General features: G+C 42.1%; 2 protein-coding genes across 6 annotated transcripts in view; one reads left to right on the forward strand and one right to left on the reverse strand.

The window, feature by feature from the left end:
* Window positions 1–2,190, reverse strand: part of TECTB (tectorin beta) — a 15,806-nt gene extending 13,616 nt beyond the window's left edge. Inside the window, exons 1-2 of the mRNA XM_033148075.1 lie at window positions 2,088–2,190; window positions 739–929 (exon numbers count right to left, since the gene is read on the reverse strand). Of these exons, the coding sequence (XP_033003966.1) occupies window positions 739–929; window positions 2,088–2,163 (267 nt within the window). The 5' untranslated portion in view covers window positions 2,164–2,190. The remainder of the gene's footprint in view (window positions 1–738; window positions 930–2,087) is intronic.
* Window positions 2,191–17,091: 14,901 nt separating this feature from the next.
* On the forward strand, window positions 17,092–50,088 carry GPAM (glycerol-3-phosphate acyltransferase, mitochondrial). 5 transcript variants are annotated; one of them, XM_033149690.1, is made up of 21 exons: window positions 17,092–17,172; window positions 19,833–19,963; window positions 21,772–21,894; window positions 22,492–22,565; window positions 25,774–25,887; window positions 26,874–27,023; window positions 27,602–27,698; window positions 28,796–28,932; window positions 30,383–30,482; window positions 32,246–32,458; window positions 32,861–32,974; window positions 36,476–36,567; window positions 38,180–38,295; window positions 39,449–39,519; window positions 41,830–42,094; window positions 42,748–42,890; window positions 43,768–43,845; window positions 46,544–46,684; window positions 47,488–47,677; window positions 47,788–47,846; window positions 49,692–50,088. In XM_033149690.1, the coding sequence occupies exons 2-21, from the start codon at window positions 19,862–19,864 to the stop codon at window positions 49,806–49,808; spliced, it is 2,496 nt and encodes an 831-aa protein (XP_033005581.1). In that variant the 5' UTR covers window positions 17,092–17,172; window positions 19,833–19,861; the 3' UTR covers window positions 49,809–50,088. The 5 variants fall into 5 exon arrangements, with proteins under 5 accessions (XP_033005581.1, XP_033005584.1, XP_033005585.1 ...); XM_033149693.1 differs by having other exon boundaries at window positions 46,547–46,684; XM_033149691.1 differs by lacking the exon at window positions 17,092–17,172 and adding an exon at window positions 17,605–17,623.
* The last annotated feature ends 22,001 nt before the right edge of the window (window positions 50,089–72,089 follow it).

Below are 72,089 nucleotides of genomic sequence, written 5' to 3' on the forward strand. Positions count from 1 at the left end.
GCGGGAAGCAGACTATGACTGATCAGGTGAAATAGGCTTTTGCCAACAAAAAGTCATGCCCTGTAAATAAGTTGGTCATTAAAGTCCGTGGGTTGTTTTTGTTTTTGTTTTGTTTTGTTTTTGCTCCAAACTTTTAGGCTGGGTAATAAATATCACCTCTGTAATCTAGAGTCCCTCAGCAACTGTGAAATAGATTTGCAGTGCTTTATTTTATTTTTTAAAATGTCTTGTAGTTATCAGTTGGTTTAGACATAAACATACACCCAAATCTCCATTCAGATCTTCCCCACATGTACAAGGGAATGTGTGAAGTAGGAGTGTGATCTGCACTGTTAGCCCTAGGTATACACATATTTAGTACAGGGTCTGCATAGGGGTGTGTGGCGCGGCACCCATGATTTTACATGTGCCGCAACTGTGAAAATCTCCCTAGTGCACATTGCTGTACAGATGTCATTTTAAATGCCTGTACATTGAATGGATAGGGCCAGCAGTGTGGGCTCCATCAGGGTGAAGCTATCAGGGATTAAATATAAATTTTTAACAATGGATCTATATAAAACAATATTGAAAAGGTATAAGAGATATTGTGAATCTATTGTTTTTCAAATTATAAATAAAAAAAGTTGTTGTAAAACTGGTGAAAGTCTCAGGAAAGGCATGAACAGCTTCATACATTTATTGGACACAGTCACCACCCAAATTGGGTAAAGAAGAGTTTATACTTTGGCTACTTACATCAGATTGAGTTCCACAGTATGACTTATTTTTGGGTGACAAATCTGGGATTGTAAACTGGTAATATCCTGACTCATGGACCCCGTTGTAGCAAATTCCTCCAAGAGCCAGTTGATTAACTTCCCATCCATAAGGACATTCGGGGATTCTTGCGATTATGGTTTTAGGATAACAGTACACCAAAATGGCATCTAGAAGTAAGGAAAAAAAGGGGGGGGAGCACTTCTAGAGCATGGTTAAGTGATTACAAATTGCTCCTCTATCATTATTTTGCAAATGCCAGCCTGGGCCTCATCAGTGAAAACACAAGTTCCAAGGCTTAGCTCTGGTAAGCCTGGACTCTAATCAAGTTTTCAGCTTGGCAACTAGTTGCTTCTCCAGATGTTCAAAGTACATTCAATAAATGCATGTGGTAGAAGGCAGAAGGCTGCAACCCCAATGTACACATGTTCATTAGGATGCCTGGAGGGTATGTCCATGCCATATAATGTTCAGATGGATGAATCTGTCACTTTCAGTTTCTCTCAGTTTCTCATTTCCTGTCTTCAGTTTTCTACATTTACACATCAGTTTGCAATTAAAGCAGTGCTTTTTTTCTTCTTCTAAAAAGATGTTTAGGGGTACAGGTACTGTCATTTTCCTACTCATATTGAAATACTGCCCCTCAATGAGGCTAAACTTAGATTCACAAAATGTTTAGGGGTATGCGTCCCCCAGAAAAAGGCACTGAATTAAAAAGGAAAATAATAATCAGCTGCTAACATTTCAGTTTAACTACTGCCATTACCAGTTTAACAGGTACTCTTAACATGGGCTGGGGCAGTTACACTTCCAAAGCAAGAACAGGGACACTGGCTCACATTAATCCACCATTTATGAAAACAACAGGCCCTTAAATTCAACAATTTGTGTTCCGGTACTGCGTTTCAGTGATGAGGTGACCAATGCCGATGGAAAAGCCAAAGGATACATGGTCCAAACAGTCTAATCACAATATTGTGAGATCTCATGGAGCACACAGCACGTTCTCATTTTGCCTCAAGCGATGAAACAAGGCTTGCCGCTTCTGTGTTGCACCATCTATTGTACCACCTGTTGTGTGGCCATTTTTCACTAGGATTCTTGTGCTGGATTTCATACTGCACAACCAATATTATGCTTTTGCAACAGTCCTTGCACCGGCAGTCAGAGAACATTCAATCCAAGCCCATATATACATTGTCATAAACAGGTTGTAATGAATATCTGTGTAGAAAGCTGAGGATCTCTTGATAAATAAAACTAAGCAGTTTGAAGCGTATTTAACTGCAAAAAGTTGACATAGCTGGAATAGTATGCAGCTATTTTACCTGCTTTGTTTGGACTGCAACGTGCCACAATGCCTCGAGCCAAGATGACCCACAGGAGAAAAGCCACCATCACCATCTTTCCAAAGATATGTAAATACTAAGAAAACCAAGACTTGATTTTCCAAAATGATGCTGGACGTTGAGAAGGATTCACATGTATCAAACTTCTTTGAAGTGCCTGTGAATTACCAGAAGTGTGAAATGTAAACTCTTCTATCCAAAATGAGTTAAGTGCAATTCCCAACACAAACTATTAAAATCTACTGCATTTTGAATCTTTCCCTTCCATGTTCTTACAGCACAACCTTATCCCTATCAACTCAATAGATACAGGTAGGTAGCCGTGTTGGTCTGCCATAGTCAAAACAAAACAAACTTCCGTTTCAGTGTATCTGAAGAAGTGTGCATGCACACGAAAGCTCATACCAAGAACAAACTTAGTTGATCTCTAAGGTGCTACTGGAAGGAATTTTTTTATTTTGTTTCGTTTTAACTCAATAGATAGATCATATTGAGACCAGTGGGTTTGAGGGTACTGGATTGCAACCTTTATCTTCTATCTAAGAAGAGACCTGTGTCATAAGAAATTAATTACTAATGCCTTCTTTCATTTTATGTTTTAAACAAACTTTTTTTATATAAAAAAGAGGTAAAATGGGATCTGGAGGAGAAATACTAAATCTGACAGTGAATAGGATTGGAGAGAAAGCATACACTGGAGAAAAGAAAATATCTCATTAGAAGGCAAGAGAAAAGTCAAAGTAGCAAAAATATTTTACACATTCATTGATTTGGCATTGTAATTTCTATTGTTAACTGGATGATTTTGTGCCTTGTATCCAAACATTCTTTCACATGAGCGTAATTATTGCTATTCTACCTCACAAATTATAATTATAATCTAAAACAATGTATTCTGAAGCTTAATATTTCTGTGAGATCACCTGTTTTAAAGCCACCCATAATACATTACTCATAATGATATTTATTTCAAATTAAAAAAATTACACAAATCATACCCTGAACACTGAAAGCCATTTTTAGCATTACCATTTTATATTTTATCATTGTAATCCATCTAGGCATCTGTCTGATGTTTTCAATCAATCTCATAATTTGTTTCAAAATATATTACACAATATTTTCAAACACACATTTTACTAGTATTACATTTCCGTTTCATTCGCCTATCTACGTCCAGGAAAATGTTTAGAGCATCATACATACAGCATTGGAACAAGGTTGCAGATCAAGCTGTTCATTATCTCTGTTTAAAATGAAAGAGGGTATGTTTGCTTTTCCCAAGGTGTTCTTTCAAACAGCACCAGCTGGCATTATCTTTGCTTTATATAGGCCATCTTGTAAAAGGAGCCCCTGCGTATTCAGCCTTGATTAGCCCTTGTGGGGAAACAGGGTTGGATGGATAACAGGTTAGATCACTCACTTTCCCAATACAAGCAGTCCAAGTTTTTCAGTATTCAGTATTCTAGTGTCAAGTTGTGTCACATGAAGGACTCTTTACCAAAATTATGACTCACTTTTAAATGTCTAAAGAGAAATCTGATTATTGCAACTGGCATGGTTTTACAAAAATGTGCATATTTTTTCATGCAGTGTTTAAAGAGAATTGCAACTGGCACAGATCTTGTTTCATGAACTGAGCTATTAAAATGTGTGTTTTATATTATAGGCACCTGGTTGGTCCAGAACTATAAAGGACTTTAAAACAAACTGAAACACTTCTGTAGTCATGTCCAACTAAGTCTTCAGAGTAAACCCACAGAAATCAAATAAGTCAATTGGTTTAAATGGGTCTACTCTGTGTATCTTAGTTGGATATCACTCCTAATGTTTATGGTAAGTCTGAGTGTTTTTCTTTTTAAAGGGATGCCTAAAATCTCACCTGGCGTGCTCTGGTCCATGGGGTCACGAAGAGTCGGACACGACTAAACGACTAAACAACAACAACAACAAAAATCTCACCATGGGATAATCTTGACGGAGCAGTTTTTAAAATCAATATTCAACACTTTCTTTGAGATAATAAACTACTTTGATTTTATAATTGTCAAAGGAAATAAAATTCCCAAAGTTTCATTACAAGTAAGTAGTTTTTGAGTACACAATACCCTCTTAGGCAAAAGGCACTAATCAGAGCAATTTCTGCTAAACTGAAGAGTTGTCTGTAGATGTTTTTATTTGCATAAGAAACAAGAACTGCACAAAACTTACTTAGCTGAAACAACATTTGATATCTGCACTGATAAAATGTGAGGGCTCGGGGGAGGTTTGTATTTCTCTGAGTAGTTGCAAATAAAAAAAAGCATTCACTAAATTATACTGTGGATGCTAATTACCCACCCCAAGAGCCCCCTTTAGATTAAGCAGATTGCAAAAACCTTAACTATTTGAGTATCTCTAGAATGATCTACAAAAAGCGAATAAATGGCTTCTTGTGATCTTCGCTTCAAAATGCCATTTAACTTGAAATAGCTTTTCAATTTCTCCTTGTTGTCTCGACTATTACTTAGAATGTGTTTTCTGTTCACCTGTTGTAAGGTGGAGACCTGTTCATGCAAAAAGTGGCACTTTGTGAGATAATATAATCAGTGTTTTACAGCAAGGAAACAGCTCTTCTCACAGAAAACACGCTCGTGTCAGAGCAACCTAGCAACAAAATATCTTACAGTGTTCTTCTAATGACTTTACACTATTTTTTCCCTAGCTGTTTTGAAGCTCTGTTAACCAAGATAGGGTTGCAGATTGCTGAAGCCGTTAAATGGGCAATGGGTTGCAATGTGGAAACTACCTACAGTATAATACTGTAGTCCCCATATGAACTGTGCTGTGCACATTGTTTCAAGCAGTTTCCACTAGGTGGCTGCATCATTGCTTATCCGTTTGTTTACTAATATGCATGACTCTTTTCAGAGCAGAAGAGGACAGCGAATGGCTTATGTCATGAATTTTGTGCCCAATCTGCTCACCACTTCCCTGTCTGCTACCCATTCTGAATTTTATAATTCCATTCACTAAATGGTGATCAGGTGAAAAAGGTGTATCTCATTCCAGGTGTGTATCTTATTCCAGATACACAAGAAGGCTGGTTCTGGCTACTCATAGGTGAGGAGGAAATGCACTTTGTACTTTGCATATGCTCAGTGTCTCTTTCATCTTATATTTATTTCTTATCATATCTCAGGGAAGAGATCTGATCTTCCAGGGTGATGCCATATTCCAATTTTGTCCTGGCAATGCAGTTGTTGTTGTTGCCCCCCCCCCCCCAATCTACACAAACCAAGTGGCTGGCTCTTAGTATTTTCCAGTTATGCTCTGCACTGTGGTCTTGTATTCTCATTCCCATAGAACATGGCACAGCATTTCTTTACTTAAAAGCCATGGAACAGGGACAATTTGGCTGGCTTTGAGTTGCCAGAATAAAGAGACGCTGTTATGAAGCTGCTGCCATTGCCATATCTGTGGCAGCCTTCCAGTCCTACTGGGACCATGTCCAGCAACAAAATACACCAAGAACAATGGCTTTGATACAAGGGCTGACTGCCAATCGAAGGAAATCTGACAGACTAATGAATGGCACAAAGGACCCATTTTCCCTTCTTTTCTCCTTTGCTAAAAAAAAAAAAAGGAGGGGGAAATCTTTTTCACTGGTGGAAGAAAGAGAAAAATGCAGAGAAAGTATAGCAGGAATGAAACTGCTTATAAGTATCTGAGCATTAAGATGGAGCTAGCTGGTGGCAATGTTTGGTATACCTGACAAATACCACTTCATGATACAGATATATTCCGTATCTTGAGCCTGATGTCATCCTGTTTAGGGCAGAACTATTTCAAGATGGTCACTTGCCCACCAAGTCATACTCACATTCCTGCTTGTCCTCATCCACAACCTAAGTCAATAATAATCATAATCATAATAATCATAATCATAATTTATACCCTGCCCATCTGGCTGGGTTTCCCCAGCCACTCTGGGCGGATTCCAACAAAAAATTAACAATACATTAAAACACCAGTCATTAAAAGCTTCCCTAAACAGGGCTGCCTTCAGGCGTCTTCTAAACTTGTTTATTTCCTTGACATCTGGTGGGAGGGAGTCCCACAGGGCGGAAGCCACTACAGAGAAGGCCCTCTGCCTGGTTCCCTGTAGCTTCACTTCTCTCATTGAGGGAACCTCCAGAAGGTCCTTGGAGCTGGACCTCAGTGTCCGGGTTGAATGATGGGGATGGAGACACTCTTTCAGGTATACTGGGCTGAGGCCGTTTATGGCTTTAAAGGTCAGCACCAACACTTTGAATTGTGCTCAGAAGCATACTGGGAGCCAATGTAGGTCTTTCAAGACTGGTGTTATGTGGTTTCGGCGGCTGCTCCCAGTCACCAGTCTAGCTGCCGCTAATACCCAGAAAGTCTTTGAATATGCTGGGTAGCCCATGCTGGGAGTGCCATTCTGGGAACAAGTCGTTTCTGATATATGGGATGATCAAGCGTAGGTCAAGGGAACTGGAACAACCTTAAAAAACAAAACAAAACAAACCCTAATCCATAATAGGAAAAAAATGTCACCCGCCTCTGTGAGAATGGGCTCTAAATAGGCAAATCGGGATTATCTCAACATAATCTAAAGAGATTTTTCAGTTTTCCCAGGAACCCAGGTCCCCTGGCTGCTCCTGTTACAATATAACTTTTATTAGAAATTTATAAGATCAGCACATGTTAGGCTGTGCTCCTAAACACACACACTCAACAGTACTTAAATCTTAAGTAATTCAGTGTTTAGGATTGGGCGGTATGACAACCAATGTAGCTGTATATGCTTCAGACTCAGGAACAGATTAGAGGTAAGATTTAAGATTTATTAGGGAATCAGAACAGGACACAATACTATGTGCAAGGCAGGTCTCCATAACACCCAAGATTGGTGAGCCTTTCCTGGAAAAGCAGGGTGTGCCAGCAAAATGGGCACACATCCCAAGGAAGTTACTGTTTCACAAGGGCAGCCTAGCTATCTTTATAAGGTCCTTCTGCTCAACACTGGGAGGCAGCAGCAACTCAGGAGCTATCTGAGGGAGAAGCAGTAAGAAGAGCAAAGAGCTTAAGTTCATTGGAAGTCTGTAGCGTGTGGCTTCCCTTTTCCCATACTCTTCCTGGAGGTCAAGAGTAATCTTTCGGGCAGGATCGAATCCCAGCCTGTAACCCCCCCTGGACTAAGAGGTAATAGCTGAGCTGTTGATGTAGGTACAGAACTCATGTAATGTAACAGCCCTCTCTTTCACTTAACTAACTCTGGAAAGTGGGAGGAGACTTGGCTTGGCTTTTAGCAAATCAAAGAAAACAATCACATTTCTAGTTTGTTCTATGTAACAATCTACATATATGTGTATTTTGGTTTTCCCCCCCCTCTTGCTTTGAGATATGTGGGATAGTGAGCAGCCTATACCTAGAGTAAAATAAATAAAACTCCAATTACAGTTTTTAAAAGTAAAATAAAATAAAATAAAATGAACTTGAGGTCTGGCAAAAGAATTATGGGGTTTGTGAGAAACTGTACTGAGAACACCAGCAGCAGCAATTGAAGATTGTGTCATGGGGACGGGGTAGGTTGCCCTCTTCCCATCTCTATGGTGTATCAGCTGTACTTTTCCACACTGTGGTACAGTGATGCAACCTCCCTTAAGGGGTGGAAAATACAGCTTGAAGAGCACTGGGAGTCTTCAAGTAACCTCCCGAAATTCCAAACATCAAGTGGATTTGTTCATGCTTACAAAGTGGAATTCAGAATAAAGAAGAGTCCAGGAGACATTATAATGCTTCCCATCAGTCGTTTTAAATATCATAGTTATTCAGTGCTTTGGAAATGACATTTCCTCTGCCTCCACCAACTTCCATCTTCTGTTAGTTTTCCTATGAAATATGAACACCAACCTTCACACTCGTTCCAAGAATGTCTACAGAAGAGAGAGAAAATGTGTCTAGTTTTCCCAAGTTACAAAATTCTACTGAATATTTCTCTCTACTTTCATTGGCACACTAGAATCGTGATCCTTCTCTTGCCCCAGGTTTGTGTGTGTGTGTGTGTGTGTGTGATTTTCAGATTGTTGATAACAGTTAGAATGGGACATTCCTCATTGTTTGGTCACCTTCTTTCATGAAATTGAACAAAGTAGGGTTTGCTTTGCACTCCTTTTCCCTCCCTTTTTAGTAGCTCTTACCTTTCGAAAAGGATATATTTTCATTTTGTTGTTGTTGTTGTTGTTGTTTCTGAGGAAGGAAGCACTTAGATTGTGAACCTATACACCAAGGCTGGGGAACCTTTTTTTCAGCTTGGAGACCACTTCTCCTCATGAACAACTTGCCAAGGGCTTCCTGCCTGTGATGAGCAGAGCCAGAGGCGGAAGTGGGTGGAGCAACAGGAGTGATTTTTACCTTTGTACAGGAGGCTGCATTCCAGCCACACAAAAGCCAGAGGTTTCCACACACAAATATATTTCCATCTGCCATCCATCCAAGTAAGCAAGAGGCATTACTACAGTTCAGTGATACATTCCGGAAATGTGAAAGCACTCAAGGAGATGATGGAGCAGGGCCATTGAGTAGCAGCAACGTGTGGCCGATGTTGGGGCAAGACCTGGGAAGAGTAGATGGAGAGGCTTGGCAGACTTGACCTCCAGGCCTGAGGATCCTGATTCTGCTATATATGCTTACCTAGGAATAAGTCCCATTGAAAGCAACACAGCTTTCTTTTGGGTAGACATGGAATGCACTAGTCAGAGTCTTTATTTTATGGGTTCTTCATTCTCAGACAGAACTTTAGATTTATTAAATAAATTGTTGTTTATTTCAAACACCTTTTAAAAGATATTTACCAACCTAATTGTACCCTTTAGCTTTTTTCTAACAGACATGGCCATTTAAAATAAATTTATCTTTTTGAAATTCAAGTAAATTGACCTACACATATACCAAACATATTTAATGATAGTTATGATTGGGAAAACCATAGATTTCATATTAAATCACAACATTTAATGATGTTATACCTGCCTTCTTTTTGTTCTGAATTTGCTAAGAAGAATTATGCTTTCCATTAGAATTCCTATATGACACAAGATATAAAATGTTTTAGGGTTGGTTTCTGTAACTTGAAATGAAACACAAGGCATATTCTTGTAAACAAAGACTCAGAGACATAATTTAACAGTATCTAAAATGAGAATCTGAATTTAAGGTTGAACTGGGATCCAGTCTAACACTGTGAATATGAAACAGTCAGCATGGGGTAATGCAATTTAGTAAATTTGAAGGGACAGAAAAATGATTAGAAAGTGTAGCTAATAATTAGATATCTACATTTGAGCTGCCTGCGCTGTTAAGATCCAAACAATGCCAAGATATTTTCTTTTTTTCCTTTGCTAAATTGAAAATGACTGTAGTAATGTATTCAAGAAGCTTAGCAGATTCAAAGGCTTAATCAATTTGATTGTTCCCTCCAGTGTCATTTAAATCTGTGCCTGAACAAGCATTAAAAGCAATTAATTGAGTGCTATGAAATCAGTGCCTGAATCCTTCCAAGTGTCATGGAGATAATCACATGCATTCTATTGCCTGGTTTAGAGAAGCACCATCAATGTTGTGTGCGACAGAAAAGCGAAAATATATAGAAAATAAAGCTCAACTCAATACTGTCTGTGAAAATATTGGCTGCATAAGGCTATATCAATGATGTAGCAGTGGCAAGGAAAGGGTGTAAAAGCAATTTTAGTTAGTTCAGGTGGTTACAAAGAATATATTACGTGTGTACGCAGGGCTTTTTTCTGCTAGAACTCACTGGAACTCAGTTCTGGCACCTTTCAGGTGGGTACCATTGTCATTATAAGAGAATGTTTATGGTGAGTTCTGGCAACTCTTTTTCTAGAACAATAGCACTGGGAAGAGGATAATATATTTTCAAAATAAAAATAATAAAATGAACATCTGTAACCATGTACATGTCTGGCAGACCAATCCATGAGTATAAAATGTGTTTTTGAAAAAAGGATCGTAAGGACCCTGGGATATGCATGCCAGCACAGGGGCTGATGCAGGGCCTGTTTGCCATGCTATACCCCCAGACCTCCACAATTATCTGTTGTTCTCCAAATGGTCATCTAGGGAGCCCCTGGATTGTTGGGTCCTGGGCATCAGCCGCAAGGTCCAGCTCTAGCTGTACCACTGTGGTTACAAACCTGAGTGTTTGTTTCCCAACATTACTGTTGCTTTTGCCTGCTTCCTTATTTATGTGTGCCCCTCAATTTCTACAGCACGGTGGCAGCTGTGAGAAGTGCTGTTAGGGGGGAAGACAAAGTGGAAAGACAGCCAACAGCAGATGCCCTCACTCAGATTTCCTAAGCGAACAGAAGTTTCGCAAGTGGCAATTGTGTGGCATGGCATGGCAGACTGTTGGCGGTGGTTTGTTCCCTTCCCTCGATGCAATGGTCCCCATTCCCTGAATGGTGGTCTCTATGTTGCCATTTTAAAAAATACAAATAATGCATCAACACATTTCATATATCATCCATGCATGAGACTGCAGGATTTGCTGATCATTACCAATCCAGATGCATGGCTGGCAGTGGCAGGGCTTGTAGCCACTACTACTACTACTACTACTACTACTACTACTACTAATTTATTACTTGTACCACACCCATCTGACTGGGTTGCCCCAGCTACTCTGTGCAGCTCCAACGGTGCTATTTGTGCCACCCCAGACAGAAGGTAGGACAGGGAATAATGTCGTCTTACTGAGCTAGCTCCCATGCTGGCACAGCTAAGCGACCCAATTCAGGGTCTCTGCAATCACATCCTAGCCCAGCCCAGCCCTACCCTGAAATGCCCTGCTGGGGATGCTGCTACTGGTTGCTTCTGCCCATCTCCCATTTGTGTGGCTGTATTTGGGTTCTCCCCGTGATTACAGCTGGGCGGGGAATGGGCAGAAGGCCATACAGTATCTAGCCCATCCAAAATCCCTCCAACATCTAGTATCTAGAATGGAAAGCTTCAGTGGTTTCATGAGTTTGACAGTAACCATAACAACCTCAAGTCCTGGCTTGGTTTGGATTTAGCATTATCATGGCATTCTATCTTCTCTTGATGGACTTGTTTCCAACTTGGGTGTGATGGCATGGGTCACTGTACGATTTTGGATACTCTTTGCAGAAACCAGGCTTGCCATTGCATGGTCTGAGGTTCTGATGATTCACTATTCAATTGGGGTGGGGTGTCCTTCAGTAATGAGACCCACCATTTGCCCAATTTACCAGGAAGAGTAGCATAGAAATATATTTTTTAAAAATTAAAAGAAAGCTCTTGTCCCAGATAAGGCTTAAGTTTCTTTAGGGCTTTGTGTACTCTGATTCCAAATCCATGACTGTATCTTGGTCACAATCCAGAGCTGGGAAATTGCAGTCTTTGTATCATTGACTGGAACCAGGAAGTAATTAGAAGGTGTGTTTGATTACTTCCCTGTTGCTTGGAATGAGCTCTCCACAATTCCAACTATCTATGTAGGCTATGCCATGAAGTTTCATCTGTCAACAAAGTTGAGTTTCGGCATGTGGAAATCCAAAATGCCATGCATACTTCTGAGTTTGACTTGGAATTAGCGATGCTTGGATCTCTTCTGGGCTTGTATTGAAAAACATTTGGGTTTTTTCAAGTGTTTCTGTCAGTCAGAAAACATCATTTTTAAAAAAAGGAAGATCAGCATATTGGAAAAGCTCAGATGGGTGACGCAGACCCCATCTCCTACCAATCCTGCTATATTCCAAGCAACCACCTCGCAGCAGTAACTATGGAGAAGTCTGCAATCCTGGACTTTGTAAATGTGCTTCAGTAGTAATGAATTAACAGGCAGACAGTGCTGTGATTGCAAGTTTGAATAGCTGTTAAATCCGAAAACCCAGTAATATTGAAACCCTTTTGTACTAATGCAAAATAAGAAGCAAATAAAAGCATTTAGAACATAACCTCAATGAGCTCTCTGTTCCCATCATTATTGAGCTGAGATAATGTTTGGACTTCTTCCACCTCTAAACCATGACAAATGAATATGGGCTTCATAAATGTTCTATTTGTTTTCAAGTAGAAAGAAAATAATTTATCTAAGAGGTTACAACAGATAGCTGAACTATTACTGTCATGAAGCCTTATCAGGCAATAGACTAGCTTTCTAAATCTGCAAATGTCCCTAATATAATATATACAAAGTGCAATAATATTGCTATTGGAGCTTTCTACTGCCAAACAGACCGGATTGTTTGTATTCTTGGGAGGGCAAACTTGGTAATAGGAAACAAAAGATCCTTTGTGGATTTGACTCCTTCCTTCACTTGCCTTCTCTGTAGGGTTTTTGGTTTCTGAACAGTGCTTTAGCTTAAAAGTTTCTTTTAACTTTCTTTTTTTAAACAAACAAACAAACATACAGTATTCTTCTGTAAATGTGTCTTTGTTTTTTCTTGTGAAAGTAGTTACATGGAAATAGCTAGAAACAGAGTAGGTGGCAGATTTTAGGTGCAATCATTTATTTGCAAGAGACAGATCAGTTGGAATTTTATGCTTACATTAGCTCTTATATATAGCCTGTCACCACGCAAACACATGGCCACCGCATGACCACAGAAAACATTGCAATTTTTCTACAAAATTCAAAATATACCAACTGAACACTGAAAACATATTCAATTTAAAAGACAGGTGAAGGGAGAAATGACATTCTTTAAGATAGCTTCTACCAAGGCTAATGTGAAAAATCTAAATCACTTCAATAAAAACAGAATACAGCTTTAAGTGGCATCAAAAGACTATGTTGTCTGATTTTTCTTTTTTAAAGAAATCATGCAGTCCTAGAATCCAATGCCTTTAGGCACATTCTAAAACTATTCTCATTTCCTCAACTCCATAGCAACATTGCACACGCGTGCGCGCGCGCACACACACATGCTCTGAATACAAAATGGAGACCTTTTTACATACACCAAGGGATTTCTTGTCCAAAGCTTTTAATGGATTTCATCTTTTGTAAGTACACCATTGCTGGCAACCATTCACTTCAAAGGAAATTTATTCTCCCAAGAATAAAGCTGCCAAAAAGGAAAACAATAACAAGAACGTCGCCGCCCCAGAGAGGAAAACATTAAAAATTAATTCACAGACTAGAACATTGCTGAATGTAGCATATTATACAGAAAAGAACATTTTAATATCCTTAACTGGCATTGTTATCAAAATCTGCTGTCTAATCCAGTCCTCCCAAATGAAAAGCTACTGCCCATTAAAATATAGTTGGTTAGTGTGTTCACATGTGCACACACAGGGACATCAGGGAAATAAAAGCATTGGTTTTAACTTACATTCATGATTCTTAACGATGGCAGGATAACTTATCATGTCCCCGCCTTTAATTATTTGTCACTTATATAGTGCCAGCAACGTGCTTTACAGAGCAGAAAAGAGACCCAGTGGTAAACAGGGAGAATATATTGTTGTTTCAGTTACAGAAAGAGTGGATGCTTTAATACTGCCAAAGAGGAAAAAAGAGGGTGCGGATTTGCCCAAAATGTTTGTGTGCAAATTTATATGCAGAGATGCAAATTTACAAGTAAATGTCAATAGAATTTCATAGACTGTGGCCAAGTGATCTATGTACTGTACTTTGCTATTGTCCAGGTGTTCACTGTTGATAGGCAACTTCAAGGTCACTGCTACCCCTTCCTATGGTCCTTTATCTTTAAACCTGACTTGAATCAAATCTAGGCCATCTTCTAACAGAATGCGATCCTTTGACATCTCTTCAAATGAGTGACTGTCCTTGCTTTTGTACAATAGGGGATTTGTCCTAATCATGCATTACTGGTGCAGCATTAACCCAGCATTTATGTAAACATGAAACCACAGCATGGTTTACTTGTTATTTGTGCATACAGTTCTATAAAAATTAAACAACCCCCCCTGCCCCCTCCCCCCAGGTCTGGGATACCCAGAGTTGGATCACCGTTACAGGTGCCATTTGGCAAAGTTTCATTTAGAAACTGATGAAAAACATAATTGAAATAGTATAGGCATTTGGCAGCTGAATATATTGAGTTGAAATTTTGCTCAGCATTTAAACTGTAATTATTATGCCAGTAAAATGTAATTGTAAATGTTATCATTATCTTCATATTGCATTTTAATAACGTTTTATGTGTAAGATGATTCCTTAAAACAAGGCAGATCTGGGGGGGATATCCTGAACATGCTTACTTAAATATTAAATACTCAAATATTTAAGTACTGGTCCTATGATTTTTAGGCACACATATTATTTTTAGGGAGCTGGATCACTTTGCTCCTGAGATTTTTTCCCCCAAGGGCACGGTTTTATGTTGTTTGCTCAGTAACTTTGCTGATAAATGTGTGAAAAAAAATGAAGAAAAAGATAATGTAGCTAACTCAATGTGCAATTTGTGCTTGGGTAACTCCCCAGTAGAATTTGTTATAAGAAACAACACTATCTGCACAAACACATATTGCATCCTCCGCAGTAACATTCCTCTGACACTCATAATAAAGGCTATCTTGCATATGATCATTTCCCTTTGGATCCCATTGCTTTTATATATGAAAAAGCATGGAAAAATGTATATGATGTCTCATGAGATGATGGCCCATCTTGGAGATACCCCACATGGTGCTCTCCAGAAGTTGTTGGACTACAATTCCCATCAGTCCCACCCATCATGCCCTATGGTCAGGGATGACGATGGGAGCTGTAGTCCAACAACATTGGCTAGCCATGGTCTGCATGTTGTTTTCCTGCATGGATATGCTAGACACGTAGAAAAGTGTGTCTTGAGTAAAGCAGGCTGACACTTAACACAATGACAAATCAGTGTCATTCTGTAGCTCCTTTTAGAAGAAATAAGAGATGCTGGCAGATTTGATCACAAAACTGCCAAGACACATGAAGTGGTTGTAATGCATGGGAATTATAGCGGTGGTGGCTAGTAGCTGGAAACAATGCTGGCAAGGGCAGTGGGAGCCTGGTAGGTGTTGGTAACCCAGACTGTTGTCAGTAGGCCATTAGAGCAGCTGCTGTCTCCACACAATTGCTCGGCATTTCTTTCTCTGAGCAAAGTGATAGCTGTCCACAAGAACAGGTTGCTGGATCAGGCCAATTGCTCCCCTAGTCCAACATCCCATTCTCACAGTGGCCAGCCAGATGTCTATGTGAAACCTGCAAGTAGGACTTGAGGGCAAGAGTATTCTCCCGTTCTGTGGCTTCCAGAAATTGGTATTAGAAACATTGCTGCCTCTGACTGTGGAGAGCAGACAAAAGAGGACTTTGGTAACCCTTTGGAATATGGCACCCTGTGCACCCTCAAATGGATCTTCTCAGTTATGGATCATCTGAATTTTGTGTCTCTTTGGCTTGGCACCCTGTGCAGGGGAACCACTCACACCACCCTAAATCTGGTGCTGAGGCAGAGCATAGTTCATGGCTCCTACTGCTCACACCCTCTCTTTGCCTGCTTGACTTTCCTCCAGCTTTGGCTGATTCTGCAGGAAGCATTGGGGCCAACAGGCCTATCCAGAGTGAGGAAGCAAGCAAGCAAGGAGGGCATGCTGCTTCTTGAAGAGTTAGCCACTGATTCTGCCTCTTCCTCCTCTCGAATCCCTACCACCTAGAGGGAGAGTGTAGATGACTGAAAAGTTGAGCAGCTGCTCTTTGCATCCCCATAAGCACTGCCCAGAGAGGGAGAGTTACTAGGCAGCGGCTGTTGTTTGTATTCATCTGTAAGCATCACTTCCTTATCACAGTGCCCAGAAAGGGTGCTAAAACAAGGACGCAACAATGCTTCTGAATACCAGTGTCTGTAAACCAGAAGGTGGGGAAGAGTGCTTTTGTGCCCGGGTCCTGTCTGCGGGCTTCCTACAGGCATCTGGTTGGCCCACTGTGAGAACAGGATGCAGTCTAGCATGGGGCCATGGCATGACCCAGCAGACTCTGTGCTACACTCCGCTTGTGATGCAGAGCTCAGAGGAGTGAGCCTGCAGGGTAGGTAGTTGCAGACTTCAAAGCTAGGGGGGGGGGGAGATACTCGCCCCCATTTCACATCCCCATCTTTCTTGCAGGCAGGGGATGGAGGAGGGATTGTTATTCCTCCATTGCAGGGGGTTGGACTAGATCAGTGTTTCCCAAGGGTGGGGGCATATGGCTCCCTGCGGTGCCCCCAGGATATTCCAAGGGGGACACAGGTGAAAATCGTGAAATTGGGGGGGGGGCATAACATGAGGCTAGTAGACCAGAGGAAAGTAAGAACGAAAGGGGGGGGGACAACATTTTTTTAAACTGAAAAAATCCTGAGGACAGGCTACCTGCTTGACCAATCGCAAGCGAGTAAGAGTGATACCCACCAGTAGCCAGGATTTTTGTTAGGGGGTAGGTTTTTGTTAGGAGGGCAGAACCTCAGAATGATTTGTATTGATTTTTACTTATTTGGGGGGCACAGGAAGGAAACAAAGTCGGAAAGGGGCCACGGTCGGATAAAGGTTGGGAAACACTGGACTAGATTAACCTTGGGATCCTTCCAACTCTGCGATTCCCTCTTTCCTGCTTGATCTCCTCACCCCCAGCAGCTGCTGATCCCGCCCCCGCCCCCTTCTAAAAACAGCAGGGCACGATTCCCCCAAAGCTTCCACGATGAGCCAGGCGCCTCTGCTGCCTCCCCGCGAGCCCGGCCCGGCAGAGGCGGGTCGGCGTGTCCCCAGCGCCATGGCAACGGGCGCTCCGGAAGTCGCGTCAGCGTCCGCCCTCCCCTGCCGGTGCCGCTTTAGCAAGGCAGCCAGTCCAGCCGGGCAGTCCGCCAGAGCGATTGCCGGCAAGCCTGCGCCCGCGGCCCGATTAGGCAGCCCCCAGTGCCGCCGCCGCCGCCACTGGCAAGGACGCCCCCCCCCCCCGCAGACGGCGCGGCTGCCGAAGGTGTCCCGGCGGGCGGCTCTAAGCCTGGAAGCAGCGGGTTGAAGGCAACGTGTTGAAGGGGCGCTGCTGGGTAAGGCGAGCCTGGGATGCTTGCCGGGGTGTGTGTCGGGCGAGGAGGTCGCGGTTTTGGCGGCTTGTGGCTCGGGGCAAGAGAAGGGCAACGAGGCAGCATCGCCTCCTGTCACTTCTGCGCTGCGCGCCCCAAGCCGGTGACAGCACAGCAAGGAACATAACGAATTGCATTGCTTTTGAACTTGGAAGAAAAGGAGCCCTGCGCTCAAGGAAAGGGCAGTGCCTTGAAATAAGGAACAGGTGGGCAAGGGTGAGAGGCAGCAGCAGCATGCATGCATGCATGCATGGGCCCATGTGCGGATGAGCTGCGCCCAGTGATTCAGCACCGGGAGGTGGGGGTTGGAATATGGAGATGGACCTCTTTCTGGCCAGCCTAAGAGCTGGGGGAGGAAGGAAAGCAAGAGTACTAGAAATGAGCATGGTAGTGCCATCGTAAAATGTGTCCTCTGTAGTCATAGCTGAACTCTTTAGAATGTTCAAAAGTTATGAGTAATGGGCTTCTAGCAAAAATATGTATGTTGCTTTTGTTACTAGCGAAGTGTGGGTGGTGGGGTGGTGGGGAGAGTGGTTCTTGCAAAAGCCTAGCAGCTTGAGGCCCATTTGCACCAATGCATCTCTGCATTTTTATATTGGTGCCTTTTGTCCCAAGCATAAAAGTGGACGGAAACAAAAAGTGGATGAAAGGCGTTCTTTCAGCTGTGAGAACCAGCTTAGTGCATTTGGACTTGAGTTCAGAGTAGATGCTGGAAGGAAAGCCAATTTCCTTTTTAATATGGGCTGCTTCTCCTTCTCCCCTTTTCTTTTGACCCTGCAGTTGTCCGTCACTGGTGTACTTAACTAACCCTGTGTGAAAGTCCTTCCAACCATCTTGCCAACTTGGCTTAGATGGGTGCTGTTCCCCTGGTGATTACATAGCTTGAATGAAATCCCTTGGCAGTAGCCTTCTGCTACTCAGAGATATTCAACACCTGATACTACCGTCTGGCAGTTGTGCTTTATTTATAGCAGAGCTTTTGACCCTGCTGTGTATCCTTACATGCTGCTGCTTCAAATTAGGCTAAAGTACCTGGTTTTAACTGTCCATAATTTATAAGCTACTCAAAGAGCAGGGTCTGAAAGTGGAACCTTTTGTTTCTCTAGAGATCATCTGAATTTCCCTTTCTAAATTAATGTGCACTCAGTCCCTATCCTTGTTTACTTGGGAATAAGTCCTAATGGTTTCAGTGTGACTTAGTTCCAGGTGAGCCTGGAAATGGCCTTAGTTCTCTTTTTCATTGGCCAAGAAGACTCATGTTCCTAATGATGATGATAATTGCTGTTGGTGAGTTCCAGCACACCTTTCCCCATACTAATTAACAGTGTGCGGTAGCTGTGAAAAAGGAAAGTTCGATGCTAGGGATCATTAGGAAAGGAATTGAAAATAAAGTTTGAAATTATACACCCTTGGATCATGGGAATCAACATGTTCACTAGTTTGCTTTTTGCAGAATAATATATTGCATTGTGAATGTTTAAGAATATAAATGCAGTGTCAGTGTTGGCATACTAAAATGGCATGCTTCTTGAGTACTGAAGTCTTGGGATTATCTCTTCATATTCTAGTTTTTATGGCAATTGTTATTTAGTTTTATCTCGACATTTATATACCACTTGTTTGTAATGAAACATCAAAGCAGTTTGAAAAAAAGAATGAAACAACAAAATGATAAGTAACCCCCTTGTTAAAAACAGGTTTTTAAAACATTAAAATTATAATCAGCGATAAGCTGAAATCATATTAACAACACATGACAGTTTGTACATGCAGCTGGCTAGGTAAAGGTCAAGGGACCCCTGACCATTAGGTCCAGTCATGGACGACTCTGGGGTTGTGGCGCTCATCTCACTTTACTGGCCGAGGGAGCCAGCGTTTGTCTGCAGATAGTTATTCCGGGTCATGTGGCCAGCATGACCAAGGCGCTTCTGGCGTAACCAGAGCACCGCACTGAAACTCTGTTTACCTTCCCACCGGAGCAGTACCTATTTATCTACTTGCACTTTTTGGTGTGCTTTCGAACTGCTGGGTTGGCAGGAGCTGGGACTGAGCAACAAGAGCTCACCCCGTCGTGGGGATTCAAACCACCAACCTTCTGATCGGCAAGCCCTAGGCTCAGTGGTTTAGACCACAGCGCCACCCGCGTCCCACATGTCTGGATAGACTTGCCTGAAGAAAAATGTTTTTAGCAAGTGACAAAAAGTGAAGGCGCTCACCTGATGCCAATAGGCAGGGGGTTCCAAAGTGTGGGATATGGCAGTGGGGATGCAGGTTAGAGAAGGGTGTGGGTTTTCAGCTCTTCTCACTCATGTTCACTTCTCTTGTAGTAATTTGCACTCCCCTCTTCATATGTGAATGGAGCAGATGTGAAGACCAAATGTGACTTCCAAAATGAGATGGGGCTACTGAAAGGGAACAAGTTTATATCTCAACCACAAAGCCTCATGGTGAACATATTTACTTGGAAGTGAATACCAGAGTGTGTACATGGGATTGTAGCTTCAGGGGAAAAAGAGAAGCAAGTGGTCTTTGGAAAGAGGAACATACTTTGTCACTTATAAGAAAGATTTCTCAGGCTTGCCACATAGTTGTTTTCTTTAACTCTGACTCTTTTCTTTTCTAGCTCATGATATTGAATATAAGTTCTGTGTCATGGATGACGCTGCTTTGTCACTTGGAGCAATAGATGTTTCCTATTCTTCTTCCTTGGCAGAATGCACTGTGACTAGATGTAAACACTCCAATGAAGAATGGGTATGTAAGATATAGCTTTCAGTTTTTCCATAAGCACCTTGTTGCTTAAGTGTAGAATTATTCTCCCAGCGTTAAGAAAATCGGCTTACACTTCTGCTTATTTCAGAAAATTAGGAATGCATCTCAGTACATTTATGAGGAAGGGTAGTAAATTTTTCTACTGGTGATAATCTCTTCTGTGGTGATAATCTCTGCTTGAAACGTAAAAGATTCTCTATTTGTAACTGTTAAATATGAAACGGGGAAAATCAAGAGTTTAAAATAATACATAAAGAGGTGGGTTTACACCATGACTAATGACTTTGTGGTCTAAATAAGATGTACTGTAATAGATATGGGGGGATTTCTGGGCGATCTAATGCAGATTTTAAAAAATCTGAAAATGCACACTCTGGACTTGAAACGGGCATGAGGAGTAGTGAACAGATATGTCTGGGTGGAGCATAAAGATACTAATGAAATGAAGGAGATGATGAGAATTGTAGTGTAGGAAAAATACCTACTATGTAATATTGATGGGTGAGGATAAGCTTGAACCTGAAACTCAGAGATGTGGGGACATGGTCACAGCAATAAAAGAGAAGGCTGGAAAGATGAGCTAAAAGTTTGTTTAGTGTTGCAAACTGTCCCTGGTGAAATCATAGTAAGAAAATCTAAGAAACGACTAGGATTGTTAGAGGGTCTTCACTTTGCTTATTTTAATGAATCTGGGTGAATATTAGTCAAATGCTACTAATGAAGGTGCAGAATGATTACTTTTTCTGGTTAAGCTTTACCTTTAATTTGGCTTTCTGACTTTTGTGTCTGCTCTAACCTCTTCAATTTAGATCTAGTCTTTTTGTGTTCCCCTATTACTTGTAATTCTTGCTGTATTTAGAGGCCAGTCCTAGGCATGTGTACTCAGAAATTAGCCTGTGGGATTGTCATGGGACTCCCAAGCAAGTATACATAGGATTGCAGCGCTTGTTTGTTTTTATGCATTTTCCCATCACACTATATGTTTTTTTAAAACTTACCATATGTGGTAACTTCTCCCCTGCAAATCCTACATGCGATCTTAACAAAAAACAACAACACCCAAGCAAGCGTCAGGAAGATAAATTGATACATATAGTACAGTGGTACCTCGGGTTACATATGCTTCAGGTTACAGACTCCGCTAACCTAGAAATAACGCTTCAGGTTAAGAACTTTGCTTCAGGTTAAGAACAGAAATTGTGCTCTGGCAGCACAGCAGCAGCAGGAGATCCTATTAGCTAAAGTGGTGCTTCAGGTTAAGAACAGTTTCAGGTTAAGAACAGACCCCCAGAATGAATTAAGTACGTAACCAGAGGTACCATTGTAAATGGAATATTTAAGCACAAAATTAACAGCAATCTTCGATTTTTACAATTCACTTTTAATCTTATACTTTTTGTTTTGTCATCATGCAATGCTGTGCAAATGGAGCTTATTTAATAAAGTGCAATATGGTTGTAACATGTTAGGGCATTTGGCATTTTACAAGTGTATATATACATCTTGCACAGTGGTTAGAATTTTGGGATTTTATAGGCACGGAGGTTTTGGCCTTGGATCACATCTTGTTATTAAAAGATTAACCTTTAGTCATGTAATTGGGTAATAAACTTTGGCTAGGTCAAGACTTAGAGTCTGATCTGTTTCAGCAAGAGGATTATGCTTGCGCAGGAATCTCTGTTGAAGCCAGTGTGTCTTTTAAGGGTTTGGCATGCTCTGTTTCATATATAGGAAAGAGTGTATGGACTTTAATGTGCTATCTTCACTTACTGTATTTTACTGTTTTCTAGGGAGAGTGCAATTCTAGGCCTACTGTCTTCCGATCAGCCACTCTGAAATGGAAAGAGACCCTACTTGGCCGGAATCGGCCCTTTGTGGGGCGCTGTTGCTACGTATGCACTCCTCAAAGCCGGGTAAATTAGATTATATTGGTAACTAATTGAAACACACTTTCCATGTAGTAACATTCACAGTAGCTGGCATCTAATTGTTTCAATTCAGATTCTACCTTGTCACAGTTGGTTTGGTGTTTTGGTGTTTTGTGTCCTTGTTTTAAAGAAAGGCACCATAATATATAGGACGCAGGTGGCGTTGTGGTCTAAACCACTGAGCCTTGGGCTTGCCGATCAGATGGTCGGCGGTTCGAATCCCTGCAATGGGGTGAGCTTCTGTTGCTCGGTCCCTGCTCCTGCTAACCTAGCAGTTTGAAAGCACGTCAAAGTGCAAGTAGATAAACAGGTACCACTCCGGTGGGAAGGTAAACAGCGTTTCTGTGCGGTGCTCTGGTTTGCCAGAAGTGGCTTAGTCATATTGGCCACATGACCCGGAAAATGTTTGCCAGCTCCCTTGGCCAGTAAAGCGAGATGAGCGTCGCAACCCCAGAGTCGTCCGCGACTGGACCTAATGGTCAGGGGTCCCTTTACCTTTACCTTTACCATAATATAGAAACTCTGTGGTCCTTATGAAGCCATGACTGGAAATGGAAGACATTTTTCTCTGTTAACTTTCAGGACAAGCTTTTTAATGCTAGTATCCCTTCTTTGGGCCTTCGAAATGTCATCTATATTAATGAAACACACACAAGGTAAGTCTTCTTCTTTTTGTATACTTAATGTTGCTGTTCACAATGCAATTGGCCAGTTTGCATGTCACATTAAACCATAGCATAAAACAAACTATGTTGGTTCGTATCACTGTTCATTCATATTAAGCCCAGGATGGAGAACCTCCTACTCATGGGCCAAATCACACCCATCAAGGGTCCTGAAATGGCCGGTGAGGCTGTTCTCTCCACTTCCCCAGCTATGTTCGTGTGCTGCTTACCTGACATATTGCAATTGTACTTTCAATTGTTCCTTGGCAAGCACAGACTGCATGTAGTGGCTTGTAAATTGGCACTGAAGTTAAGCTGATCCCTGCAGAAAGTGGGTCTTATTAGTTGGCTCTAAATTTAAATTGCAGGCAGACTGCAAGCCCTGCTTTCAGTAGGAATCCCTGCTTCAATTCAGATTTTTAAATAAAAAATGTGCTTCCAATTCTGCATTTGAAGTTGAATTGCCTGATGTCATGTACCTGATGTCATGTACCAGATGGAAAGATGTTGGGAAAGATGTTGGGAAAGATGGAGGGCACAAGGAGAAGGGGACGACAGAGGATGAGATGGTTGGACAGTGTTCTCGAAGCTACTAACATGAGTTTGGCCAAACTGCGAGAGGCAGTGAAGGATAGGCGTGCCTGGCGTGCTCTGGTCCATGGGGTCACGGAGAGTCAGACACGACTGAACGATTGAACAACAACAAATGTACCATCTGGTGACTGATGGGTGGGCAGTTCTGCCCACCTCTCAAAAGTGGATATGGTATGCAACTTGGATTCTGTTCCTCACACCTGCATTACACCATAGGTTGTTTTAAACAGTAGTTAAATGTGATGTGCGACCCAAGCCAATATGTATTATATTATTGTTGGGGATAAGGAAGAAGAATGAAAACCAAGATGTGTTAATGTTGTTCTTTCACTGAATTAACTTCCAGAATAGGCTACGTATTGGCTTGCAGCTCATGCATACATACATGAGAGTGACTTAGAGCAGAGCCTTTCGATTTGTGTGTCACAACACATTAGTGTGTCGACTGCAGTGTGTAGGTGTGTTGCACATTCGCTCCCCGCATGCCTCCCAGGGCTGGAAAGGAGTTAGTTTAACCTCCGGTTTGCTATTGAAACTGAATTACCATGTCACGAAATGATGCATGTCTAAAAAGTGTGTCACCAACATGTAAAGTTTGGAAAGCTCTGGCTTACAGTAATGAGAAAATATGAGTTCACTTGCAGTACTCATTGTGGAATCACAAATGTATAGGTTGAGCTTGCACTACTAACATAAATAGATGTTGCTGTCAACTAAAAAGCAGGATCCACAAAATGTAACTGGATTTTTTGTCAGCCAAATTTTCTACTAGCCAGTTGTGAAGTCCACTCCTACCATGGTACTGCAACAATATTGGGTAAAGTTTTTATAACAGATACTGGTTTCATCAGACTTGATGAAATTGCATATTAGTAAATCCGAATAGTAAATCTGATTCATTATGTGGCTTTTGACTTTCATCTACACATTTTAAAGACTTTCATCTCTGATTATTAAAAAACAAACAAACCTAAAATGCTGCACAAAAAATGAATTTTTCTGGTACAAAACCTGGAGTGTTGGAAAGAATAGATTTTGATCAGTAAGATGTATATGTCACTCTCTGAACAAGAAAACATGTAACAGAAGTGAGGAATGAATTACAAGTTTTAGCAAGCATCAGGTTGGCAAAGGATGGCCTATAGCATTTTTCTTTCAAGCTAAAACTACTGGAACTTGATCCCTCAAAGGGCATAGTAAAGCTACTCATGAGTGTCTTTCTAATCAAATCTTATGGTAAAACTAGATATCTGTTGGATTGCAAGAATATAGACATACTTTTGAATGAATAAATTGCTGAATACCAAATTGAATAAATTGCTGAATACCTAATTTAAGTAGCTTTGAAAGTTTCAGCCTTTTATTAAGCAACAGCAGTAGCAAAATGCAGCATTAGCACAACTTAGATTTTTCTTTTGTTTTCTTTAATAGACAGTCATATCAAAAAAGGATTTATGTAACCAGGACTCTATTCACAGAGAGAGTCTGTTTAATAGTACATTTAAAAATAGCACATGCACAATCAATACATGAACGGGCTGTAAAACATTTGTTGGTTGCAAATGCAATGCATTTGATCCTCAGAATACCATCACATTTTAAGTTTTGCAAGCATCTACTTACCAATATTCTTGTACTAGTTAGCCATCCATATGATTTTCACATTGTAACATCTTTGAAGGCCATTTAGATTCAAAGATAGTGTCTTCATTTCATTCTTAAATCATCCTTGACCATGCATTAAAGCAAGGGTGGCAGACATGTGACTCTCCAAATGTTAGTGGGCTCCAACTTTCAACATGGCCCAAGGGTCAGGAATGATAGGAGCGACATGTGAGGGGCCACAAGTGCCCCATTCCTGGATTAAAGGATAGAGGATTGGCTCTAGTGGTACCTATGGATGAGTGGAAAGGCACTTCCAGTCACTCAGTGCAGCTTCCCTACATTCCACCCCCACAACCACTGCAGTCCCTCCCTCTTCATCATTGCCCACAATTCTGTAAGATTCCCTTATGCTCAAGCAGTTACTGGGATATGCTGTCGTCAGCAGGAGAAGTGGGTAAAATCCATTGCAGGAGCAGAACTTTGCTTGCACATCTCTGAATTAATTACATAATCTGAAAGAACTCCTAGCCCTTAAAATGAAAAAGTCTGCTAACTGGAAAGTTCAAACCCCATTTTCATTTACACGTGTACATGATTTTTATTGAAGTGCAATGATGTCCAAGTTGAGAATTTGTGTTTGTTTGGATTGGTTAACAGAATGTGTGGCTTTGGGGGTCAATATGTAAAGGGCACAGAAACAAGTATCTGTGGATAATTTAACAGCTCAGTAAACAAAAGCTTGGAAGGAAGATTGCTTTAATATTTTCTTTTTCATGCTGTGTAATACATACACACTTTGACCAAACTAGCCTTAAAACAAAAAAAGGGTTTGCTTTAACTCTTAGCCTCACCAATTTAACCCTTTCACCCTTTCTGATTGACCCCTTCCTATTTAATCAATTAACCAATTAAAGTTAGTTCTGATAGGGACATGATTGACAATATTGAATGGAATATTTCTCATTGTTGTGTTTTGCTAAGTTATTGTGTATTGTTGTAGGCACAGAGGTTGGCTTGCCAGGCGACTCTGTTATGTTCTTTTCGTGCAAGAACGGGATGTTCATAAGGGTATGTTTGCAAATAATGTGACAGAAAATGTGCTGAAAAGCAACAGGTAAGAAATTAAAATACCGTTGTTTTTTGTAAAGTTCCATTGTCATGACAATTTATTGGGTTTCTTTGAAAAAGAACTGTCCTTTTTGATAAATCCCATGAAGCCGAGTTTGGTACTATTTATATGGTGCTGGAGGAGACTCTTGGGAGTCCCATGGACTGCAAAAAAATCAAACATATCCATCCTTAAAGAAATCAGCCCTGAGTGCTCACTGGAAGGGCAGATCCTGAAGTTGAGGCTCCAATACTTTGGCCACCTAATGAGAAGAGAAGACTCCCTAGAAAAGACCCTGATGTTGGGAAAGATGGAGGGCACAAGAGGAAGGGGACGACAGAGGATGAGATGATTGGACAGTGTTCTCGAAGCGACTGGCATGAGTTTGGCCAAACTGCGGGAGGCAGTGAAGGATAGGCGTGCCTGGCGTGCTCTGGTCCATGGCGTCACGAAGAGTCGGACACGACTGAATGACTGAACAACAACATGCCTAGTGCCTGATATTTTAGATACTTGTTTTTCACAATTTTGGAATCTGCAGGCAACCATTATGAAGGCACCTGTGTATAATGTGTCAAATTGTGTGACATATAAAGTTAATTTGAGTTATACACCAGCTTTTGTATTCCAGCCTTCCCCAATCTGTTGCCATCCAGAAGTTCTAGACTACAGCTCCTATCGGCTCCAGTCAACATGGTCAATGGGCAAGGATAATAGGAGTTATAGTTCAACAACATCTACAGGTATCAGGTTGAGGAAGGCTGTTTTTCAGTGACTAGTTACTGCTCTCCAGATGTTGAAGACTTCTAAAATCTTTATAGGCTTTATACTGGCTTTATACTGAGATATTTTACCTTGTGCATTTGAGGTATGTGTATATGTGTGTGCTTTTCTACTTGGAAGGTGTCACTGTACTGGAACCTTAATTTAAAAAGTACTCACGAGTAAATATATTATTTTAATAATCATCTTACTTTATTTGTAACACCTAGAGTGCAGAATGCTATTGCACAGGAAGCTTCAGAAATGTCTGCTGTGAGTGGCTCTGGTCAGCCAGACCCCAGAAACGTCAACAAAGTCAAGAAGCAAGCTAGAAAAATTCTTCAGGAAATGGTAGCAAATGTATCGCCTGCTTTGATCAGGTAATGAAACTAGATCATGGTTGCTGGTGTCGGGGGGCTGAAATATAACCTGTGTTCACATGGAGATAACTGTTTCTAGTTGCGTCAGATTTCTGCTTCTCTTATCTGTGGTGTAAGCTGAACTCAAAGCCCTGGTATTTGCCCTTGAAGAATATATTCTAATACTGCACAGACTTTTCCATGCTTCATATTCTAATACAGACTTTTCCATGAAACAAAATAACATTTTGTCATAAATGAATTTCATGTTATCATCCCGAAGTTACTTTCTGCGTTTTCAAACTGGATGTAAACTTTTTGCTACATTTACTAAGGCTACAACAACTGTTGTATAACTGTTTTTTTTTAAAAAAGAAACAACCTGTTTGTTTCATATAGAATTTTTGCAACTGTCACACTTTTCATGACTGCTGGTTTGGTTGTTTGTGTTCTGTGTTTCTACAGTAGCGTAGGTTTTAAAGGCAGCGTGTTTCTGTGTGTATGTTTCTGTTATATTGTTTCATTCTGCTTGAAACTAAAAATGCATATAAAACACGAATACTATTATATGGTGGCTCAACTTTTATTGCCCCTTTTAGGTTAACGGGATGGGTGTTGCTGAAATTATTTAACAGCTTTTTTTGGAATATCCAGATTCACAAAGGCCAATTAGAGATGGTGAAAGCAGCAACAGAGGTAATAAAATCCCTCAGGCAAAAAAAAAAAAATCACTTCATAGGAGAAATATGACATTATTCCATTTCTAATATTGTTTGGGCCTTACAGGACCCTTTTAACAATTTGGCAAAATAAATCAATCTTAGCACACTGGAATTCAACCTGAAAAGAGTCAGTATTGGCCACATTCACTTACAGTATATCTAATTGCTAGAGTTAACTGTGCTTATTTTGGAATGTAATCCATTACTCAAGAGTTGTGAAATACATATGTGCATTTATTATTTACTAAAACCAGCCACTCTGTAGCCATAGATAATACAGTGGTACCTCGGGTTACAGACGCTTCAGGTTACAGACTCCGCTAACCCAGAAATAACGCTTCAGGTTAAGAACTTTGCTTCAGGATAAGAACAGAAATCGTGCTCTGGCGGCGCAGTGGCAGCAGGAGGCCCCCATTAGCTAAAGTGGTGCTTCACATTAAGAACAGTTTCAGGTTAAGAACGGACCTCCAGAACGAATTAATTACATAACCAGAGGTACCACTGTATCCTTAAAAGCACTTTTCTCAACTACAGTGGTACCCCGCTAGACGAATGCCTCGCAAGACGAAAAACTCGCTAGACGAAGGCATTCGTCTAGCGGAAGGCTGCCCCGCAAGACGAAAAAGTCTATGGGGCTGCCTCGCAAGACGAAAAATTTTCGTCTTTTTTTTTTTTTTCGTTTTGTGGAGCGCGGCTGTCATTGCCGCTCCGCAAGACGAAAAACCCGCTAGACGAAAATTTTCGCAGACCGAATTATTTTCGTCTAGCGGGGCACCACTGTATGCAATGTTGTTATGTAGTGTTTGCATACAACTATATTCAGTGAAAATAAAAGCTTGCACATAATCATAATTATTTGGGGGATATTTAATAACTGTTTATAACGCAAGTGCCTCCTGCTCCCCACCTCTGCTCACGCCATGCTGGCAATTCAGATGTTTTGCATAAAGAGTAGAAAGTTAACCTACCTGGTCTGCATTACTTGTCAAAAACACATTTTAACTTTTAAAAATACAGATTTAAAACTAGATTGTTTGGGTATTTCTATAATTGCTTCTTTTCTTCTTACAGCTGAATTTGCCGCTTATATTTCTACCTGTTCACAAATCTCATATTGACTACCTGCTTCTCACGTTCATTCTTTTCTGTCATAACATCAAAGCACCGTACATTGCTGCAGGGAATAATCTGAATATCCCCATTTTCAGGTAATGTTCTATTCATTTATACTTTCACTTTGTTGATTTCGGCCATGTGGATTACTGTATCAGAATCCTAGCTAAATGAACCTTCATATGCTGGCAAATAAATTTTGTCCTTTCCTTGCAGTGCCCCAGTAACTGTCTTGATTGTTTTAACACTTGGCCTGCAATTGTTGGAATAATTTTATACTGGCAAAGGAATCCAATTAATATGCCAGTAGTGGTCATATTCTTGCATTCTAATTTCATTATTAGCATATCAAAAAACAGTGCTCTCAAACCAGTGAAGGCTTTGACCCCAATCTGTAGTTGCACATAACACTTGGTGTCATCAAAAGGTCATCAAAAGAAGCATTCAGTTATTTAGTGAGCTTCAGAGAGTGTAATTCTTGACTGTGCTTATGGAAACATTACTTCTTCACTTGTATTGTCCTTGCTGGATCAGTGTGTATGTGTCAGTTGATACACTTCAGCATGGTGTGATCACATGCTGCAGGGGCACCGAGTCCATGCTGCTGCAACACAAGTCCAGTTGTGTAAAAATGTAACTTCCTTGATAAAAGCTGTATCAGCAGATACACGTCATGTTTAGATATGCTGTAGTCTGCTTCATGTTCATATATTTATATAACACAAGATAATGTATGTGACACCTTCTAAATATGATTGCGAGTCTTGGTGGTGATATTGTGTCCAATATTATGCATGCTTATTTGGAAACAAGTTTCAGTGAGTTTAGGGACCCAAGTAAGTGTTAATAGGATTTTAATCTCTGAAATGGTAATGATATAGTCAGTAGAAGGGGACACGGGTGGCGCTGTGGTCTAAACCACAGAGTCTAGGGCTTGCTGATCAGAAGGTCGGCGGTTCAAATCCCCGTGACGGAGAATAATTGGTTAGAGTTGCAAACACTGTAAGAATTTTATGTGAAAATTGTGAGCTGCTTTGCTAATTTTCTGTTATCCCAATGCATACCATACTGACATTTTTGTTTGTTACTTCCTTAAATTTTCACCTGTTTACATTCTAAGGCATATGAGGGACTTCAGGCTGAACCAGTAAAGATCTCTAGTACAAGGCAATTTTAATAATGAAATTTAGCCTTTAAGAACAAGTGTCATAGGAAATAATTAGTAAATTGTGTTCTGAAAGTAAAGTTGTTTAAAAACAGCTGGAGCCAAAATTATACCACTTTGAAAAATGTATAGTTTGGTAGTCACCATAAAAGGATTTCTACGAAGCCTGTTGTCCCTAATTTCTGTGTACTGGAGAGCTTGTGCTCATATATGGACAACTGACATTTGTCTGCGGTGCCGCAGAACTTAATGTGTAGCTTTCTCTTGTAGAGAGAACAATCATTGAGTTGTACGGTTGTATCACACTGTGGACACAACAGCCTGTGCTAGTGTTAACATTCTTAGCCTTTTAATAAAAATGGGTATTTCTTTACCCATAGCACTTTGATCCACAAGCTTGGAGGGTTTTTTATACGGAGAAAATTGGATGAGAGGCCCGATGGCCGTAAAGATATTTTGTACAGAACCTTGCTGTATGTGGTATGTATCTTTTTCTTAATTCAAGGCTTATCTCTGCAAAGTATTTGAAAAGCCAGGCCACCATCTCAGACTTGATTGTGGAGTGTGCAGGTTTGTGGCAAGGTTCAACAGTTAAATAGCAAAAGAAAGAAAGAAGAGGTAGCATTTTAAATGTCTTAATACAGTGGAACCCCGGGTTGCGGATGTTCGAGTTAAGAACTTCCGCAACCTGGAAGCGTTTCCGGAGCGCGCGCAATCTGCGTGTGACCCCCGGATGCGCAGGACACTTCTGTGCATTTCGCGTATGCGCAGAAGTGCTCAAATTGCACTACTTCTGGGTTTTCGGGGGGTATTTTGGGTGTTCGCGTTACGCATGCCCGTGTTACGTAGCGCGATCCTGAACGGATTGTGTGCATAACACGGGGTGCAACTGTAATTAGGAATCAGTTGCATCTAAACGTGTGTGGTATAAGATACAGTTGAACAGGGATGGGGAGTCTCTGGCCTTCCATATGTTATTGGAAGTCCAACACCCATTAGGGATGATGGAAATTGTGGTCCAGAGGCATCTGTAAGACTGCATGTTCCAATATGGAATATGGAGGGTGTTCTTCATCTCAGCAGTAGGTGGTGGGCTATACTCCTTCGAAGAAAAAGAATTGGGAATTACTCTGTATATTGTTGTTTATTAATTGCCTTTCACATACCGTACATTTCTTAAGGCAGTGTACAAAATATAATAAAAACCAGTTAGAAATAGAGCAGAAAATAACAGCAAATAACCTTTTAAAAAACAATACAATACAAAGCAAAGCTGTTTTACATAAGTTTGTGACGATGTTGTTAGTATTGTGTGTTGTATGGAACTTCTGCAGAAATGCCTCTACAGTCAAACCTTCCTTGTCGAACGTAATCCATTCTGGAAGACCATTCAACTTCCAAAGCGTTCGACAACTGAGGTGAGGCTTCCGATTGGTTGCAAGAGCTTCTTGCACTCAAGCGGAAGCCATGTTGGATGTTCGGGTTCCAAAAAAATGTTCAAAAACTGGAGCATTTACTTCTGGGTTTTCGGTGATTGGGAGCTGAAACGTTTTAAAACGGAGCTATTCGAGAACCGAGGTTTGACTGTACCTCAGATACTGAAGCACTCGCACATTTGAATACCCTTAATCGGTAGTCCTTTCAGCGGATGTCAAGGACACCTATGAACTTGCAGCACACATTATCCTTCTATGTTACTGTGTAATCCCAATAAAACTAATGGGATCACTGTGCATGGACTAGAATTATATTGTGCAATGCTGGGCTTGGTGCCATCTACTTTGCTAGAAATCCTGTGTAGGTTCTCCAGTATCTGAAGTATTAGAAACTGGTTTAAATTGGGGTGTGTGTGTTTTATACTAGTTCTTCTGTTCCCTGGAAAAAAGTGACTTTCAAAGAAAATAAGGATTGAAAACCTGCTAGTGAATTTGGATGCTCCTGTGAAAAAGCACTCACATCCCTACCTTTAAGAAAGGAAGTGATTTCTGAATAATTGGGAGATTCTTTAGGTATGCAGCAATATAATAGTTTGCAATTACAAAACAACAATATAATTGTTTTACAAATACTTATTGGATTGGAGGATTAGTAGAATTCTGGTGGCTATTGAGCCACAGTACAATGAGGGTGTCAGCAGGAAGAAATAAAAAAAAATGCAGCAAGGGAGGATACTATTACAGATATAAAAGAGGAATGCAAATAACTTGTGTCTGATTTTTGGTTGTTGTTCATTCTTCATTTAGCATATCCAAGAGTTGCTTCGCCAGCAACAGTTCTTAGAGATATTCCTGGAGGGCACACGGTCCCGGAGTGGAAAGACATCCTGTGGAAGGGCAGGCCTTTTATCAGTAGTGGTGGACGCTCTGTATTCAAATGCTACTCCAGACATCCTAATCATACCCGTGGGAATATCCTATGATAGAATCATTGAAGGCCACTACAACAGTGAACAGCTGGTAAAAGTGTTTGGAATGCTGTTGTCCGCTCAGCAGATATTTAGATCACTGTCAGTTGTAACCATCTTGGTGATAAAAATGTGTCCCCTTTGGTCAGAAAACATGGCCTTGGAAACATAAATTGCATGCTGATCTGTGCGAATACTTATTTGTAGCAAGTTGAGATACAAGGAAAAATGACATCTGAATAATGATTTTCATAAACAACATTTGAAATATCCAAATAGATGTCTGGCTTAGAGGAAATGGCCCAAGTGACCACAATGCTTTTTACGATGCTTGAGCTGTTGCCCAAATTTATTTCTGAGCATACTTAGGTGGCTTGGATTTATGAACTTGTTTAATATTAAGTAGCTTTTAGATGCAATTGTTGAACTCCCTTGCTCTCCCAATGTTCCACAGGGGAAGCCCAAGAAGAACGAAAGCCTTTGGAGCGTGGCCAGAGGAGTCTTCCGAATGCTGCGGAAGAATTACGGCTGTGTTAGGGTAGATTTCGCTCAGCCGTTTTCTCTGAAAGTAAGTTCATATAATATGAACATAATTTATTGCAGAGTTACACCTATGGTGATAAAATATTCTTAAGACTATATGTCACTAGGCAAGAAAGAAAAATTGGACTTCATGTGAACTTACGTTCTGTCTTAGTCAGCCTGGCTCAGCGGTCTGTTCAGCTGTGGGTCCTAGTCCATTCAGTGATACCTGTCTCGTTTTCTTGCATGCCTTGTTGGTTCATTGTTCCAGAGCTACCTCTGGGTGTATTTTCCCACATCACCCCTTTCTTACTCATACTGTTTCATTGCACTTTGGTATCTGACCATAAAGTTGCTCCAATGGAGCAGTTTTACCGGCCCACAGATTGAAGCTATCTTTCAATGTGGGGAAGAGAAATGATTGCTTGCCTCCTGATTTCAGAAGAGCTTATGTCTTCTTACAGGAGAACTCATTTTTCTCCATCACTAGGACAGAAATGGAAACTCGTAACCAGTCCAATTTTATACTTGAAATTTTGTCAGGATATATAGCAGGCTGTTAAAAAAAAAGTTTGCAATTTCACGGGGGGGGGGGGGGGATGCATGCATAGGATCTAAAACTGTTGAGTTGTTTGGTTTGGTTGTGTTTGTCACACCCCTACCACAGATTCCATCATACGTGTAACTGTTAGAAGTTTTTAATAGCAATAAAGCTGCTGAAGAATGCAGAGATAAATATTTGATTCTACAGTTAAAATATAATTCACTTACAGCTGAAGGATAACAGCACTTAATATGTACCAACTCTAATAGTACAGAAGAAGAAGAAGGTGTCAAAAAAGGTGCTAATATTACCAGTTCTGCATATCTAGTGTTGTATTCTTTAGCTAGTTTCCAAAAGAGAGATTCCACAGAAGCCGTTGGTCTTACTTCTCCGCTTCTAGCCATAAACCAATTTTGTGTGTGTTGTTGAATTGTACAAATATAATGGTGGATTGGATTTCCAGGGGGCTAATAATAAACAAATTAGAATTCTTAAGTAAAAGGAAATCAGTGGGATGCCAGTCAGGTCATCATGTACTTTTGCTGCCTGAGAAATGTTGGCTCACCAAGGAATGTGGTATGAGCTAAGAAGAAAGTTGCTTCTTGTCACTGTTTCAGCTGGTGGAAATATGCAGGGCACTTCTAATTAAGTTTTATTGCAGCGGTGTTCCTGACAGGTAGCTTTGTATGCATAATTTAGCAAGCCAGTAGAACACAATCCCCTTCTGTGTTCAGAAATTCGAAATAAGTGCATATTGCTTTAATTCCAGTACCTCCTATCATTTACACAGGGATAGCTTCAGAATTTATTTCCTTAATGAGTTCATAAATAAGTCAATTTCACTGAGATAGCAAGGTCTCATATCCTATAATATTAATTACCAGTGGCATATATTTTTTTCTTTTCTATTCTTTATTCATATAAAGGTGTTCTCATAACTTGTTCTGCACTTTAGAAAGCCTTAATTCTATCACAACTCCTACATGCCTAAAATTGGCTTTATCAGCACACCCAGCAAGCTATATATATGTTTCAACCTGTGTGTAGTTGGATATAATGGGTGTTATCCAATGAAGTCCTTCCACTAGCACAAGGGTTTCTTCTTATGCAACAGAACTTCCCTTCCCTTTCCCTCTCCTCTGCCTGCGCATCCTTGTGCCCTCCCCAAATCTGTTCTGGAGGACTGGCTGAAACCCCAGAAGAGATTCAGAAGGACACAGGGGGAGGAGAGGGAGGGGAAGTACACTTTGTAACTATTGCTTCATATCCATGTTCTCTTTTCTTGGATTTACTTGTCTTTTTGCAGTTTGCTTGCCTTTCAGTGTAACCTGTAAAATTTTATCCAGTAGCTTCTTCTTATAGCTGTCCTAGGCCCAAAATCTTAAAACTCTTTCTTTGATCACTTCCATATATGTTCCACTTGCAATTCTGTATCTGTGTTTTCATCCTTGGTGGGTTTAATATATTTTGCAGAAGGGTTACGGCTAGCATATCAATTGACTGACTTGTTAAATATTGTCAATTAACCAGTTAGTTTACTGCCTATTATTTGACTGTGTTCAGATTCTCCATGAAGCCAAAGATCCCACAGTCTGGGTGGCTTCTCTACTTTTACTTATAGTGTCATTTGCTGGCAGGGACAGGACTGAGGGCTGTGATCCCCCTTGTATTACAGTGATTGAGGACAATGCTTTTCCAGCTAGCCACCAGCTGTAACTACAGGCTTCTCTGATCAGAAATGGGAACTTTAGCAGTCATTAGTGGTAAACCTCTTTGCCTTGGACAGCTCACAACTCAGTCTAGTTTCCTGCAGGAACCAGGAAATGTCCCTTTGCCCCATCACCTCTGCAAAGATCCTGTGGCAGATTGGACTTGGATCTGGAAACTATTTAACTTCTGAAACTGCTTAACATCTTTAAAAGTTAATCATCATTGTGAAATTAAACTAGGACGTATATCAAAGCTGTTGATGTTTAAAGTGTGCAAACTTGCAATAAAGGTTAATGCTTTAGAAATATTTGACAATGTTTTCACCAATACTTCTAATGCCCAAGACTTAGATGAAGCTATAGAGCCTTATCTGGAGTAAGATTATATTGTCTTGAATGTGTATCTTCATGATGCAGTACATGCAGTGTTGTGAGAACAAATCTAAATAAGCTGTTTAGTAAAGGCAGCAATAATAGAGGCATTTTGGTTCTTAAAAGCTGTGTTTGCATACATAGTGACCGAACCACTAATAGAGAACCGAACTGTAGTTCTGTTACCACAGATGTGGATCACCATAGCACTTCTCTTCCATCTTTTCAAAGAAGTGTGGTTTTGATGTGTGCAGTGACTTAATACAAACATAATTATGATTTGGAGCATCTTGACTACTATCGTTCCAATGGGTGTCTTTTTATTACCATGTTCTTCTTCTTCATCATATCACCATGTTGTTTCTACTCAACGTTTTAATCAGCACAATAATGCCTCTGGGCTACTCATACTGTTTAGAATATTCATGCAATATTACTTAAATTAAAGACCACTAGTTTTAAATATTTTTTTTCAAAATAGGTTGTCTTTCTTATGGCTGTCATTTTAGCACATACACACACACACACCCTCCTCCTTTTAGCCATCTAAAGAGTTCTTTCCCCTCCAAAAAATTGTGTACTCAGGTGAACTGTCCTGTCAGTTACTTGTGCTTATTAATGTAGATAGAACATAGGGAAGCATGTATACCCAAAAATTGTTACATTCCTCAAAGTGTGTAAACATCAATTTCAATTCTGCTTACTGCTTACAGCTGAATAGCATTGATTAGTTAATGCTAAGGACATCATAGAGGACCAAAGTATATTACCGAAAGTTGCAGCTTCAGCATCTTTTCCTTGAAATCTTAAATACGTTTTCTTTATCCTACTTTTCAAAGCTACTTTCAGTGGTGAGTAAGATGGCTGTTGGGATGCTACATTTTTCCGGGAGAAATACATGAATAACATTGTGTATTTGCAGGAATATTTGGATGGCCAAAGCCAGAAGCCTATGCCTATGCCTATCCCTCTTTCTCTGGAGCAAACTCTCTTACCAGCTGTACTCCCTTCAAGGTAGGACTGAGCTGTGGAATTTGAGCAGTACTGAACAAGTTTACATCAGCCAATGATTATAAGTCTTTGAAATGTTCTCTTGTAGGCTTTGTTGAACTGTAGCAGGTTGAATTTAAACAGATATTATCACAAGATCATAGTGGCCTGGTTCACGTGTGATACTAAGCCTGGCTTAGCAAATGCTAAGGCTTACTGCAAACAAACCACAAGTTGTGCCACAAGCAATCAAACATTGGCTTGTTTCATTAAATAAGTTTCTTCCCAGCCCACCCACTTTCTTGAGTGCCTCTGTGGAGAACTAGTACTGTCACCCCTTTGCCATTGCCTGCCTGCACAAACAGAGCAGGAGATCTCAGAGCTCTTTGGTAAATCTCAGCAGCAGCTGAGCCATACCAACTTCCCTTCCTTTCCCCTACTTAAAGGAACGCCAAGTGTTGATGTTGTAAAGCTCCTTAATCATTTCTGCGCACTGTTCTGCTGAGAGAGGTTTCTTCTCCTATACTCAACACTGGAGCTGGTGTAGTAATTTCCCTCCCTTAAGAGTCAATGGAAGGGATGTTTTTTTAAAAGGAAAAAAGGCATAGAAAGCCTCCATCATCACCTGCTTTAGCCTTAGCTAGTCAGCAGGGTTTGGGATGTGGAATCTCCCACCACCACTGGAATGCTCCTTGCAGTGTTAATCCTAGAATGTCTACTTAGAAGTAAGTCCTGTGGAGTTCAACCGGGCTTTTCCCCAGATAAGTGGGCAAAGGATTGCAGGCTTGGGTTTTAGCCAACAAAGTTGGCCTGTTAGCGACTGGACTTCAGCTTGTGCAACTTGAGTTCCTGTCCCGCATGCTGTCCAGAATCTGTACTGGAGATTCGTCCAATCCTCCAGAGCAGTTTGGGGAGCACGAGAAGAAAGGGAGAAGAAGTCCAGTTGCACAAGAGGAAGCCTTTGCACTAACGAGATGATTTTGTTGGAAGCAATTCCAAGTCATTAATCTTCAGTAATTCATGCCGGTTACGTACTGGATTATAATAGGCAAAGTTGATGGATTGAAAGCTTCTTTCTTGGTTTTTTGCAGCACCTGTTGCAAAAATACACTCATGTATTAAAAGACGACAAGCTTGTGCAGACTTGCTGATATGAGTGAAAAGATGTGTATAAATAAATTTTGGTGCGTAGCTGTCATCCCACCTTTAATGTTACATCATGATGCCTTTGAGTTGTGATACAATCTTGGAGCTGCTATAAGAGTCTAGAATGTCTCTAGGCTAACATGCAACAGCTTAAAGATTCGAGTAGTTGTAGAAAGATTCACCAGTAAGTGTGTGTGAGAACTGGGAGAGCACTAGTGGCAGACAGTAGTGGACATATCCTGTGGCTTGTTTTTACATATTGATGCTTCTTGGAGCCTAAAGCAGCTTTCAGGTAGTTTTGCAGGTGTCTCCCTTCTAAGCATCTTACAAACATGATCTTAAGCAGTCAAATAGTAGGAGGAATTCTAGCCTACACTCAAATACACAAGACGTCATTACTGAAATATTTTTGTGCTTTGAGCCTACGAGATGTCATAATTTATCTTAGAACTGTAAGCATAAATAATCTTTGTATGTTTACTTTCTTTAGACCTAATTATGTGGTAGAAGAAGGTACAGGGGCTGCACTTCCTGATTCCAGGGATTTATCCTGTGAACCATTGAGAAGACAGTTAATCGCTAACTTGGCAGAGCACGTAATGTTCAGTAAGTAGCTGTTAAAGTTCAGATATGACTCTCTGCTTCCATTATGCTTTTATATATGGCAGGGCATTCCTCTTTCTGTACCCTGTGCCCTTGTTATTCTCAAAAACAATTTACATTTTATCTTTTGAAGGGTCTTATTTTGAATGGGCCTCTTAGTCAGGCTTTTATTTCACCTGCTAGTCCTGAGGCAAATAGTGACCTCCTTTTGCTGTGGTGGTTTACTTTCATCTTTTGCACCTGCAATACTTCAATATAGGAAGCAACCCAGATGTTGTGGGAACACCACATCTGAATTACTTGTGAATGGGTAATGGGTAAATAGAGTAACCCTGAAGATAATTATCTACTGCAGATACCTTAAAAAAGAGAAGAAATTGAGTGCACGCATGCATTGCAACCCTGTACAGGTATACTCAGATCCATTCAGTTAAGTGGGGCTCACTGCCAGGTAAGTGGGTATAGGATTGTACCCTAGGTAACCAGAGTTGTTAAAAAATAAATACCCTAGTTCTGCTTGATGTCTCTTAGTGCTGGAAAAAAGTAAATTATACAAATGTCCACAGTGAAGTTTATACCAGTGTGGAAAGGAGCTGTCAGTAGAGCCAATTGTATATAGCAGGGTTGGGGAGCCTGTGACATAGCCCTATGCCTAATTTCATTTGGTAAGGAGGTGGAAAATGGAGTTGAACAAAGGGTGGGGTTGAAAAAAGAACTGGAGGAAGAAGAATTGAGAAAAGCCCTCTGCAAGTGATTGGTTGAGGCCTGGCAAGAGCAATAGGCCCCTTTTCTAGCACCCCACCGGAAGGGTGGGGGGCATAGAGTATGAGAGAGAGAGAGGGGGGGGGAGTTGTCCCATCTCTTCTGGCCCTGCCCACCTCCAGCAGATTAGCTTTGAGGAAATGCAGCCCTTGAGAAAGAAAATGCTGCGTGCTCCTAGCTTTGAAAAAAATAAGTCACAGTTGAAGTTCAGTTGGCTTTCTTTCTGACCAGTCTCGTGCACTGCGCTGTCGAATATGTGAAGTGATAAAATCACAAAAGATTGCTGTTTGTGGTTCATTGACGGCTAATGTTTTTGTTCCAAGTTGCCTTCTACGCACTTCAGTTGCATGACAAAAGTGCCTGCATAGCTTTATTTTGTTTTGTTTGCTTTTAGCTGCTAACAAGTCATGTGCTGTGATGTCAACACACATTGTTGCCTGTTTGCTGCTCTACCGACACAGGCAGGTAAGGCTGCTGTGCTTCTGCATCTCTGAACATCTCTCTTGACGACAGCTTTTAAATGTCAGGGATGCTTAGCATATCCTGTATCCTTGTAATCCACGTTGTATCCTGCTTACTGCTAGGGTAGGAGGTGTCAAAACATTCGCCCGAGTCCCATGCAAACTGGCCAGCTAGACAGGCTGTGGATCCCATTCTGTTGTTGTTGTTGTTGTTGTTTGAATGTTCTGAATTGGTCATAGTCATCTCATGAAGATCAATCTTGTTAGTAGTTACTGGATGCCAGCATTATGTCAGCAGCACTATGTGCACAGGTTCCTTTCTAGATCCTCGTGCATTTAGGGCAAAGGTCTGCAGGGGGTTTCTAAACCTGAAGTTTCTAATTCTTCCACAGAATTTGTTTAGAACCCCCCTGTAGACCTTTTCAAGAAATATGCAGTGACGGAGGGGCTTTCAAGTGCATCCTGCCCCAATCCACAACTTTAGCCCCCAGAGCTTACGTATCCTGTAAAAAGGTATAGGTAAAGGACCCCTGACAGTTAAGTACAGTCGCGGACGACTCTGGGGTTGCGGCACTCATCTTGCTTTACTGGCCGAGCGAGCAAATGTTTGTGTGCAGACAGTTTTTCTGGGTCATGTGGCCAGCATGACTAAGCCACTTCTGGCGGAACCAGAGCAGCGCACAGAAATGCCATTTACCTTCCCGCCGGAGTGGTACCTATTTATCTACTTGCGCTTTGACGTGCTTTCGAACTGCTAGGTTGACAGGAGCTGGAACCGAGCAACAGGAGCTCACCCCGTCGTGGGGATTCGAACTGCCGACCTTCGATCGGCAAGCCCTAGGCTCAGTGGTTTAGACCACAGTGCCACCCTACTCTTAAATTTTGTGCTACTCTGATTTCTTTCACTTCTTATCCTGTCTTGCGTAGTATAACATGTAATCTGCTCATCATACCTTTCCCTTAGACATTGTGAGGGAGAATGCAATGCATATTCAGGGGCGATAACTGTGTGTTTAGTTGATCCAATGGAAAGGAGCAATTCTCATAGGAGAAAATGCTATTTGAATAGTTTAAGATTACGCAAAAGGTCAGCTTGCTGGCATTTGTAACAATGGCTCAGATATTTAAGGCTAACAAGTGAATGTTACTTCTGTGGAAGCCGTTACAAAAATGACGAGTTGCTCATGACCGGGGTGGAACACACCATATTGGTCCAGGGCAGTGGTTCTTAAGCATTTCAGAAGGTGTATTCATTGGTGCTGTGGAATTTATCTGTAACTTCTTCATTAAGCATTGCTGCTGCAGTGTTTCTTGGAAATTACTTTAAGCCAGATGTGAAGAACCTTTGGCCTGCCAGATGTTGCTGTGCTACAGCTCCAATCATCACTAGGCCAAATGTTCCCCACTCCTGCTCTAGGCAGCCTTAAAGGTTTCTTTAACATGGTGACACAGGCTGGGTGTGACTGTAAGACTCAGTTTCTCGTAGTAAAGAGGTGACCAAAAATAAAAATTAAAAAATGCTGACATAAAGTATGCGCTAGAATTGAGTCCAGTTCATGCATAATGTTGAACTGAGAACAATTTTGACCTTTTATTTATATTATTGATATGGATATGATACAGTAGAATAGAGTAGCCCAGCCTAAATTAGCTGAAAAGGGTTTGGAAACATCTCCAAGTGCCTAGACCAGGGCTCACTGATACTTTGTCACTCATAAAGGCTGTCACTGGTGCCTCTGGGCAGATGTGCCAGACTCTAGCCCTCCCTGAAAGAAAGTTGTAGAGTAGGTGTCTCCTTAGAGATTTCTGTAAAATGAGAGTGAGTGTGGTGTTGCCACTTTGTGTATATTTTTCCTGGCACTGAGGAATGCTCCCTGTTGCTATTACACAGCAAAAGTGTGAGTTTGTGTTTGTGTGTGTGTGCATGCACAAAATCAGTATTGTGTGATCTCCACAATCAGGAGCAGGAGTACACAGCTGACTTCCGATGGTAAGCATAAGGTTCTCTGGGAAGATTGTGTTTCTAACTCTGTGTTACACCTGCCCTTCTATGGGAAGCATTTTGTGTGGTGCCACAACCTCCCACTAGCAAATATTTTGTGATTGGATCTCCCAGCACACTCTTAAAATTCAAAATGTGCTCCCAAGTCCATAAAGGTGGGGGACACGCAGTCCTGGAAGGTTGGAGCCAATTAGTAATTCAAATACATGGATTTTGAAAACTTGAGGTATAGATAATGGAGTTTTCTGCATTCTTAAAATGCATTTTATAAAAAGATGCACTGTCTTGGATCTTTTGGTTGATTTTCTGCAGGGAATTGATCTTTCCAAGCTGGTTGAAGATTTTTTTTCCATGAAGGAGGAGGTTCTGGCTCGGGACTATGACTTGGGATTTTCAGGGAATTCTGAAGATGTTGTCATGCATGCCATCCATTTGCTGGGGAACTGTATAACTATCACAAACACCAGCCGAAACAACGAGTTCTTCATCACACCCAGCACATCCATTCCTACTGTCTTTGAACTCAACTTCTACAGCAACGGGGTACTGCATGTCTTCTTCAAAGAGGCCATTGTTGGTATGTTCCAAAGCCGAACTAAGAAATTATGAGTTCTGCACTTGATAGAGCAATGCCTACATTTCATATACTGTAGTGATTGCTGCTGCAAGGATTATTGATCTATCTGTCATTTGAAAGGCAGTGTAGTGTCTTCTCAAGGCAGTGAATAATTTTAAAGGTGTGAATAGCACATTTTCTTCCTAGTTTCCTTCCCTCTTCTGCACATTGTCCTAATTTCAAAATCTATTGTATTTTGATCTTATTTTGCAAGAATTGTTTGCGTTTTTTTATTCAGTGGTATCAGTCAGTTTTATTACGGCAAAAGCCAGCAGCACAGAAAATCATAAACCTAAACTGAGAAAAATCGGCAACAACATCACCAGAGATAAAACAATTACACAAAGGAACTTTACAATGTGTTATTCAATAAAAGAGATTTACGCTTCTCAATAACTAAAGTGCAGAATTTAGCCACATCATATGATACTAGACTTGAAGAATCCTCCAGAAGATATTTTCGTAAAAATTCGGGGAAGGAATCCAAATAGTGTTGTAAGGGTGTGGTTTTATTTTTTATTTAAAGCTTACCATTTTACGAATTGTTTGAAGCAGATTTTGAGTTGATTTGTTTTTAAAGGTAACTGTTTATGTGTTTTTTCTTTCCACTTCAGCTTGTAGCCTCCATGCTATACAGAATAAAAGGCATAGAAATGGCATCAACGGAATCCCACCAAACATGATCAGTCAGGAACAACTGGTCCGAAAAGCTGCCAGCTTGTGTTACTTGCTCTCCAATGAAGGCACTATTGCCCTGGTAGGTTTGGGGTGTGTGTGTCAGAAACCAAGTGCTTTGCTGCTACCGCCACATGCCGTTTATACGGTGTTAAGGTGTTCAACGGCAGTTAGAGGTATATCTCAATTCTTAAAACTCTTTGAAAACCTGAAAGGCAAAATGAAAGCAGGAAAAATCTAAGGCTCCTAGTAGTAAACAAAGAAAGTTTGACACGTGTTGCACAAGGAGGCAAGCAGAATTATGAAAACAGCTGCATATGGTGGAATATATACATTGCTTTTTTATAGAAAGATAGGTGCCGGTATTCACCATACGCTTTTTAACAACAACTAAAAGAGGTGCCGGTACTATGTACCCTTGGGTACCCCCTACCCCCGGGGGGAGACCTGAGAATATATGTGAAATGTTGAGCTGAATGCGTAGGATAGAAGAAACTGGGAAGCGCAGTATGGAAAAATAGGAGATTGCATTAACAGTGAACTCATGTATTTGATGAACAATATACTTGTTGGGGGGTAAAAAGTGGCAGGGAATGAGGACTCGAGAATAAAGACTGTGTTTGGGTTAGAATGGCTATCATAGCAATGGCTTTGATTTCATGAAATAGGAAAATGCCGGAGAAAATATAAAAGCAAGACAGTCCTTGTAAAAAATAGCCACAACTCCTCCCCCCACCTGCCCCTCACCTCTTAATTATTTGGGGTACTTGGAGAGCTTGGGGTAAAAGAGGGAGAGAGAACTCTTCTAGAAGTAGAAGGATCACCCAGGGCAGGTCCTGCTGTCCACAGGCAAGCAAGTGACGATTTGGAACACCGCAGTTAATGCCAGGAGCAGGGGGGGGGGGGGAGATAGGATGGATGAGCTTCTGTGAATGATTAACCTGACTTGTTCTCCTTAGCCCTGCCAGCTGTTATGCCAAGTGTGTCATGAAGCAATTGAACAGTTCATACAGTATGGCATTCTTTTGGTAGCGGAGGTAAGTTGCTGATGGTTCGCTTTATTCCAGTAGTTAATATCCTCCCTCTTGTCTCTGAGGACTGATAACACAGAAGGGAGCAGCCTGGTGTTCCTGCACACCTAATTTTTGCATCCTAAGCAGCTTGCTGGACCAAGGCCACAGTTAAACAGACCCTAATTTCACAACTTCCTGAGTATTCATTGACTCTTCAACGTGGAATGCAAAAGGGGGGAGGTTTTGCACACCCATGTATGCACAGAGTGCTTTTTAACTTAAATTTATTTTTAGTTCAGGTCCCAGGTAGCCATTAATGGAATCTAATGGGGAAGTCAAGTGGATTTTCCAATCCTTCGGTGGGGTGGATGAATCTTCAATTTCGGATCTTAATCAAGATTTGAGGGGGGCAGGAAATAAGCTTTTAAACCAATATAATACAGTGCAAACGTGTGACATCACCACCACCACCACCACAATCTATATCCTACCTCCCTCCATCTCAATTTAGAACTCTTTTGGGGAAGTAGTTCTCTAAAAGTACTAGTAACTGTTCTCACTATTTTTTAAAAGCGAAAGTCAAAATCATTAATCCTAATATTAGAATATGTTCTTCTCAACCTTGGCATATGTCAGCAATGAAATTAGGTTGCAGTTCTTGGTCCCTGAGAGTAAGCCTCATTGTATGAAATGGGACTTTTTTCTGAGCAGATATGCATAGGATCACATTGTTAGTGGGTCATCACCGCCCCCCCCTCCCGAGAAAATCGTTAAATGTGTCTTGTTACCTTTCGGTTTGGGTCAAAATCCTATCAAATCATTTGCCTGTTTCACTTCATTTAAGTTTCACACTGATCCTTTTCCTCTTATTATGTGGCATTGCCTTTTCATAGAATGTTCTTATTTTTTCATTATGGTAGCTTTGTTAATTTTCATTACAAGCCATTGATGAAAACATTTGCAATCTAACATTTGGCCCTCTAGAAGGCACTGTTCCCTTTGGTATTGGTTCATAGCTCCCCCCCCCCTTTTCTGTTTTACTATCTACATTTGCGTGTCTGTATCTGTGTGTGGGAAATCTTGAGAAAAATGGGGGAAGTGTTATAATATATTTCTGTTCTGTTATTGGTTATGATTATTGGGGAACAGTCTTATCAAATAGTATTCTCTTTTGTTGCGATTAGTGAACTTGTTATACTGCGAGGTATTTGCTTTTGGGCTTTTAAAAGTGCTATAAGATCATTGAGGTCCTCTATGTATACTGTTTCTAACACCAAACAATGTACCTTAACGTGCTACAATATATCTTAAAACCTACCAAGGATAGCATATGGAGAAGTGGCTGATTAGATTTTGAATAGGTGATTGCATTTTGCTCCATTAAAAAAGAGGCTGATTTTAATCATAATAACCCAGTGTTGTATGAATGGAACAGACTTCCTATTGCACAACAGAATTATACCTTCCCAGTGTCTTGACTTCTCAAATATGAGATCAGCTTGTTCATTTTATAAGTGTGTTCAATTGTCTTTTCTTTAATAAATCAGACAAATGAAGAAGAAGAAGAAGAAAAATGATTATACTTTCCCTTGGCTCATGTACACCCCTAAAATCTGCTCCAGGGAGTACCCCCAACCCCCTGCAGTGAATTCTGAGAGTGTGCAAGAGAGGGGAAGATTAAATCCCATGGTGCAAGCTGAACTCTGTTCCACTGGCATACAGAAAGTACAGTGGTGCCTCGGTTTTCGAGTGTCTCGGAAGCTGAACGTTTCGGTTTTCGAACGCCGAAAACTCAGAAGTATTTGTTTCCGTTTTCAAACGCTTTTCAAATGTCGAACGGTCTTCCAGAACTGATTACGTTTGACAACCGAGGTACCACTGTATTGAATACCACTCATGCTTGCATATGTTTCTCTTATGTGGGAATGGCCATTTCAGTGTGATAGACATTTATTTATTTATTTTGCCGATGTAAACAATAGAAAATGAACTCAGAGATCAGCTTACTGGTAGATTCATTTAGGTGTTGTTTTTTGTGTGTGTGCTACAAGTCTGAACGTACATTCATGAAAATGACCATTTATGTCAGATCTTTGGGCATTCTGTATATTTGTGGTACTGTTCCTCTTTACTAAATGATTAATATTCTTCTGCAAAAAAGGTCCATCAAAGGTAGCTAACAATATAATAGCTAAATTTTGCAAACTAGAAAAACCAAATAAGCGGTTTAGCTAAAACCAGTAGAAGCAACAAGAGGAGAGCTATCTCTTCTACACTCTGAGGGTGCCTAAATGCCCTTTGAAGCAGCACTCCCTTTGCTTGTTGCTGGGAAACAAGAATACTTCCTCCCCCAGGCAATATTGTGAACGTCGTTGCTCATAGTATTTTAGTGCTTACTTAGTGGTTAAATTCTTCAGAGTTCCTTTGGGTCTGATATAGAAGTCTCTGGGAGCTGCAATATTCAAAGTTGTGTGGACTTGCTTTTGTGAAAACTATTGTTAAGGGAATTAATTTGAAGACTGTCGCCTTGGGCATCTTTTTTGGAAACTGAGATCGCTTTATAGGGGAAATAAAGGCTTGCCTTCCCTTTTCTCCTTTGCCACTGTATGGGCTCTAAAAATGCACACAGTAGCTGCTCCAGGGCCACCAAAGCGAAAAAATGGTTTAAATGGTTAGTTTTAGTGGGTGCCTGATGCTTACTGTGTTGTGTTCCTCTATTAAGCAGGATGAGCAGGAGGATATTAATCCTAGCCTTGCAGAGCAGCACTGGGAAAAGAAACTCCCAGAACCATTATCTTGGAGGAGTGATGAGGAGGATGAAGACAGTGACTTTGGCGAAGAACAACGAGATTGCTACTTGAAGGTACTGCATAGGCCGTAAGAGCACATACTGTTCTTAAGTGCTTCATATTCATAGCTGCACTGCACAGAATGAATGAGGGAGTTTCAAACTCAGGCTTTGAAAAGGACCTAGCGGATTTATTATGCCACCTGTTTCTGTGGTCTGCAGTCCATCATTGGGTTGTTCTGGAGCCGTGTTGAGCTTTTTGGCCTCTGGGGATTTTTCCTACTTCTGCAAGCCCTTTGGGTTCCTCTAACCATCCCTCCGTCTTGTTTCTCAGTGCTTTATTGTTGTTACATAGCCATCATAATTGAGCACCCCAGTTCACTAATATGTATATAGATAATGTGCACCCCTTGCTATATTGGTTATGGAATGGGAAATAGATCCATTACAGCTTTGCTGCAATATTGCATAACGCTTCGGTTCTAATGTTGTCAGAAATGGGGCAGAGCAATCCAAACCTATGACCTGCCCTGCTGTGGAGGGGGTTTGGATGAACTGAAGGTGTCCTTCCTCCCAGCTCTACTTGCAAGGAAGTCCCACCTACAAGAAATGCCCCAGACAATTTCTAAGAAAATATTTCTCCCCAGTGCAGGCAGAAGCTACCACTGGAAAACCCTGACACAGAGCAGGGCTGGCAAAGACCTGCTGGCTCTTGAGCAGGCTCTGCTGTTATCGCAGGCCTGATCCAGGCCTCTTGGCTGCAGCAAAAAGGCATTGCTTCTCTTGCCACCTCCTGCCTGGGCTGGTGCAAGAGACGGGACTGGATGTTGGTAGCTTGAGTGACATTTATTTTTCCTTTCCTTTCTTACCTTGCACAGGTGAGCCAGTCTCAGGAGCACCAGCAGTATATCACCTTCCTTCAGAAGCTACTGGGACCATTACTGGAGGCGTACAGTTCTGCTGCTATCTTCATACATAACTTCCGCGGTCCTGTCAGGGAATCAGAATATCTTCAAAAATTACACAGATACTTAATAACACGAACAGAAAAGAACGTTGCAGTATATGGTATGTCAAACAGCTGCTTTCTGTGGAGCAGCCTTCCCTGTCTTTCAATGTATTCTTATCAAAGTTTCCTGTATTCATGTGTTTATCTGCCTGCCTTTCCATGTTTACAGCTGAGAGTGCCACCTATTGCCTTGCAAAAAACGCAGTGAAAGTCTTTAAGGACATGGGGGTAAGTGTTTTGTTAGCTTCAGGTGCCTTACAGCACAACTAAACTTACGTATTCCGGTTAATGAGACTTCCTTCAATATGTGTATTGAGGGTTGTAATCTTAGTCCTTAAATGGATAATGTAATGTGAAATCGTAATTTAACCTTTATCTAAGCTAAAGGGCTGCACTAAGGCTCAAGAGATTAGCCCATTATATCCAAATTGTATCATCCCAATGTTCCCTGTGGTATAAGCAAGGTGCACGATGTTAAACATCACTGAACATTAACAGTAGTACTAACTTCCTTGCTTGGGGAAAGTCTGTGCCCTATGCAAAAGGGTATGTGTAAAAAGAAAATCCCTGTAATATTTTATTTTTTTTATTACATATTTTATTTGAGTTTTTAAATATCTACAACCAAGTCCTACAACAATCAAACTACACATCTCTACAGATGTGCACATCCCCATTGTACACCTTTTAAACATTGAATTTCTTCTTCCTTTACCATGTTAATCATGCTTTTGAAGTGCTACCTTTTTACTCATTTAGGAAAATGCTGCTATGGACCTATTTGAAAATTAAAGTTTGACCTTCACAGCCTCTTATTGCATTTCCCACTTGTTGCTAGTACCCAAATACCATAACATCCTCCAGTGATATTCTATCTAGATGCCTGGTGATAGCCACTGTCTCTGCCTCAGGAAGAGTACTCTTGCTTGCTACATTAATAAAAAAACAACTGAGCAGCTCTTTTCTAATATCATTAGCACAAGAGTAAAGTATATCATTTGAGGATGTAATTATATGACTTATCGCTGTCCTGCATAAATCCACCCCCTGCAATCCTCTCCCCACCCCACAAAAAGTGTGTGTGGGCCGTGGTGGGGAGATGGCAAGAATGTGTCATGTTCTAGATTGGTGTCCACATGTGTCCCAGGTCAGTGTGACATGCATTGTTAGAGGCATGTGCCAGCCTGCTATCCACCTACGAAGGGGTTCTGAGAAGGATGTGAATCAGTCCTGAAAATCTTAATGACTGGGCCACTCTGGACTTAAGAAAACACGCAGGCATGTTCTGGGTTCCTTTGGACGCTGTTGGTTTTCTACGTGGTTGAGTAGACTAGTGTGCTGTTCTGGAGTCTCTAATATATAGAACGCTCAAACAAAAAGCAGTTTTGGTGCCATATTTTGTTCCAGACAAATCACACAAATCACAGTCATAGGCCTTTCCCCCCTTTTTTTCTCTCCCCATATGGACACTCAGCATATTCCTTCTTTCAATGATGTTAAACGATCTACCCATTCTATAACTACAAGTTTGTCATATTGATATTTATGGCAGGGGTGCAGCCAGCATTACCGGTGGTCAGTGTTGATGGGATCTGCAGTCAGTTAACAGTTGGAAGGTCATAGGTTTTCCACCCTGCCATAAATATCCAATACTCCACAACTTTTGATATTGAATTAGTCATGTCTAAAAGCATGACTAACAGAGCCTGCACACAGTACTAGTTTTAAAGATGTGTTGAAGATGGGCTAGATTCAGACGAAGCTCATTCACACATTTTCATTGTGGGTGCTTTTTCATTTGCAAGAATCAGTTGCAAGAGTTGTTACAAATGGTGAGGTATGTTTATAGCCTTGCAGATCAGGAAAGTTGTTGCAGCTGATATCTGTCAGCTGCTAGACAGCAGGCTTTGTTATTGCAGCAGTGGATTATTTTTCTGAATGGGAAAAGCAACCCAAGATAACATGACTGTAGGAGGAACAATTTTGCTGAACAGCTTTGGTGTGAACTTTGCAAATATGTGGCGCTGCTGGAAGGTGTTAGTGATGAAACACACTTTTACATTTCCCTTTTAGGTATTTAAGGAGACAAAGCAGAAGAGAGATTCTATTTTGGAGCTGAGCAGCACTTTTCTACCTCATTGTAATCGGCAAAAACTACTAGAATTCATTCTGGGATTTGTTGTACTGTAGAACGTTTTGGGTTGACTTTGTCTGCCAGCAAGAAGTTGGTAGAATTGGAGAATGTGACACAAAGCTTCGGGGCTTTTGCTGCTTCCATAATGTGTATAGTGCCATTTGTGGGTAAGGCTTTATCTAACCCAAACCACTGGAAGACAAGTGCCTTCATACATATGCATGTCTGGAACTACAAGATTTGGTAACCAAGGCAAACACAACAACTTGGATGCAAGTGAAGAGCCATTAATGGGAAAAACACGCAAACACACACACGCAAACACACACACACACACACACACACACACAGAGAGAAACACACACACACACACACACACACACACACTAGTTTTTACATGTATCCAGTGTTACATTTGTTTCAAGACTAATGACTGTGACAAATGCACAAACATATATACCAGCAATCTGTCATTTTAATACATCAGTTCTGAATGTCATTTAAACTCCATGTAATGTGGGAACTTTGCAAAAGACTTGTCAACAAGACTTACCCATTGGTCTCATTATTTCAAACTGTGAGAATTTTAGGAGAATTGAATGCAGGTTGTCTTTTTTCTGTTGGGGGGGGGGGGAGGTGTTTGATGTGTGTTGTTGGTTACTATGGCAACATGCTAAATAAAATAAGACTAACTGCCAGTACCTTATTATGGAACAGTTGAATAACTACCAGTGACACAGTGGCAGAATGATCAAGTATTATTAAGATATATTAATAGATAAGTTACACGTTAGAATATTAAATATCTGAATCACTAGCATTTTGCACCCAAATTGCAAAAACACTTGACTTTTACTTTGAACCAGAAGGTTTGCATCATTTTGCTACATGCTGGCATATTGATCTCTAAAATGATTATAGTCTAAGCTCTCTAAATTTCAAAAATAGCACTAAAGTTGTTTCATAATTTAACTAGCTCATTCCAATCTTGACTAATATTGAGTGGGAGTCTATAACATAAAAATCTTGTAAGCATAGGCTATTTAAGCAGATGCATAACATGGGCATGGAGGTCTAAGTTATGATAGATTAAGATTGCAATCCTCTTGGGTAATATTATAGAAAGCAATGACGTTTCACAGAGTGGATTATCACCAAATTCACTCCTTTGATAAGCAATAAGCATGGCATTTTTATTAAGAGAAATTGGGTATCTCCCCCATTTCTCCTGGTAGTACTAACAAGACAACAATCCTTTCCTTTTCTCCCTTTCTGTTTAAAGTTGGGAGCTTGATCATGAAAATACCTTTTAGCTGCCAGCTTTTTTTTTTTTAAAGCATGCCCTACTAGTGATAATAGCACTGCACATTAACTCCAGCACAGAACTTCTGTGCCGTTTTAGACTGCGTGTTTACTCCACGTTTGTTAAAAGTAATGTTTTCTATAACTCTGTTTATGGATTAAAACAATTAATGGATCACAATATTTTTGTCAGTATTCCCATGCAATTTCCTGTGAGAGGAACTGCTATGCATGTTTCCCAACACTAAATAGGTGCTTTGAATTTTTCTAAAGATGAATTTCTGAACCAAAGTTGCATCATATCAGTGTCAGCAGCGGGCAGCAAGTGTGAATAAATTAGTTTGTTCTTTTACCATTTCCAGTAGAATAGCAGCTGAAATGAACTCCATTTGTTCTAATAAAGCCAACTAGCTACTTAGAGCAATTACATCTCATCCTTGCTAATGTGCACTATTTGTTTAAAATTGAATGTATTCTCCGAGTAGCAATTTTTAAAGATTGTTGATGGCTTCCATTTTAAGGTCAGATAAGTAGGTGCTTGTAAATAAATAACTTTCCTTTGTTTTTACCACACTTCAGTGAACATTTTGGTGTATGCTAGAATGAAGATTGTGTATTTAAATAAATACAACCAAGCAATATATTGCAGATGATGCTTGGCTAATTTTAATGAGAATGTTCTGCCTAATTTTAAAGCAATGAGGGGCTGGGAATTAGTTTGAACACTAGAAAGTAAAATAGCTTGTTGTCACTAATGATAATAACTTAATACATTATTAAAATGTTTCTGGGGTACAGCAGTGTGCATTTGAGTTGTGTTGGTATGTGCAGTACATTGTAATTGCTGGATGTGAGAGGGTGTTTTTCAGTGTAGGCTTCATCAGCAGAGAGACTTTGCATGTGTGCGGAAATGTCAAGCTGTGAGTATTATGCTGGGAGGGGGACGTGGCTCTGCACCTACTTGCATGTGGGCTGGTTTTGCTTTTCTGCAAAGGTAAAGCACAAAGCTCTTTTACAATAAAGCTACTAAATAAAATTCTGCCTTTCTGGGGTTTAATCCTACAATCTTTCTTGCTGATGGGTGTAAGGCAAGGTTTTTACTTCCGTTTTTAAAAGTTAAGATAATCTGATTCTGGCTCTATAATAAAGCTAAGTTACATTTTATCGCCAGTACAATTGCAACTTGTACTTAGGGGAGTGTAGCTGTACAAGTTAGTATAAAGACCAACATTCCAACTTACATCACTGGACTCTTGCTTGTTGGCTAATATGTAGAATTTGTTCTCCTTAGGGAAAGGGTAACATTACCTTTTATAATCCCATATGAATGATTTCTTAAGGCTATACAGCTTTCCTGCCACATTAACTATTGTATTCTAATGCTTTACATTCTGAAGTGCAACACTTTCATTTTTTTAACCTATTGCCTTGCCTGTACAGATTTTTTTTTAAAAAGTATTTGCATGACATTTTCAGCCATAGAAGGCTTGAAGAGAAGAGTAAAATACTGTAGCTGCTCTATAATTTTGCTTTGTGAAGCCAGGCACTGTCTTGAAGAATGTTAACACATTTCTTTTTCTGTTTAACATTTCCTTCTGTAGCTCTTGTAAGAAGCACAGAGCTGCAAAGTAATTTTACTTTAATAAACAGTTTGAAATTGTGTTGTTGTGATATCACTTAAGAGATTACAAAGAGCACTCCTTGTTCAATCTCTGAAGGTTCTCTCTAAAGCATAGGTTTGCATACTCTCACACCAGTTGTGTCTATAAGGGAAAAAAATCAGTCCCTGTTCAGTGGCTTGTAGATCACTCATTGCTACTCTGCTGCAAGGAAGAATTGACTTAATCTATGCACATCTAAACACACTATTTTTTTACTTCAACAGAGGACAGTTGTATTTTTCCAACAATGAAAGCTTGATCTGATTTGTCTTCTGTAGGTACTAAAATCCTACATGCTTGAGGGTAGGTTAAGGTTGCAGCTCGTAACAGGGCTTCAACTTTTGTAAGAGACACGCGCTTCACAATGAGGTGCTGGTTTCAGCTCACCACATGAGAAAAACTTCTTAAAAGGGGGAAACCTGTCACCTGTGCACAGGGATTTCCAGATGCTGCACAACAGGTGATAATTGATGTCTGTAAACCCCTTTTGGCCTTGCCATGCCTTTACCTGTCCCACCCTGATGTCAGGAGGAGGGAAGGTGGGTGTGGCTTGGCCAGAACGGCCTTGCGGGTCAAATGGGGACACTAGGTGGGCATAATTAGGCCCATGGGCTAGAGAGAAAATGGTCGTGAATGGCTCATGATTTTCTTGATCAACTGGTTTTGCTTTGGAAGGGCTTTGGCTATGCCTGCACCCACCCACTATCCATCACAATAATTCTGGAATGAAAGCTTGGATCCAGAATGAAAATTCTATTATTGCCAATGGCTTACGTAACCCCCCCCCCTTTTAATTGACAGTGAGTGCACATTCTCTTCTATGTCAACATCTTGCACTTTCTAAATCTGCTTGCCTTCAAGATGTCAGATTAAGCAACTTCTAATCTTTCAGTCTTCGTGTAATTCAGTTTCGTTCTCAGTGATATTTTATTAAACAGATTTGAGATCAGTCAGAAGAAGGTGCCGTTCTTGGGTACTGTTGTTGGTATAATGCTTATTTCTGGGAAGCATGATGAATGGTATGGTACTGAGCCTTCTATCAAAGACTGCAGTGATGTGAATATAGTGACCGTCTCATAGCATGCTGTTGGAATTTGCACAGATAAGGAGATTTAAAGCACTGATTAAAAGCATTATATCAGGCGGGATTTAAAAACATTCCTGTTTACGAAGCAATTCAGGGCTGGAAGACACCCTCCTTGGCAACCCTGAAATCACTGATTAAGAGACTGTTTTTAGCTTTAAAATAAATAAATAACAATACTTGTATCACTGCCTACTGGAATGTGCTAGAGCCATTTCTTCACCTGTGTAGTAGAGTCTCAAAGTGCGAGATGGGCTTTCCTAAGGAAACGATAGTCACTGCAGCAGGGAACAATGGTGCTGATTCTTGGTGCACTAATAGCATCTGGGCTCTTCTTAGAGCAAACAAGACAGGTGAGATGAAGGACACAGAAGCTTTTGCAGGCAGAGCAATCCTGTGGGGTTTGGGAGGAGGTGGAGAGTCCATGGCAGAGAAATCAATGCTTTGCTGGGCTCACAGTAGCCTGAGCAGAGAAGGCTGCCTTTACCCTTTCCCTCTCTTTTTGTACTTGGCCTTTTCTCTTCCTCTGCTTTCTGTTGAAGGCTTTAGATGCTGTTTCTCCACAGCTTCTGACTATGTGCTGATGGTGGCCTTGCCCACCCAAGAATATCCGGTTTTATCCCCTACCACTGGGATGGGAATGATGGGAGAGAAGCTTTTCACTACAACAGGGAGACCTCTAGCCTCAAGCAGCAGCAGCAGAGCGAGGAATTTGCAACATCCACCAGCCCAGCCTACCCTTTTCAAGTCTAGTACATTGAAAAAGAAAGATACACATAAGCATGTAAAAGAAAATGCCCAACAACTGATATCAATAAATGCCTTTAAAGGTGTATAAACCTATGTAGAAGGCAGGGTAGTTTTGCTGAAACAGGCCAATGGTATTTGCCGCCTTGCTGTATGAATGAAGCCACCAAATGAACACAGAATGTTGTGGAACATATGGAAGGGCAATGGCTGTGATTTTTCAAAGCCATTTGGAAAGGATTTAATTCTGCGCTTCTCATTAAGCTTAATGGCAACTGTGTCTGTTTAAAGAATCTTCACAATTATCTTTTCCCTAAGGGACCTTCGATAGAAGGAGACAAGACAAGGGAGTGGGTAGCAGGCAGTGGGGAAGAGGAGAAACAACGTTGTAGACATGTGCAAGTTGTTAGACATGAGATATAATATTGGAGGGAGTAGGCCAGTTGCGGATTCTATAAAATAAGCAATGAGGGGGAAAGTGGGTGGATTGGAGAACTGCCCTTGGTGCAAGACTGAACATGTGAAACTAAAAGGGCAATCTTAAGCTTACCTACTGAGAAGCAAACCACATCCCATTCAATGGAGTAGACTTCCAGGAAAATTTGTATAGCGGGGATGGGGAACCTGTGGCTCCCTAGATGACGTTGGGGTACAGTTTCCATCACAATTGCCCACTAGCCATGCCTGCTGCTGAGGCTGATGAGAGTTGGAATTTGACAACATCTGGAGAGCAACTGATTCCCCATTAACATATGTTAATTTAGTTGGCTATTTAATTGTGGTCTTATTGCATTATTATTTGGGTTATAGGTGGCACAAGACTTTGGTATTTTAAGCAGAAAGTAGAGGTTGAATAAATCCTGAACTGACCTTTCAAATCCATAGAATATTTGAGAACTGATTTGTTTCAAAACTAAAGATATTGTTACGTAACCTTTTTTGCCTTTGCCTTTGGGTTTTTTCTTATCTGTGGCACCTGTGAGTGGGTGGAATATTTTATTTTAGTTTTAAAAAATAGAATTGTCTTTTTTGATTTTTAAAAAAGCTGGTTTTAATGTCATTTGTGTCTGTTTGTTTGTATGTTTGTTTGCTTGCTTGTTTGTTTAACATGCTTTGAATTGCTTTGTGGCAAAAAAGAGTGACCAATAAATTTAATTAATTAATAATAATAATAATAATAATAATAATAATATAATAAAACAGCTGTAAAATATAAACAGTCCCTTGTTTTCTAATGTGGGACAGGCAGGAGTGATTTGCATGGGTGGCAGCGGGGGGGGGGGGGAATTGGAGAGCAAGCAGAGCTGTTTGTTTGTTTGCTTGTTTGTTTGTTTCTGCAATTTATATGCCACCCTTCATCAAAAGACCACAGGGGAGTTTACAGCATAGAACATAATAAACAATATATGCCCATACATAATGCAATGCCCATACAATACAAAAAGTTAATAACAGTTATATAAATACGATGCAGAGTAATAAATAATACATAAGGGTACATAATACATAAGGAACACATAATGAACCTATTTTAAGAGCAATGTCAAATTGTACACACCACCACCCCAGCAATAAACTACACAACCCCTCATAATGTAACAGTCTTATAACATAAGTTATTACCTACTTATCCTGAGTGCAAGAATAAAACATAATGCATATTTAATAACAGCAACCTCCTGAAAAATATGGGACGGGAGAATGAGAATCAGAATATCTAAAGTGCAGAAACAGTGTAAAAGAGCATATCCTTATCTCTGAACAAAACTACCTCTTAATTCCCCCCTCCATCCCCACAGAGAATGACAGTTCAATGCCAGGGGCAATTTGAGGGGCGGAGCCATGGGAAAAAGAAAAATAAGGGGCATGCTTAAACCGCAGTAAGGCCATCTCCCTCCGCTGTGTTTCAAGCTGGTGTTCACATCAGAGAGGGGATGGAGATGACTTCACCTGAGGCACATTACCTTTTGGGTTTCCCCATCCCTGAAATCTCCCACCCTCTAGAACTCCTATTCGTGGAGGTGTTAACTTCACACCCAGTTTTCTAGTGGGAAGAATGTGTCCGACTTCAGGATAAATATGGATTGCAGCTAACCTCTTGGGTACGGGGTTTCGAAAACTAGCAGTGCAGCCACAATGGATGTGGAGTAACCAGCAATGTGAAGATGCCCTAAGTACAGCTGCTGACTCCCTCATGCAGAGGATTCAAATGTCTTGAAAAATGCTATCAAATTTGAAAGAGCCAATTTCAGCACAAATTAAATGGTGCTCACTTTTGAAAACATCTCACGTGACTTTTTGAAAATAAAGTACCAGGGTGCTTATGTGGTGTGAATTTACATTGTTTAGTCATTTGACAAGTAGGTAGGTAAAGGTAAAGGACCCTTGGATGGTTAAGTCCCATCAAAGGTGACTGGGGTTGCTGTACTTATCTTGCTTTTTCAGGCCAAGGGAGCTGGCATTTGTTCACAGACAGCTTTCTGGTGCAACGGAACACCGTGACGGAAATCTCTGTTTACCTTCCTGCTGCAGCAGTACCTATTTATCTACTCACACTGGCGTGCTTTCAAAATGCTAGGTTGGCAGGAGCTGGGACAGGAGCTCACCCCGTTGCGTGGACTCGAACCGCCGACCTTCTGATAGGCAAGCCCAAGAGGCTCAGTGGTTTAGACCACAGCGCTACCCACAAGTACAATGGGAGGGGAGGGATTGCCTGAGCAGCTTGACTACCTCTCTCCAGAAAAATGCAATAGAAAGGCACAGTTCATGGCTTTATAAAAGCGAGCATGAAAGCTTCATGGTTTTCCTACTTCATATGAAATATTACATTCTGACAGCAGCACAGATCTATGTGCCAATTTAAACATCGAGGCTACATGGTTGTAATTTAAAAATCGCTTCTGTGTGGTCTGTGCTCCATGGAGGCAAAGTAACTTTTGAACTGGATTTTGATGTGAGGTGGTTGAATTGTTTGATAAGTATCCAAAGCAGCTCTGGACCTTCTTCAAGGCCGTTGTTGTCATGACAACATTTCTATCCTACCCTTCAGGGCTAAGTGGAGAACTGGATCCAGGTTTCCCCAGTCCTAGTGTGATACTGCCCTATGATCATATCTAAAGCATATTTGCCGTTGCTTCCCCCCAAAGAATTCTGGGAGCTGTAGTTCGTAAAGGGTGCTGGGAACCAGAGCTCTGCGGGGGGTAAACTACAGCTCCCAGGATTCTTTGGGAGAAGCCGTGTATGTTAAAGTTTTGGTGTAGATGTCACCATTGCTGGTCATTTACTGCACAAATCCAGTTAATTTAAGTGAGAAGCTAACACAAGAGACATCACCCTACCCACACGGAGTTCTAACCATGAGAAGAAGAAGAAGAAGAAGAAGAAGAGGAGGAGGAGGAGGAGGAGGAGGAGGAGGAGGAGGAGGAAGAAGAAGAGTTTGGATTTGATATCCTGTTTTATCACTACCTGAAGGAGTCTCAAAGTGGCTAACATTCTCCCTTCCCTTCCTCCCCCACAACAAACACTCTGTGAGGTGAGTGAGGCTGAGAGACTTCAAGTGTGACTAGCCCAAGGTCACCCAGCAGCTGCATGTGGAGGAGCAGAGACGCGAACCCGGTTCACCAAATTACAAGTCTACCATTTTTAACCACTACACCACACTGTTAAGTGGATGTGATCATTAGTGGACGTGATAAAGCCTCAGTTGGTCCTGTGTAGGTGGAGCTGAAGTGGTGAATTAGGCATAAGAAGGCCATGATAGACTCATGGAGAGAACATGCCCCCCCACACCCCCAGGGGTGGGAGAAGGACATCTTTAAGTGATGGTAGCAATGTGAGGTTGACTATCCTCATTGTCAAGGCAGAGATACAACCAGGGGACAGGGAAAGTGATGTGTGATTTTTTTGTACAATGGCTCAGGTAGTTCATCTGCTATAGTAACTGAATTAAATGCAAACTGGCCATTAATATTTCAGAGCAAAAGATAAATGCTAGCGGAGGAGTTAAGAGTAATTTGTCCATCACTTTTAGTGATTTAAAGATTAGTCGCAGCAATGCACTGCAAGATCTCCTGCTCTTTTATTAACACCTCCTTGCTTTGCTTTATTAAGAAATCTGATTGAAATTCCGCCGTTGATTTCATCATTAAGTTCCAACCTCGAAGGGTGAGAGCTACTGAAAAATTCCTGCTAAGCCAGAAAATGACTCACTCTGATACATTCGAATTGTCTAACGGTTCCCAAGGGGTCATTTCTGGCTCTCTCTTTTTTTAATGGTAAAAGGATACAGAAACGTTTTATGTATTTTATGCAAAAGGCAACAGACTTTAACTGGACAACTGGGCAAGCCCTGCTGTGTTTTACTGTTTTGTTCTTGTCACCGTCTACAGCATTGCACAAAGCATATAAAAAGAAAACGTATTGTTCAGGTTGTCAAACATGTAACCGTACCATGCCAATGCTCACCGGATCGGATCACGTCGCTAGGTTAAGTACATCAAAGATTGTGTTCAGGGAAATGGTCCATTAGGAGGCAGCAGCAAATGCTTTCCTCGGCTGAATTCTCCTGCAGGTCTGCTCCCAAAACCTCACATCAGTACATTGATATGGAGCTTCTCCATGTCGGAGGCTGCAAGCAGTGTCTAAGCCATCATCCCTAGGTAGCAGGACCAAAGGTCAGGGATGATGGGAGTTGTAGGCCAAAAACATCTGGGGACCCAAGGTTGAGAAACCCTGGCCTAAGCCATCAAGCTTCTCTCCTGTTCCATCTCCTATTCTACTTTGGGTTTACTTTGAGTAAAACGTAGTCAAATGCAACCCTTTGTAAGTAATGTAGAATTTATCTTTATCACGATGGTCCAGCACACAGCCCAAGGGCCACATGTAACACCGGTCCTGAAAGACCTACGTTGACTCCCAGTATGTTTCCGAGCAAAATTCAAAGGGTTGGTGCTGACCTTTAAAGCCCTAAATGGCCTCCGCCCAGTATAATCTGAAGGAGTGTCTCCACCTCCAACGTTCTGCCCGGACACTGAGATCCAGCCCCAAGGGCCTTCTGGCGGTTCCCTCACTGTGAGAACTAAGGTTACATGGAACCAGGCAGAGGGCCTTGTCGGTGGTGGCACCTGCCCTGTGGAATGCCCTCCCATCAGATGTCAAGGAAATAAACAACTATCTGACTTTTAGAAGATATCTGAAGGCAGCCCTGTTTAGGTAAGTTTTTGATGTTTGATGTTTTATCATGTTTTTAATATTCTGTTGGGAGTCGGACAGAGTGACTGGGGAAACCCAGCCAGATGGGCGGGGTATAAATAATAAATTATTATTATTATATTATTTGCTCCTCATGTTAGGATTCATTCCCCATGTTCCAGTCATGGGATTGTTTATATCACATGACGGTGTATGTTTTCATTCCACATTGTGGGAAGTGACGGAGACAAGATGTTTTTATTACTGTGTTTCTGTGATGTAGGACAATTGTCTCTTGCTCTTTCTCTTTGCTGTCTGATGCTGAAGAGGAAGGAGCTATATATGTAAATAAACGTAGTCTAGTCAAATGCTGCACTACTGAGTCTGAACGCTGACTGCCTATTCTCTGCTGATCCTGAAGTGTGCTGATGCCTCTGAGGTATCAGTCGCTGTGATGTTCGGGCTGGAGAAAGATTTGAATCTCCCGAACGAACGACCAGGAGGGAGAGAACATGCCAGTTGGGCATGTGTCTTTGCCAGACCCCTACTCGTGTGTAGGACCTCCTGACACCTCAATGCCTTTTTTTGGGTGGCCCTCAGCAACATTTGTGTCCCTCCCCCTCAGCCCTTGCCGAGCCAGGTAGGTGGAGTGCTGGGCTTTGGAAAGGAGGTGTGAGAGTTAGCCTAGTTAGCACTTTTTCAGCTTTGGGAAGGGGGTGGGAAGGCTCTAGAACCTGCCAGAATCTCATACCTCCTTCCCAAAGCCCAGTGACACATTTAGCTGGCAGCTTGAGAGCTGTGTGGAGCCAGGAGGTTACCATGGGGAAGCCTTGAGAACAAGGGGAAGTGCAGAAAAGGAAGGGGAAAGGAGGAGGGATGGGCATGGGGTGAAGGTGACAAGGGGGGAGGGCAAAGCAGGGCTATAGAACAGAAGTGGCTTTGGAAATAGGGTTGTGAAGGTGAAAAGTGGGAAGATTAAGGATTCTATTATTTGATTTATTCTATTTCTATGCTGTTTTTCATTCGAAGAAATCCCAAAGTGGCTTGCAAACAGTAAGCAATAATAACATGGCAGAACATAAAAAACGCAGCATGAATCATATAGAATAATTTAAAAATCAGTGAACCAAGTACAGTCTATAAAAACTGTTAACAAAGCAGCTACTGAAAAATAAGCTAAGGAACACAATTCAAATGGGATAACATGGAAGTGGTGGAGGGATGGGGATAGAAATGTGCAGGGGAGAAGCTCCTGGTGTCACAATTAACCAGTTAGTCATTTCAGATGCCACAAGATTGTGGTTTAGTGTGTGTATGTGTATTCAGTAATACACAATATTTAGACAATATTGGCTTAATTTTAATTGTGTCCACTAGGTGGCATTGCAAGAACATACACAACCAGTCTCTCATTTACAAAGGCAGTATGAGCACATGACGAGATAAAGGTGGTATGATTGCCCCCATCCCAGCCCTTGGTTATCTCACAGGTGATACTTTTGCCTTATTCTGTATCTTCTTTTTTCTGTCTGTTATTGTCTTTATTGGTCTTGGCAGTACCGCAATCAGGCATCCAGTCAGAGACCCCTGACACCTTCTCAAATTCTTAAAAGTCTGACACTCCCCTCCCTGAGAACCACTGCAAAACCCACAATATAAATCAACGTGCTGGCAATCACACCCAGAGCAGGTCAGAGCACGCATGGAAAGGGTCCACAGAGATTTTCTCTGCCTGCCCCATTGAGTGTTCCATTGGTAGCTGTCCTTTGGCAAATGCCGAAGGGGATCACTGCAGGCAAGGCAGAGAGAAGAAAAGGTTGGGCCCCATAGATCGGGCAGAAGATACAAGAGAGAAAAATGGGGTTCTGTGGGTGTATGGAATAAAATAATTAAAGAACACAATTTGGGGAGCTTAAGAGTTGAGGTTCAAATCCTATCTCTGCCTTGTACAGTCGTACCTTGGAAGTTGAACAGAATCCATTCCGGAAGTCCGCTTGACTTCCAAAACCAAAGCACGGCTTCTGATTGGTTGCAGGAAGCTCCTGCATGGCTCACACATGGTCTCCTCCAGCAGCAAATTAGAATGATGGTAGATATGCCTTGGCATACAAGGCCACAATACACATGATGTGACTCAGGAGACCCATCACTTTTAAAATAATCTTATAAAAACAACCCCCCTAGTCCAACAAAGAAAGATGTGCCCATTGCTACTAGCCTTGTTGGAGAAGTAAAATATGCATATAATAGAGGTATACAATACCTAACTCTCCCTATTATTTGGTACTAATGGAATTTTTAGAGGGGATTTTGATAGGGATTCCATTTAACCCCCACCCCCCGCTGCCGCCCTGGTGTGCCATTGTCCTGGTCCTCCATCCTTTCAGTTGCTTTGATGTGTTTTTGTTTGTTTTTTAAGATATGCACCCCATATAGTTTATCCTTCAGTTTGTGATCTTGCCAAAACATTTGTTTCCTTTTGTTCCCAGCACTGCTCATCACCAGGAAAGGTTAGGACATGAGTACTATAGTTGCATGTAGCTATTCTGACTGACAGGAAGGGCTTTCATATGCAGAAAGCTCCCAGTAAGAGGGCCTTGTCGGTGGTGGCACCCGCCCTGTGGAACGCCCTCCCACTAGTTGTCAAGGAAATAAACAACTATCTGGATTTTAGAAAACATCTGAAGGCAGCCCTGTTTAAGAAAGTTTTTAATGTTTGATGTGTTATCGTGTTTTTAATATTCTGTTGGGAGCTGCCCAGAGTTGCTGGGGAAACCCAGCCAGATGGGTGGGGTATTATTATTATTATTGGCAGAATGTAAGTCAAGCAGTCCAGTGGTAGAGCAAGCCGATCAGGCACTTGGGGCAGCGCATGGGGCGGGACGAGCCAGGGCAGGATGCTCCGCAGGGCCTCCAAGGAGTCTTCCTGCCTCCTTCCACTCAGCCGCCCTACAGCTGAGGGGGAAGTGGTGGGCAGATTGTTTGGGGCAGCGCGGAGCCTGAGGGCGCCCAAGCCAATGCCTCACTCCCAGAAGAGACGCGTGGCTCAGGTGCGCTGCAGGCCCCGCAGTGACTGCCACCCGGCATTTGTCAATCCCCATCAGTGGTGACACCCGGGGCCCCTTCCTCCACCTCTGAAGCAGTCAGGAGGAGCTTTGGGTGGATAGAACCAAGGGCTGAAAAGCTTAGCAAGGTGTCCTGGTGGCATCTCAGATGTTTGGAGGTGTCAGAGTGTTGGTGGGATCCTAGTTATTGGGACATTGGGTGGCTGCTGATTGGACAACAGGTGCCCCTCATGTCTCTCTCCGCCCCCGCCCCCCCCCCCCCGGAGTAACAATTTTGGAAACACCAGCTTCCACCACTGTGGCTGGAGCAGTACCTATTTGCGTGTTGAGGTCCCCAACCACCCTCCAGTAAAATAACTCACACCAGAAACATTAATTTTGGTTTGGTTTTTGGGATAAATTTTGGCCACAACTTTATTAAAATACAAGATATGTGAGTGGTTGCGTAGGCATTGGTTTAGACTATCTGACCCACTGGGGACAGAACTGACGACAGTCAGTAAGGGAAAGCATTTTGGGGAGAGAATAGGAGCTGGGGGGTCAGACACAACGACTCTTCCCAAATGCTCCCAGGGGCTCTTGCGTGGCCCTGGCCCCCGACCGGGGGATACGGACAAAAGCATTGCGAGCCCCTGGATTCCTTTAACGGAATTCCCACGCAGCAGCAGCAGCATTGGAGGGGCAGACACAGCCAATCATAACCCCTCCAGCAACGAACACGAAACCAATGCCTAACCGCCAACCTTACAAGTTGTGACTAATTGCTACGCAGTAGGCGAAAACCAGAAGGCACCAGCCAATCAGCCAACTGGAAAAATTCCTACCAGGCCCCTGCACCAACGGCAGACGACCCCATGACAGGCATAGCAAGGTCAACGCAGAGGCCTAAAACGAGGGAGGGGAGGGCGGGCGATCCGTTGCAAGCAGCAAAGAGAAATAATACAGGGCGTGCCAAGGATTTTAATCCAGTAACTGTCCATCAACCAAAATTGCAACGTTAATTTCTCCCCAACAACAAGTAATGCCCCAATCAAAACAGCGACTAACTCAGAACCAACCCACACTGGAAGGGTGGATTTTCTGGCCCCCACCGCAACCCGTGCTCTCTAGGATGGAGAACACGCATTGCGTGTTGAGGTCCCCAACCACCCTCCAGTAAAATAACTCACACCAGAAACATTAATTTTGGTTTGGTTTTTGGGATAAATTTTGGCCACAACTTTATTAAAATACAAGATATGTGAGTGGTTGCGTAGGCATTGGTTTAGACTATCTGACCCACTGGGGACAGAACTGACGACAGTCAGTAAGGGAAAGCATTTTGGGGAGAGAATAGGAGCTGGGGGGTCAGACACAACGACTCTTCCCAAATGCTCCCAGGGGCTCTTGCGTGGCCCTGGCCCCCGACCGGGGGATACGGACAAAAGCATTGCGAGCCCCTGGATTCCTTTAACGGAATTCCCACGCAGCAGCAGCAGCATTGGAGGGGCAGACACAGCCAATCATAACCCCTCCAGCAACGAACACGAAACCAATGCCTAACCGCCACCAGAGCCGACCGGCTCGCCGCCAAACCACTCACATACCTAACCAACCCTTCAGCCCATCCGCAATAGCTTTCAGCCAAGTGTCATTTCCAGAGGAGGAAAGATGCACCCCATCATGGTGGAAAAGGGGAATTGCTCTAAACGTGATAGCAGGATGAGCGATCACTGACCCCCCCCCCCAATTCAAGAACTGTTTTTATCGCGGCGCCATTAGTACGTTTTCTAGCCTTCTCAGTGGCCACTAGAGAATGACTTCCACGCCAGACTTGCCTTTGCAAAAGATGCAACCAAAAATTCTTCACTGCCGGTAAGAGGGACGCCAATTCATACAAATCAGATTGGATAGCAGAACGCAATGCTCGACAGTCAGTAGCAGGTAAGTCATTCTCGCCTAGTTGGACTACAATTGCTGAGGGAGGGCCTTCCCTGGACTCACGATTACGAATCAAAGGGAGAAATTCTCCCCCCCCCCAACATTCCCCGTCTAGACAACCAGGACACCTGCACATGCTGGGGGAAGGTACTCCTCCCAAAGCATTTGCCATCTGGACCTCCAAGACACGTGCACATGGGCAGGACGGTTGAGATGGCGCCCCAGTGCAGACTCATCAGCGCACTTGCCAGCCCAGTGAATGATGCTGCAGCCAACAAACCAGATGTGCACAGCTGCTCCTAGGAAAAAAGAAATAACAGACAGGCATCAACACAGGCATCGCTGGCAACGCTTCCTGATGTAACCCTTGTCAGTGTCAGATGACACACATTCACAATCCTGTCCCCTGACCGGCCCCAGTATGCAGCCTTTGTAACAGCATCTATACGGATGGAATGAAGCGTGTTCAGCAGTGGGCAAGCTGCAGGCTGTAATACGTGGTGCTCGACATGAGCAAATAGATGCCTGGCTATTAGGAACCCATATTCATGCACTAGGAGCGGACCAGCCCCCAGGAGGACGAAGAGCCAAATATTACAGGTATCCAATAACTGAGCAAGGGCCCGTCACACCTGTGACCAGAAGCCTGATGATGGCACCCCCCTTGCATACTATGTCAGTCTTAGAGCTGCTGACTCTAACGACAAATTCCAAGGCAAATAAGGAAAAGTCCAGCAGCAATAAGTGTCTAGCCTCTCAGCCCCGTGCTGGCTCCAACGCAATTTTCTCAACCCTCAGTGCACAAAATTGCCATGGAGTTTCACCTCAATCTTTGACCAGCAGACAAGTCTTGGCTTGCTGTAGATAATGCATAGAAGGTCAAAGGGCCCTGCTCACTGGCCAGTGTCCTCAGAGATTGGAGCCAACTCCAACTTTCCAAGACCCTGTACATGGCATCCTTTGAGCAAAGGTCTCCGGAAATTATTGTTATTTTTTTTTTTTAAAGGGAAATTGCAGCAGACTGGATCCTGATGATTTTAGTGGCACATCCAAACTGGAGCAAGCAAGCCAAGTACTGCAACACCTGCTCAGAGGATGGGGGAAAGTCCCTCTGAATGGCTGATGACTGCCAGCAAAAGGCAAAGAAAGCAGTCCAGACCTTCTCATAAAACCTAAAGTGGAAGAGGGAACGGAAGCTGCTACTCCCCATAATAATTAATTGTTGCTAAAGTGCTCCAGGAGCTCCAGAAAAGTCCGGCTATCGCTGGGCATCCAGAGCCCAGGATCTGAAGCTCTCCACCTGAAAATATGGGATAGAGCATCAGCAAAACCCTACACGATCCTATAATAAAGTGAGCAGTAAAACACAATATTAAACCTAAAGCAGTGCAGCTGAAAAATGCGTAAAAGGGCCTGAGACTCTACCGGAGCGCGAGGACCATTTTGCCAGGACGCTCACCACTGCCTGGTCGCCGGACCAAACGCCCATCCGACGGTCACTGAACTCCTCAGACCAAATGCACACTGCTACTACAATGAGGGAAACTCAAGAAAGGTTAGGTCACATGATTGCCTTGCCACACCAGACTCGAGGCCATGGCTTTGAACACCAGCAGTCCCTGAAATAAAAGCCAAGGGCAAGATACAGTAGTATCAGAATGAACCCGAAACACTGTGCAGGTTCAAGGTATCCTGCCATGGTGAACACTATTGCATGTGCTTAAGAGTTGCAACCAGCACATGAGATCCGTCTTCACCTCACTTGGTAAGCGAACACAAAGGTAAGGGGACCTCGGGCCGCAGGCAGCACGGACAAGTGGAGTGGAGGGGATGCCTGGGGCAACCACTTTGCCTGCAAAATTAAATTAAAATGACCTGACAAGATTGAAACTGATGAAGCATCACTTGCTTCAGAGGAAGTATTACAAAATAACTTCATTCAAGGCAGACAACTTCTCCATAGGCAAGCAGTAAGTTCGAAGAACGATATCCAACAGTATCCCTAACTACATTAAAAGAGGGGGAGGCAATAGAGCCCTCTGTCTAATGCTCTGCCAACAGGACACACAGCTCCTCAGTGAAGGAATAAAGGTGTCCAGTAAAACTACGCCATCGCTGGGGTCCCAAGGTCCAGCCAGGGAAATGATCATATTAATGGGTCATCATTAACTAACTCACCAAGCCCAATCAAGGAAGGTACTAAAGGACATAAAGCCCATTGGCGTTGCCTTAACAATATAATAAGCTCCATCTAAATGAAAGCCCAACCACTTTATGATGAATAGAGTATTGCATTTTAATGTTCTGATGGAAGCCTCCCAGAATGGCTGGGGAAACCCGGCCAGATGGGTGGGGTATAAATTATTATTATTATTATTATTATGATTATTATTATAAAAAATCTTGAGGGTGAACTGGCAATAACCTCAAAGTCAATTCAATAACGCCTTTTTGACCACAAGGCCCCTCTTCCCGTTTGCTTATTTGATTGTTCGTGTATTTTTTGATAAGCTTAACCGCCTGACCCCAGGACTGTATTTCATGGGATAAAATAACGACGGGATGGCATTGTTCACGGGGGGCCTTTGGGATGCAAAATTATGGATCAGACAGAAATCACATGGGGCTTGCTTAGGGACAAATCCCCAATGGGGATAAATGCAAGTCAGGAACAAAATGAGAATCAAAGGGGTCCTGCCATGCAACTCAATGCAAGCTCCTTCCTCACCCTACTTTCTGGCTACCTCAGGCGGTTCTCTAACTGACTTTTGATTTGCTGTATTCCGAGCCACAGGCTGGAAAGCCACGGGAATCCTAAAATATTGGGTAAACCCTTCCCACAAGTACAAAACAGCTGACCAATCAGCATAACCTTCCAGCCAGGTTTCAATGGAGATAATCTTATGGGAGTATGGGTGAGAGGTATAGAATTATTGCTGGTCAGCCCCAACCCTGCTTGGACAGGGGGCGTTTTGGGTTGCTGCTGTGGCCCCCCTTCTTTTTCAAAAAAAAAAAGGGAGGGTGCCTGCCTAAGCAGCAAGCAGCGAAAAATTTGTGCACCTATTTACAAGGTGTCATGGAATCAAACAATTGACACTCTGAGGGTCAGTTTGACCAACTTCCACGCATCGCAACAGGTGGTTCCCATCCAATTTGAACCACACCAGAGCCTGCTTAGCCTTGGCAAGCATGCCAGCAATTTTTGCTGTACCACCAAGAGGTGCTCCCGTCATGGCAATCGCCCCTTGGACCAAGGTACCTGGGAAAGGCCATTGCAGAAGAAGTGTCTCCCCGGCTCCTTTCGGCCAGCTTTCTGGAACGTCTCTTGTGGTGACGCTTTCCGCCTGAAGACGTGCGTACTGGCACTGGCAGGCTGACCTCCGCAGAGGACTCAGGCGCAGGATCCTGCAGCAAAGTACCTGGGAGAGGCTGAGGAAAGGAAACAGGTGAGATACCAACCCAAGAAGAAGGTCCGGGCAAGGACTGAGAAGACCTTCTGGACTGGGAGGGGGCCTTTTGCTGCCCCCCCCTCCTAGCTGCCCGCCGAGCTGATGCTCCCACCAACTGCACCAGGGCCTGCGGAGAGGAAGGAACTGGATTACGTGAAAATTGGGAATCAGAAATTAAAAACCCCCGATGCTGGGAGCTCCTCTCCCTCCTCGCACTGGTTTGACGGGCAGAGCGTTGAAGGAGACCATCCATTCCGGATGCAAAGCGGGCCAACAATTCTGGATCACCAGCCAAACTTGCTAAGAAGGATTTAATACGGCCCACAGCACAACTAGAATTGGGTGAACGAAGTGACTGGGATGGCCCCTTAATAGCCTTCATTGTTGGGATAGAGGAAGCAGGCTGCGCAGAAGCCATCTTTGGAGCCATTCTAGCTGTGTACAGATAAAAGGAATCAAGAAAACAATCCCAGACCAAGTGGATGAACTATTAAACCCTTGGAATATCAGATCCTGTCTGAATAGCCTTGTTTATTCAAATTTAATTATGGAACAATAAGCCCCCCAACCACTAAGGCTGTAATGGTGAAACAGCCCAGCCGTTTGCAGTATTCCATGGACCACTAGGCCTATTAAGGCAAAGCCCTATTCCAGTGAAATAACACACTCGAGGTGGCCTGTTGCCTGTCCAGGTACCTCTACTTGCCCTTTTTGAGGGAAGCACCCCCTCAGGAAACCCAAAGTTCTTTTTTGGGGGGGGGGGGGTCAATAATAACGCAAATGGGCTGCCCTCAAGCAGGAGATATAGAAACATGATAAGCCGCACCAACAGGTTAAAGAACAGTTTATACCCATGGGCCATGAGGGATAGGGGAAAGTGGGGCTCGTTTAATCTCACTGTAAACGTGTGGTACAGTGACAAAAAAGTATTTCTATTTCTATTCCTATTCTACTTACCCAGCAATAGAATAGCCCCAGTAAGGAATACTAAGTAAAATAGACATCCAAAATGGTGACCGTCACTATCAGGGCAAAACATACTTGAAGAAAATAGACTTGTTCAGAAAACAGCATAGCTAAAGAGCATACGCAGAGTGCTCGGTCATAGGAGCACAGAGAATCAATGACTCCACTCTGTCTGCCTCAGAGATGCATTAGCAACAGCAGCACAGACATTCAGGCAGTCACACCCACACTGAGCTTGCAAACAAACTGATACATTTTTATAGAGAGAATGAGTCACATGTCCCAGAGACTCAGCCATTTTCTGCTAACAGTAGCAGGCTTAGGCTTGATGCAGGCCGTGTAGGCCTCAATTATTCTGCTCTTAAGGATCTTTGTCATGATGAGGCCCACACAAAATGAAAAAGAAGCAGCCCAAAACAGTGCTCGCAGCAACGCTAGGAAAGCATGCTTGCAATAGCAACAGCTGCAATATAAAACGAATCTCCCAATAGCTCTGCCACCCAAGGCTAGATTAGAATTCGGCCAACAGCGGTGCACACCCCCAAAATAAAGCCAGCCTTCAGGAATGCTAATGAAAGTGATTCCAGCCAAATAGGAATAGCCCTGACTAACCCGACAATTATAAAATGGGAGAAATGGGGGGGAACCTTTTGTGCAAAGGAAAGCCCCCAGTGGGGGCCCTCACTATTGGGAAAGGCAAACCAGGAGGATTATGCACAGGCAGAGCTCATGGGCACAGGGAGAATCTTCCCAAAGAGCAGGGGGAAGAGCCCAAACAGGCAAGCCCTTGCCAGGGGTGGGATGGGAAATCAAACAGGAAAAGGGGGAATTAAAGCAATTAAGGGATTGGAAAGGATTGGAAAGAAGGGGGGAAACAAAGAAATTTAACCAGACAATGAGAAGATCACTCCACTGATCCGTTGCAAGCAGCAAAGAGAAATAATACAGGGCGTGCCAAGGATTTTAATCCAGTAACTGTCCATCAACCAAAATTGCAACGTTAATTTCTCCCCAACAACAAGTAATGCCCCAATCAAAACAGCGACTAACTCAGAACCAACCCACACTGGAAGGGTGGATTTTCTGGCCCCCACCGCAACCCGTGCTCTCTAGGATGGAGAACACGCATTGTTGACTCCTGAGAAGGTGAAAGTAGAACAATCAACTTTTATAAGCGTCAATGGCATTTTGAAATTTGTGGATAGAATTGCTAACCTGTAGGTTATTGGCGTTCTGTAACAAGGAATGCAAAAGAGTTTCCAGGAAGCAGCAAGTATTTATCACTACCAAAGACGTATTATTGGTTTGGTGGCAGCAGTTAGAAACCTTTTGCTATCGATTTGGTTTGGGAGATGGAAAAATGAGGTGTCAGTCGACAGAAACTGAGCCTTGATGCCAAACATCATTTAAAAACGTTGTTTACTGTTTGGGTAGAGCCAGAGTTCAGCATTCTCTTCAGCTGCCAATTTTACAAAATGGCCACTGCCCCCTTGAGAATACCAGTCTATTTCAGAATAAAACAACAACAGCAACTGATGTTCTGGCTGCTTTTTTCTCCCCCTTCAGCCTGTGTAGGCAGGTAAAATTGACAACTTGTGCTCTTGGCCGGTGAGTCAGACATTAGCAGGGAGTTGCCATGGCCTCAAGAAACAAGGTGACCATAAAACATATTGTTGTGGTGTCAATCAATTCTCATTCTAAGTGACAGAATCCAGATGGGAACATTTGTAGTGGGCAGCAACTGGTTCTTTGAAAATCATGTGTACCTGAGAATATTATAAGGGCTGCCATCCTGCAGGGGTAGCCTGATTTCATTTCATTGGTATGGTTCTTACTTCTACTCTGGCAAGGCATGCAGTGAAAAAATTGTTTCAAATTAGATTGTTTTAAAAGGAGATTTGACGAATTCACAATATTACTTCTTGGTTCAGAGGCTGTATGGCTCCGAACATCAGTTGCTGGGGAACAACAATACGGAGAGGACTATTGGCCTTAGGTCCCGATTGCGAGTTTCTAGCGATATCTGATTGGCCAATGTGTAACAAGATGTGGCACTATAAACCTGTGGTCTGATCCATTATGGCTATTTTATGTTCTTACGTTCATGTTGCTTTCCTGTTTTTGTTTTGCTTTTAAATGTTGGTGATGGTTCTGTGAGCTAACAACAGGCTTTAAAGAGAAGCGCCAGAACTGCATTTCTAAATGCAGCATCTGCTTTTACCAGAAAGCCTGGCGGGGAACAGGCTGAAGTATCAGGAGCAGTTGCTAGCTAGTATTGACTGTGGCCAACCGAGAAATCTGCCCTGAATAATTAACAGGCTCGGTGACGTAAATGGAAGCTGAGTCAATTAGGGCTGGGCAAGCAGGCGACACCTTTGAAATTCATTATCTGGGCCTCTGGGAAGCAATACAGGTTACATGATAAGGCAGGGAAATGATGGACCGCAGAGAGCAGCCAGCATGCTCAAACCTACCAGCATCCAGTTTCATGAGGAAGGTAGCATAGATCAGCTCAAGCTGTAGTAGTCCATTTTATAGAAAATAAATATATATATAATATTGTAACTCTGTAGCAGACCAAAGGCATTCACATTCACAGCCAAGTGTGTCCTTGTTCCCTTTCTCAAGGGGGAGTTACTTGGGATGTGCCCTAACAGGAGTTTCTTCCAAGGGAAACTCTGGCCTGGGTTTGCCTCAATCACTGAGGAGCAATCTTCAGCCTGTATCCTGAGTTATGTCTTTGCTGTCAAATGGCTTCTCTCTCATGTCAAAAATCTTGTGCTGAAATGGGATTCCTAAGTTTTGGTTCCACAGCCAACTTGTCTTCCTCTTGGGCTAGGTCTCCTCTCTTTTCCCAGAGCAGGAGGAGGAGGAGGAGGAGGAGGATCCCAGTGAGGGGTGTAGCTGGGACTGGGGCACACCAGGGCAAGCAGGGGATGGGGAAAGAGAGGTT

This window comes from Lacerta agilis, chromosome 5 (genome assembly GCF_009819535.1).
Source record: "Lacerta agilis isolate rLacAgi1 chromosome 5, rLacAgi1.pri, whole genome shotgun sequence".
In the NCBI taxonomy this organism is placed as follows: Eukaryota; Metazoa; Chordata; class Lepidosauria; order Squamata; family Lacertidae; genus Lacerta; species Lacerta agilis.

What these genes read in the sequence shown, in the direction of transcription:
- GPAM (XM_033149690.1), top strand. Translation starts at nt 19,862, where the DNA reads ATGGATGACGCTGCTTTGTCACTTGGAGCAATAGATGTTTCCTATTCT. An exon ending in ACTACAACAGTGAACAGCTG is followed by an intron (nt 32,459 to 32,860) that starts GTAAAAGTGTTT and finishes AATGTTCCACAG; the next exon opens with GGGAAGCCCAAGAAGAACGA. An exon ending in ATGAAGGCACTATTGCCCTG is followed by an intron (nt 42,891 to 43,767) that starts GTAGGTTTGGGG and finishes TGTTCTCCTTAG; the next exon opens with CCCTGCCAGCTGTTATGCCA.